This window comes from Lissotriton helveticus, chromosome 5_1 (genome assembly GCF_964261635.1).
Source record: "Lissotriton helveticus chromosome 5_1, aLisHel1.1, whole genome shotgun sequence".
In the NCBI taxonomy this organism is placed as follows: domain Eukaryota; kingdom Metazoa; phylum Chordata; class Amphibia; order Caudata; family Salamandridae; genus Lissotriton; species Lissotriton helveticus.
Genome location: NC_136065.1, coordinates 1,506,434,395 through 1,506,506,483, shown reverse-complemented (window position 1 = coordinate 1,506,506,483; position 72,089 = coordinate 1,506,434,395).

Below are 72,089 nucleotides of genomic sequence, written 5' to 3'. Positions count from 1 at the left end.
ATGAGTTTTGGGGTGGTAGGGGTAATTTTAGGGTTGAGGGTGGGTATGGGTTTTGGGGGCAAGGGTGTAATTTTAGAGTTCAGGGGGTAATTTTCGGGGTCAGAGTGGTAATGGGCTTTGGGGTGCCAGGTGTAATTTTAGGGTTCAGGGAGGGCATGGGTTTTGGGGTCCCAGGGGTAATTTTAGGGTTCAGGGTGGGTATGGGATTTGAGGTGCCAGGGGGTAATTTTAGGGTTTAGGGTGGTAATGGGTTTTGGGGTGCCATGGGGTTAATGTTAGGGCTCAGGGCGGGTATGGGGTTTAGGGTGTGAGGGGGTGCAAATTTGAGGGTTTAGGGTGGGTGTGGTTTTCGGGTGTCAGGGGGGGGCAATGTTAGGGTTCAGGGTGGGTATGGGTTGTGGGGTGCCAGGGAGTAATTTATGGTTCAGCGTGGGTATGGGTTTTGGTGTGCCAGGGGTAATTTTAGGGTGGTTAAGGGTTTTGGGGTGCTATGGGGTTCATTTTAGAGTTCAGGATGTGAGGGTTCATTTTAGGGTTCAGGGTGGGTGTGGGTTTTTGGGTGTCAGGGGGGCAATTTTAGGGTTCAGGGTGGGTATGGGTTTTGGTGGGCCGGGTGGTAATTTTAGGGTTTAGGGTGGTAATGGATTTGAGGGGGCAAGGGTGTAATTTTAGGGATCAGTACGGGTGTGGGTTTTGGGGTGCCAGAGGTAATTTTAGGGTTCAGGGTGGGTATGGTTTTGGGGGGCAAGGGTGTAATTTTAGGGATCAGCGCGGGTATGGGGGTTGGGGTTCTAGGGGGATGATTTCAGGGTTCAGGGTGGTAATGGGTTTTGGGTGCGAGGCGGTAGTTTTAGGGTTTGGTGGTTATGGGTTTAGGGGTGCCAGGGGTGTAATTTGGAGGTTCGGGTGGGATTTTGGAGGGCAAGGAGTAATATGCGGGTTTAGCGTGAGTATGGGTTTTGGGGTGCCAGGGGTAATTTTAGCGTTCAGGGTGGGTATAGGTTTAAGGGTACCTGGGGTAATTTTAGGATTCAGGGCGGGTATGGGTTTTGGTGTGCCAGGGGGTAACTTTGGGGTTCAGGGTGGGTATGGGTTTTGGGGTACCAGGGGTAATTTTAGGGTTCAGGGTGGGTATGGGTTTTGGACTTGCAATGATAAACATTTCACGAGCACATTGTCCTCCTATAGAAGCAATTGTTGACGAACTGGCGAAAAAGGGTCGTCGCCTTGAAATGGCATTGTGAAAATTGGTTATATTGTGTTCCTAAAGTGCTTTGTAGTAAAATATATTAAATTGGCCTTTTAATTTAGTACATTCTGTTCCTTTTTCATAAGACAATAGGACATAAATGCATCAAATTAACAAAAATGTGTGCTCTAATTGTCCAGTTTCAAATGCAGAATTCATCACGTTTTCTCCGCTTGACCTGAGCATTAATCGATCCCGATTATCTGCCATTTTAGGCCCGCCCAATTGATTAACATTAGCCACCCCCTTCATTTGCCATGTTAGCCCCACCCGAAATTAAGACCTAGTTGCGCCCCTGTTCTATCTTGTATACAATCCGAACAACCAGCTGGTGATCAGGTGTGATGATGAACACAAACTCCTTTGCCACTCAGTGACGAAATATAAAACTCTGCAATAGTTCTGTGGGCAAATTCAAAATGTAATTCCAAAAAACACACAATGGCTAATGGATGAGGGCCACTAACAAAGCCATTTCCTATGTATATTTGTGTGCTCTGTTATTGCTAAAACTATCTGCAGCCAGACCCAAAAGCAGCTGTCACCTTTGAATCCTGAAGATATATGTGGTACTGAACCGCATCGCATCGCAGAGAACCTACTTTCAACAAAATGCGTCTCAGCGTGTCCTGAAACCCCTGCACAAAGTGATGCATGATCATGGCTTAGACCTTGAGGAAGAGTGAAGAAAGTTAATACAGGTCACTCATGGCAGACCAGACAAAAAGGGTGAAGATGTCCAGCAGACCATGAAACGACGGAACTGACAATCAGCCCACGCCCGCTCGCGAGCGGAGTAGATTCGGAGACTTTCCATTTCCGATTTTCAGCCCTGTGGCGAGCTGCAGCTCTCTTACATGCTACCAAATAAGGAAGAACTAACTGACCCATAAAGAAGGCCTTGGCAGGCCGTTTTATAACCCGTGACATTCCCAGGCCTTGACTCAAAAGCTCCTCGTGCTCAACCCCTAATGATTCACTTTAGGCCGTTTCAGATGAAGAGGATGTGTGTCAGTCACTCTCCTTGAAAGCAGCACGCCAAACCCCGGTTGTGCGAAAAATAACGTATCCTTGGTGCACAGGAGATGCTATTAAAGAAACAATGTGAGAGATGGACAGGTCCGTGGACTGCAAATGAGGGGGCAGATTTACAAGCGCCATGCGCCACATTTATGCCGCTGTTGCGTCACTACTGTGACGCAGAGGCGGCGTAAACCATGCGCCACGTTGAGCCTTATTTACAACATGACGTATCTAGACAGATGTGTCACGTTGTAAAGCCCTGCGCAACATGAATCCTGCATTAGGTTTCATGTGGGCGTTCCGGTGCAGGGTGAGTGTTCCGTCGCAGGAACGCCTCGTAAAGTGACGCAGTGAAATCTACTAAATTTCACTGAGTCACTTTTACGTCCATGCTACGTCAAAACCCTGTGCCTGCTTGAAGCAGGCGTAAGGAGTGACGCAGCATGTTAGGCAAGCCATATTCCCAATTTCAATAACTTTCCACGTTATGTAATATCTATTTTAGTAAACGTTGTAAATCTGATCTGCTGCACTTGGTCCAACATGAATAATTCATTCTAACAGGAATCGCGAGTTTGTGACTTTACATGGAGTACCGCGTCCCGGTAATCCAATTCTCCCAACGGCGTTCTGCAGATATGGCTTTCCTTACAGGTTTAGGACGTGTGGATTTTTCATCCCTTACACTCGTGCCTTTTATGAGTGTCGGAAAAGTAGTGTGTTGAATTATCACATTTATGATTTTCTCGTGCACAATTTAGTATTCGACAAGCCTTTTTGTGTTATACTACGTATTGAACATTGGATTAAGGAAATTGAAGATAATAGCAAAAATATTGAATTCTTAGTAGTGATTTATCGTGTTCTAATAAATATGAATCGCTCATATCAGCCCTGAAGAAGTCTTTTGTGCAATAGATGGCACGATGAAACACATGTTGGCTGCTGTTGTTTTTTTAACTGAAGATCAAGCAGTGTCTAGAAAAGTTACCTACTTTCATTTGAGAACTGGATGGACTGAATAAAATCAGGACATTGGTCTGACAACCACTGGATTCATTTGTTACTTCACAGACTTTTGATTTGACTCATGTGTGCTCGGGTGGATTTTGAATGTATTATTAATCTTCTGTGGAGGGTTAACATAAGATTGAATGGTAACCAATCTCTCTTCCCTTTTTAGAGCACCTCTCAGATAATCAATACAATATTGTACTTACCGATTACATTGGTTGAGCGCCTGTGAGCTTTACCTGGTTACCAAAATTTATTAGTATCACACATTCCTTAGCAGTCACTAAAACTTAAAGGGATTTCTTTTTACATGGATGTTCTCCTTGTGAAGGGGAAAAATACAGTCACTCACAGTGAAGCTAGCCATTGGCTGAAGTGGATAATGCATTACCCATGATGTAGGCTGTAGTGGGCAGAAGGAAAATGTGAATGACATAACGCAGACAAATGGGCGAAGAAGGCCTAAGAAAAGCCCCTGAAACCAAATATATTCTACATATAATTTTAGCAAAATTAAAACACCTTGGTTTTTAAAATGAATTCTGTAGTAGGCCCCTTCACACAAAATAAGTTCATCCAGATTTTAGGAAATGAAAACAAACGTTGCCCTGACACAAACCAAACCGTATTTTAAAATTATTTAGGAGATTCGACCAAACATGAATCACCAAAAAAGAATCACCCCAAAAATGTGTGTGATTCTGCTTTCTGTTAACATTTTTGTGCAGACTTCCAAAAAGCGCCACATGAGGGAGGTGAGGGAAGGACAGCTGTAAGAGACCGGATGTTATTTTCATATAAAATATGGCCATGAGCACTACAAGCAAGGAAAGGCTCTGAAAAAGATATTGGTTGAGGCAAAACAAATTGAAGAATGTGAGGAAAAGCAGAATCAACTATACAAAAGACCACAACTATTCCCAGAATTCAGTAAAATAAACAAACCCGTTGAAATAAAAGGCCCTCATTTTAATACCAAATCAAGCTGACCACAGCAGAAGATCAAACATTGGGAGCACAGACTCAGTGTCCCACATTCTAGACCCGGCACACACTGGTCCTGAAAAAGCACTGCTCGAAGTTGGATTATAGGTGTAGAGAATGTAAAGTCACCACCTGGTTTCAGAACTTGCAAGATGAGTTTGCAATATACGTTTTTTATTTAAATATCAACCTATAGATTTCGGATTGGAAAAATACTTCTTAGTCCATGTGTAAAGCTAAGATGGCTTGTGTGCAATCAGGTAGCAAGTCCAGAAATTATTTAGCATGAGATCTTAGGCAGATGAAACTGCAAAACACAACAGACTGTGACTAAAAGCTAAAAACAAAAAAAAAACTACAAAGGGGAATAAAACTCATTGGAGATAGAAGTGCACAATAATCTTTGCGAAGTAAATCTTTTTAGAGTGAGGAAGGCTGTCAGTTGAAGGCATTTTGCTTGTTTGGATACTGAATATAAGTCCTGGGAGGGTTACACTGTCCAAAAAACGGTGAATATAAAAGTATGCAAGAAGAATGCCCATGCATAAACACTGACGACAACACTCAGTAGGTGTGAACCTTGCGAGATTGGAATATAGAAAAGAAAACTATGTGTAATCTTTATCACGCCTTAAGGCCACCTGACAAGGCGTTTGCATTGATGTTTTGGCTCAAAGGCACCTTTTTACAGTATCCTTCACAGCTACTGAATTTACTAGTTGTGCACCAATTGGTCTCACCTTCCTAGAAAACATGGTGAAGGGGCAGGGGCGTAACACAGGCCCCCGCAGCCCCTGCGGTGCGGGGGGGGCCTCCCAGCTCCTAGGGTCCCCTCGGGCCCCCTCGGCCCCCTCACTCAGTTTCAGTGGATCCTCAAGTCGGTGTGCGCTGGCGCACCATTTAATTCATGATTGAAGTTCAATCATGAATTAAATGGTGCACACGGAGGCGTCCTCCCCATTATATAAATGGAGCCGTGCAGTTTTGGTACAGAGGCCTCTAATTGTTTGGTAATGGTGGTGCGCATGCGCACGCCCGGGCCCCGGCGGGGTGAGTCCACAAGGAACTTTCACCTCTTGGCGCGCGCGGGATGGTGAATTCAACTGTGGAAGAAGAGTCAGACTAAAAGTAAAATGAAGCAACAGGGGACCTGGGGGGGCTCTGGCCTGGAATTGCTGCCGATTCACAGGTAAGACAGATAGAAGAAAACTTAGTAGAGGATTGCCAATGCCTGTTCCTTCACACAAATGACAAACTCTTCCGATATGAGAACCACTTTAACTTATTCCAAGAGCGAGTGGGCGGGTCTGATTGTCTGCTGGCAAACTCCTATATATCTCAGAGGGTTTGCGGCTGACTTTCCTACTTTGCCTCTGATGTCCGCTGCCTGGTGATGCTCCAGCTACCAAGTGTTATTGTCTGTCTGCTCTCTCGTCTCGCAGAAACCCCCCCTTTTACTCACTGAGTCTTGCTTCTGGCTCTGAAGAAGCAGCAGGAGGAGGGAGGGGCGGCAGAGAGACATTCGGAGGACCGAGAAGGCAGCTGAGAGGCCACCCGATGAGGGAGGGGCAGTAAAGAGGCCCCCATCGGAGGAGAGGGCAGCTGATGAGAGAGGTAAGGCATCAGAGAGTCCAGTTGAGGAGGGGAGGGCCTCCAGCCAGGGTCAGGTGAAAGTAAGAGCAGCAGAGAGGCCACTGGAGGGCCGATAGGTCAGCTGAGAGAGGCCATTTGACAAGGTACAGGGAGCAGGTCAGCAATGAGAGGCCAGCTAATAGGAAGAAGCAACAGCGAAGCAAATGGGAACCAAGAGGCCAGCCATAGTTGCCAAGGTTTCAGATTGCTATATGTGACATTTTCATAATTCCAATGCAATTATGAGTGACATTTTCAACAACTATGAGTGACACTTTCTTGCAATCAAAATTAAGCAATTTAGACAATGGAAACATTAATATCAGAAATGATACCCACTGGAGCAACGAGAAACTCCAAGAAGATTTTAAAACTTCAGCAAAGCATCAGGAATGGAAGAGCACTTAGATGAGAATGTGCAAGGCACACTCCCCCAGATTCATCAAGGTCCCGATTTGCGAGTCCTTAATAGCGATTATTAAGGAATCGCTATTAAGGACTTGCCAATCGGGATTCATGTAGAAATCGCAAAATAATGCAGGGGTGTCCAAAGGATACCCTGTTGCACCCCTGAAATGACATTGGACGCAGGTGTTACGCAGACACATGTCCCAAGGACATGTGTGTGTGTAACATACAACTTAGAAAAATGCATTTAAGTGCATTTTTCTAAGTTTCCGCTATTTACCACGAGGTTTGACTTCGTGGTAAATAGCGGCCGAAAATTGCGAATTCGCTATTTTTAAATGTTTCATGAATTGCATTTAAGGACTCTCAAATAGAGATTCCTTAAATGCAATTCATCGCAATTTTGCGATTTTGCTATTGCCGATTTTTGCATTTGGGATGATGAATCCCAAATGCAAAAGTTGCGCTCGCAAAGGGCCAGATTCTCAGAATCTGGCCCTTTGCGAGCGCAATTTTCAATGATGAATCTGGCTGTCTGCTTCTAAGGACGTCATGACACGGACTGACCCCTGGCATCTCCAGCCCTCCCTGAGTTCTGAGGCGCTCCCTAAGTGGAGAGAGCGAGAGAGTGGAGAGAGAGTAGAGAGACTGGAGAGAGAGTAGAGAGATTGGAGAGAGAGTAGAGAGAGAGAAGGGAGAGTAGAGAGAGAGAGTGGGGAGAGAGTGGAAAGAGTAGAGAGAGTGAGAGGCAGTGGAGAGAGAGTAGAGAGAGTGAGAGGCAGTGGAGAGACAGTGGAGAGAGAGAGACAGTGGAGAGAGAGACAGTGGAGAGAGAGGCAGTGGAGAGAGAGACAGTGGAGAGAGAGAGTGGAGAGAGTGGAGAGAGAGAGAGGAGAGAGAGGAGAGAGAGAGGAGAGAGAGACAGTGGAGAGAGAGTGGAGAGAGAGTGGAGAGACTGTGGAGGAAGAGACTGTGGAGGGAGAGACTGTGGAGGGAGAGACTGTGGAGGGAGAGACAGGAGGGAGAGACTGGAGGGAGAGACTGTGGAGGGAGAGACTGTGGAGGGAGAGACTGTAGAGAGAGAGACTGTGGAGAGAGAGACAGTGGAGATAGAGTGGACAGAGTTGAGAGAGAGAATGGAGAGAGAGAGATAGAGTGGAGAGAGAGTAGAGACTGACTGACTCAGAGTCTGAATACTGACAGAGAGAGAGAGACTGACTGACTGAGAGAGACAGACTGAGTGACAGAAAGAGAGAGATAGAGAGACTGACAGAGAGAGAGAGAGACTGACTGACAGAGAGACTGAATTGCAGAGAGAGAGAGAGCCTGACTGACTGAGAGAGAGAGAGAGAGAGAGAGAGAGAGAGAGAGAGAGAGAGAGAGACTGTGATGGAATTGGGGTCAAAGTGTGTATGAAGCTATGCAATGCCTCTTAAGATTGCTATTGTCTACTAATAAAAATGTATAATTAAAATTTGCTCTTTGTAGTTACATCTGCTTTTGAAATACTGCATTGTCGCACTGTCTAATGTTTTTAAACAGAAACAAGAAGGAGCAGTGGAGGCACTTTTGTCAAAACTGAACGATGAGTAGGCCCGATGTATATCATGACAGGAGTCTGCACCAGGAAACCCACCTAAAATTGGGCAAACTTCCCCGGCCTACTGATGGCAGGGACCCTGTAATGAATGGACCACCACCTATGATAGCCTGCTGGCAGACTAAGCCCAACCTTTAACTCCACCGTCCAGTGTTAATTATAACTGCTGTAAAGGTGACAGTGGCGTAACAATCGCCCTGCATCCCCTGCAGTATGGCGGGTCGCTGGCCTGAGAGCTCTAGACTGGCACGGAGGATGGGAGGGGGGCCCCCTCCCTGTAGTTTGCAGGGGGGCCCCCTAAGTTTTGTTACGCCACTGGGCCTGAATATTGTAGTTCCACCTCGAACTCACTATAAACAGTTTACATGTGTCTGTCCAAACGTGTACCACCCACCATGTCTTAAAGAATTACAAAAGACGAGGCCCTCATAAAAATTGTGTTATTTATCCTGACATCATAAGGGTTCACCTGTGGATTGCAGTTGACTTTTCTTTGCTGTTGCTTTGATTAATACACTTGATGTTGGATGTGTTTTCTGTGTATCTACATGTTGGAAAATATGCTGTGTTTGAACATACCCTGTTTTGTCATGGGTTCAAAACATGTGAAATACATGTCCAAGAGTTGTGTGCTAGTGTCACGTGACGAGGGGTATATTGTTTTGTTGTATTTTATTTATTGCCATGTTTTTGAATAATCCCTGTATAGTGTATTGTGGTGCATGTCATGGTGCTTATAGTTTGAGCCCCTCTGCGGGAAGGCGGGCACTCTATTTAATCATTGCTAGAAAGATAACATATTTTGGCATATACTGGTAGATACGCCTGGTTGTCTAAGAGCGTGCGATGCTCTGATAGTTAATATGTATGAGAAGGAAGTCATTCTGTTTCATTTTTATTTGTAAAATATCTTGAGATTAGTAAGAGTTGTTAATTACCCTTTTAATGTACCTTGTTGTTCCCATTTTTATATTGGAAAATAAGAAGATGCTATCGAGTAAATTATGTGTTCCAATAAATACTAAAGCTCATTATGTATCGCCTTGGAACGGCATGCTGGTTTGCAGAACATGATCACACAGAATTAAAATATACATTTTAACTTATTTTTATGTCGTTGCATGATGCTGTCATGGGACTAGAACCCTCAACTCAAAGCTGATTGTACAGCGTTGCGTTAAGCAATCGACCGGCGTAATGAATTGCGAAAATAGACTTCAGATAACAGTTTAGAACATTCCCTTTGCCAATATCTCTCACACCCTTCACTTCAAACATGGCTTTGCCTCACTTTCCGAGGATTCTATGATGGTTTTTCATTAATCAAGCCCAGAGCCTTAGCACACAGACAGGCCTGATAGGCCCTAGTCCATTTAAAATAAATAGTTTTCAGTATGTTAACACAATTGGGAATTTCTCCCAAAATAACTGCCTGTGCTATGCAAAAGGTCAACCTGCTGCTTTCAACTAAACCAAGAAAGCGAGTCTCGGGTGGATCTGGCCTTAAATGTATTTCTTATTGACTTGCCGCTCTGTACCTGACTTGGAAGAGCAATTTCCTTTTCACTCGGACAGCGGAATCATTGCTTTTGTGAGTGAGAAGCACTCTGTGGCGTTAGTTGGATGAATCGGTTTCTCTAAAAGCATTAAAATGATTGTAGGCTCAGCTTTATAGTAAGAATATCGTATGCTCTTTATTGCCCTCTGATTTCCACAGTTTACTTCCGGAAACAGTCATTTAAGTTGTCACAGCCAATAGGTCTAAGCAAAACGTATCTGTCGACACCCCTTGCCTAAGGGGGAGTGTAGTGTAGCTCCTATTTTCCCAATAGGCTCTGCGCATTGGAATAGTGCCTACAGCAGTAAAGGCCTAGGCCAGACGTTAACTAGGTCTACTACTGTCGATACTAGACTTAATTTTTGGGTTTGCCAGCTAAGCTCAGAGTTCGCTAGAAACTTTCTCGAATGTTCAAGGAAGGATTAACTCCCCTGATTAGACAAGAAGGGATTTAGTTTCTGACAACCATAGAACATGACAACTTTGCTCTCCCCTAATCAAGAGTCAATCTCGAGAGTCGTGTGAGCACAAGGCAATTATTTTACTCAGTCAGTACGTGCATTCTTAGTCTCATCAGAATGTAGAGAAAAGGAAGAGACGGGCGTGTTCAATAAAAGATGTTATTTATTGATCAGTCTCTTTTCTTGTACAAGAGAAATGGATCGATATTATTGCAATACTTATAGTTAAGTAAAGTGCATACATTAGAAGCAATAGTATAAAATAATACTGTAAAAACATTGATATGGTTTCTGAGCCATATGATGTTTAAAATGAATAAAATATATTTACATATACATATACATTTGACTAAACGTACTCAACTGGTGTTTCTAAATACGCCTACCCCGTGTACCTGACCTAAGTCTAATGCGTGGGCGGGAATAGAAAGTTACAGTTTAGTTTAAGTTTGTTTTTGCCAAGTGAATAACTAAAGAATTCTCTAGGAGGGGTTATTCAGTTCTGTACCTGGAATTTAGGATGAATGAGGAATGGTATCTCTTTCTCTGCTCTCGATATTCCAGGCTGCCTGCGAGGGCTGCCCAGAAGCGCCGGTGCTGGGTCTCTCGGCTTGAGATAGCAGCGCGTCTCTCAGCGCGTCAGGAAGGCGGGGCTGCTGCCTGCGGGGTCTGCTTCTGCTCTCGGCTTCGGCAAGTATGGCTGCTCCGTCTTGTCACCACGCGTGTCTTTGCATAGGGCAAGGTCGGCAATATTTATACCTTAAAGGTGCCGGGATTGACGTAAGGATGGACATAGGTACGTCAATAAAGATGTCATACGACTTGCTCGTTAGCACATTCTTTACTAAAGTTCTCTGTGAAATCAAAACAATGGCCGCACGGATTATCCAGGTTGTCATAGGTTTGATTTGTTATGAGAACGTCGTATGCCTTATCAGGGGCTGGAGGAATGTCGCTTGTCTAATTAGATCTCAAGCGTTATGACCTAATCAGATAACACGTTCCTGTGCCGTAGTGTGACTGCGTCAGATAACGGTATCTGCATCATGGGGAATTTCTTGCCTCATGGGCTGACTGTTAGTTAACTAGCTAGGTAGCTTAACCAGAATAGGGTCAGGAATAGGGGGATCGATTCAGAACCTATAGAAATACACGACACCCACTCCACGCTAACTATGGTCATATCTACTAATCTATGCATAGTATAACATAGTACAACATACTATAGAGTATAGTGTATACCTTACCACCCCAAAATACATAAATGCATTTCGAAATTTTCAAATATACTGAAAAATTGCAGTCATATATATTGTATGCACTTAAGCTATGAATTAAATGCAAAAGTAAACACGCATTGTTATGCATTATTGCTTGTTGGTATATGAGAAATACACATGAAATGGCTCTTAATATGGCTATACAGAAAAAAGTCGAAACCATTTCATCACATAAAATCTATTGCGAACATACCAGCGGGCAGCTAAAGTCTATAAAGTCTATAAAGTATCTAAAATAGAAATCTTAGTTCTCTAGGAATAGTCTCTTACTTCAAGCAGAAAATCAGTGTCCCGGGAAAAAATATATAGAAAAATATTTTAGGGGCTTGCTGAAAAAAGTTGCTGTCCGTGAACTGGATTGTAATTGTTCATGTGACTTTATTTTTAAAGTTGAAGGCCGAATTCAGGGAACGCCGTGTGCGAGTTTACTCAAAAGTCTCTATTTCTGTTCCGGAGAGAACATCATATCATTCAGGCTTTCGAAAAAACTGTCAACAGCTTCATGGGAAAGTTCCTCTAAGTCGGAAATAGGTGTAACCATGCATTCATGCGCATGATTGTCTGCATTGACATTCTGATTTGCATTGCTGACAGAAGGTCGTACCTGTTCGATGCTGCTTTCATCTTGAACTTCACTACTCTTCAATCGCAGTGGTGAAGATTCCAGGAATGCCGTCATCAGAATTGGCAGCCTTTGAGGGCAGCACAGTGCGTGAACCTTGGTAGGAACCAACAGTGTATCTGCATCCACCGGCGCATCCGATTGTAGCGTCAGACAGGTGTCTAACACGCATTCTTCTCCGCATAGCAGACACCTTAGTACAGGTAAAACACACCTTTGCCACATTGGTCGAAATGATAGAAACCAAGTCATGTTTAGGTCTCTAAGCCGGGATAGTCCCAGGATTTTTGATATCCGGTCCCGGTATCCAATGGCTAGGATCGTATCTTCCATTGTCGCGAGAGTTTGATCTGTGACATGGGTTGCCATAACGAAAAATAAGGACTAGGAATAGGATTCCTGCAATTAGTCCTAGGATCAGGGGAAGTCCGCCAAAAATCGAATGGACGAAGTCTGGAAAAATACCCAGTATGGCTTTGAATGGTGTTAATGCCATCGAAAATACTGTCTTAAATACCTTTGAGACCCCTGTGGTATCAGAAATATTTAAGATTTCGCTCAGGATTTCCGCGAAATGTACGGGGGAATTAGTTGATAATAATGTATGTATCTCTGCAGTCGTCCTTGCGACTTGTAGATCATACGTTTCTTTAGAGGACGTGAGCCTTGTAGGCGTCTGAAGAAGCACTGTTTTCATTCTGCTTAAAGTGTCTATTCGAATAGAAGTAATTTTCAGACCGGGCCATGCCCTTGCCTCCCTGTCTGGAAAGGAGCTGGGAAACAAAGAACGTCCACAGCACTTGACCTTCGCCGTCGTAGTGACGAGATAAGGAGTCCCGGGCATAAGACTACAGCATCTGCGGTCTACAATAAGAATGTAACTCCCATTATAGAGTCTTTGAAAGAATGGTTCTATTTCAGTTGCAGGTGCGCCTTGCTGGTGACATGAAAGGTTGTATGAATTCCCTTCACAGGCTCCGTGCAAACTAATACCGTTACACAGAAGCGTGCCGCTTAGTGACATAGCACAATTGTTGCCACTAAGAAACACTTTCTGTCCTTTGTTACTGACACATGCATGTGAATAGGGCAGGTTCCATGTTGTTTTAAGGTACCCCTTTCCCAATTTCTCGTACATGCCAGCCTGTATATATTTTTGGCAGTATTGAAACCTGAAGGTTGAGATTGGAATATTTATGATTCCGTGGATTATCCATTCACTGACAGGTCGTTCTGACATTGTCAACGGTAATCTTTCTAGTTTTTCAATGCTCAAGATTGTATAATCAGCACCCTTCTGCGCCATACCGATCTGTCTATCAGTAAGGTTAAAGATTTGAAATAGTGACGTTGTGTTGATTAAACGCCAAGGCACATAGCCTGAACGCAGATTTTGTAACGTCCAGCCAAGCTGTACAATAGAACGCAATTGTGACTGACCATGTTGTAATAACAGTAAGTCTTGCGATAATATATCGATTGCTGAAGACACAATGCTGTCCAATGAAAAAATTCTGGAGGACAGAGTCATTAACCCATTGTCCACTACAGAAAGTGATTTTTCCAAATTAATACGGTCAATTTCCCGTATTCTTTCTGCTGTCTCAATTTGAGTAACCTTCCAGGCCTCATTGTATGCTGCATATACAGAGGCTGCTATGAAACGCTTATGACGCTGTTTGCGTGGTCCCAGTATGAAATCACGCAAGTCAGCACCATCAGTAAGTAAAGTTAGGTGTTGCTTAATTTCAGGCAGTGTGGAAGTTTGTAGCCATTGAAGGCATAATTTGCCCACACTGTAGGTTGTTATTATCCCTGGGTGATGTCTTTGGGGATATCTAGGGTCTGGCCTGTTCATTTTGAAACCCTGTGTTTTATTCAGGAATCTATCTTGACAGTTATTTGTATCTGTGGGCCAGATCAACCATTGTTTCCAATCAGGATGTGTTCTGTTTTGGTTAAGTATATGGTTTATGTCTATTTCTTCATCTGTTTCAGAGTTATTGCTAAACATTGTTGGCTTTGGAATAGACAGGTTATTTAAATCTTTGATTTTGGCTAAGCCAAGACAGGTGGTTTGTTGAACGGTGTCATTTAAAAATATCATTTGTTCTGGGATCATGCAGGCTCTAAACAAAGCTTCTATACCCTGTACTTGCCATTCTTTTGTACCCCAAACACTTTTTAAATCAACATTTTTGTCCCAATAATCAAATCCAAAAGTATTCATTTTTTCAAAGAAAGAATCTGAATATATCAATTTTGTGTTGGTTATCATGGTTTTCATCCCTGTCTTGTTTGACAATTTGTAATAAAATGTTTCAGCATTAGTTATGTTAAAACCTGAAAAATATGAATATTTGCCATACACGGTTCTAGAGCTCCCTTTTGGAGGTGTAGCACAATGTTCCCATTGATTAAAATTTAAAACATTTCTAGGTTGTGCAGATTTATGCAAGAAATGGTTACCATAATGGTTATAGCAGTACATGCTGTCATAATTTGTAGAACCCTGCAAATAATCATGTTTTGTAAATTTAGCAGACATTACTAAGTCAGACATCATATTGTTTATACTTTCAAAGTCCCAATCATCAGCAAATGAGTTTGGTTTTGCAAAGTCACTCAAGGAGATCTTGATTTGGTGTGGATATTTCAGGATCTCGACCGGACCATAAATTTCATAGTCAGTGTTGTCCCAGGCTACCCCACCAGATATTGGAATTGCTGTGAAGTTGGCTGAAGAAAGTTCTGAAGAAAGTTCTCTTTTCTCGACGTGTGAAGATGTGTGTGGTTTGAGGACCAAGTTGATGTTCTGACTTGCTGTGTCCATTTTAGCATATTTTCCCTCAATGAAGCGTCCCAAGGTAAATACCATGATGAGCCAAAGTATGAGGATAAATGCACCAAAACCCACCCAAAATTCAATCCATGGAGAAACCAGATATGTTTCTTTTAGTTGTTTCAAAAGTTCCTTAGCTTTGTCTTTAAAGGATTTTGATGATGGCTGTGCCTTTTGTTCGCTGAAGCCTTCAGAGGAATCATCGAAGTTGATGAAGTAACCGGATGCAGTTCTGTCAATTGTTCCAATTGGTTCAGGATTTTTGTTTCTTGCATTTTCACTTGGTACTTCTGTATAGATTGGTGTGTCTCTGCTAAATGTCTTTATTTGGGTTTTCAGAGGTCTAAGTTCTATTGCATTGTTGCATAGTCCTTGTTGTTCTTCCGTAGGCGTTTCGAATGTGATGAGCCTCTTTGATAGGACCTCTGTACTGGTAGCAAACCTTGGTGTTCTGCTACTTATTGGGAGTCCACTTGGCCTACTGTTTGTTATCGGCCACATGTTGTGGTTTTACCAGGTCGATGGATACAACTCGGTTCTCCTTTTTTCCAGCAAGTGGCGGTAGTACAACTGATCTTGTCCCGTTGACAGACAATACAGGAACTGCTTTTCTGTAAGAAGGCCCAAATTCCTTCTTTACCGCGATCTTCTCCCTGACTAGATCCCCGACTTTTGGAATCCAGACAGGTCTTGCTGGGACAGGTGGTGATTCTTCAGTGGTCGTTGGCTGTTCTTTCAACTGTATGTTGCTCAGGTCTTTTCTTGTTTTGTTTAAGTCCTGCAAAATAGCCAAACGGTCTTTGACATCAAAGCTTTTTTCTGTTACCACTGAAGTCTGACTATCAAGGTCAGAGATCAACATCCTAGTTCCGAATAATAATTCGTACGGACTGAATCCCTTCAGAGAATTTCTTGGCAAGTTATTAAGACTACGTTGGACACTTATTAGATGTTTGACCCACCCAGCTCCCGAACCTAATATCCTTTCTATTATAGATTGCTTTCTGTCTTGGTTTTTTCTTTACACCATCCCATACCCTCAGGAAGGAAGTGAGAAGATTCCCGCTGGGCTGTGCTCATTTGGCCATTCTTTCCCCCCCAGGCTGGATTGCCTGAGTGAAAACAATGGTCGAACGTAGCATGCTCTTAGCGTATATGCCATTTAGACTCGCAAATCTTGTATAACAGTCCGGACGTCAGCCGAGTGCTGTGGATCTACATTATAAGTGGGAACTAGCCTGTATATGTTAATCGCAAGCCATTCTTTTTAGTGGTGATGTTATCTGCCTTGATACGACGAGGTATTAAACTGCTTCTCTCCCCACTGCGATCTCTGTTGCAGTTTGGGCAGTTTTTTACAAACATGGTGTAGTGCAGGCTCATGCCTGGCCACCAGTACCGTGATTGTAATTCTTCCAGAGAATCTTTTAATTTAAGGTGTCTGAGACCCTCGCCCATGTGTGCGTCTGCGATTAACAAGTTTCTCCTGTCCTTGTTTGGAATCACTCTATCCCCCACTCCAGGGATTCGAGCAAAAGGAATGGAGTTTGCATCTATGATGTATGTGTAATTGAGTGGATAGTTGATCGGTAACGCCGAGCAGTCGCCTTTTGATGACGTTTTTACTGCCAGCAATGTTTCGCCGTCAATGTATTTTAATGTACGCTTTTTTCGATCTACGGGAGCCGGTTTACTGGCTGCCGCTGCGGCTGTTTCAGCCAATGAATTCCCTACAACGTGAACGCCATCACGCTGGTGACTCAGTGAGTGTGTCACGTGAGTCTTTGGTAGTTCTTTTTTCAAAAGAGCTACTTGTTCCCAGAGAAGTCTCTGCTTTATTGGTGCATCCGTGTCATCTTTGTAATCGTTCTGAATCCAGGTCTGCAAATCCTTGTTATATGCTTTGACGCAGAAATATGAATCTGACACTATAAGTGTCGGGAATTCGCGATCCGCATTATCTAGCGCCATTTTCAAAGCTAATATTTCAGTTTGTAGTTCTGAATTAGTTTCTACTGAGTGTGATTTTGTTAATAGAGGTCTTAGTTTACCTCCGTGCCACACTTCTTTTGTAATCTCACATGTGGGATTGTATGCATGTTCTCCCCAAACGGAGGGTTGAGCATGTCCGTCTGTATAGATTACACAGGCGTAATGTCGTAGAGGCAGAATGTCGATTGGCAGAGGATACGTTTTTTCATATTTTAGATTTTTTAATTCTTCTAGTTCTTAAAAGACTGTCAACCAGGCAATACTTGATAATTCATATCCTCCGTACTGAATTTTCAGATGGGCAATTCTGGACTTTTTGAAGTTGAATTTGTAACCCTCGGCAGCGAAACCAAGTATTATGGTGTTCACTCTTTTCAAGTGAGTTTCCAAGTCATCATCTGTTAAGTAAATGTCATCGACATAAGATAATGCTTCATCATCATATTGTTGTAGTAATTCTGTTACTCTCGCTGAGAATACCCCCGGGCTGTTCTTGTACCCCTGGGCTAACCGACAGAATTGTTTTTGAGTGCCATTTACTGAGAATGCAGTTAAATATCTGCTCTCTGGTGCTATGTTTTGACAAAAGAATCCGTTGGAGATGTCCAAGGTTGTTTTGTATTTTTTGCGCACTATGTTATTCATTAGTGCAGCACTGTGTGAGTTTTGCACTGCAAAAGTTTTGCAACATGTGTTAAGGTGTCGGTAATCCAAAACTAGACGGTACGAATTGTCTGGTTTGGAGACCGGAAACAAAGGATTGTTCATTTGTGAGGTGCAAGTTTCAATCACCCCTTGGTATTCTAGCTGATCTAGTATTTCATTTACTTGTTTTTTAGCTTCTTGCTTAATTGGGTACTGCCTTTGTGCAGTAGGTTGTGATTTTAACTGGACTTTGTGAGGAGGAGAATCCTCATCCCATCCTACATGATTTTTATATAAAGCAGGTGCTAAGGCCACTGCCCACTTTCTAGCAAGTGTATATTTTTTATGAATCGGTATCTGATTCGAGAAGGCAGGCATAATTACTTCTTCGCCATGAGGGCACTCCCTGACAAACTCTGGTGGCCAGTCTTTTTCAGCTAGAAGGATGTCATAGCCTTTGGATAGGTTATCCCAAAATAGTCCCCTTATTTTCCTAGTCTTATCTCCCTCTATACGTAATGTTATCTCGTATATTTTGTGGGGCTTGCTAACTCTGGTATCTGCAGTTTCCACTTGAAGGTATTCATTCGTGTCCACTGTCTCCAGATGATTCATAAGGACTTTGCGAGCTATGCTCACCTCTGCTGCGCTGTCTAGCATTGTCTGAGCCCATTCTCCGTTTTTCAGTTGTGTCCTCAGTATTCTCGGCATTGTTAACTACCTTGATACTGGCTACCTTCTTTTTTGGAAATTGTGATTTCTTTTTCAGTTGAGCAGGTTCCTTGTCTTTGGACTTGGCGTGCTCTTCTGATCGTCCTCTTCTTTCCGATTTCTGCGAGGAATTCTGAAAAGATTGAGAGGGACGTGTATCAATGTCTTGATATCTATCAGGTTTTTTAATATTATCCCTATTTCTAAGGTTATATCTATTCCCAGAGGGTTCACTCTGAGGTGACCTTTGTCTCGGGTTTGGAGATTTCTCTCTTCGCCTAGGAGACCTTCCTCTGGACTGGAATTTCTTTTCTTTAGGATTGGATTGTTTATTTCCATCCCAGTTCTTTTTTGGTGAATTATTATTAAAAAATATTTTTTCTGGACTTGTAGTCAGTTACGGTTTTACTGGTATTCCACCTAGACTATCTCTGCCTAGTTCTTCATAGGATTTTTCTATGATTCTGGCAATTTCAGCTGGTTGGTCTGCTATATCTGTCTCTTTTAACCTCTGGCGGATCGCCACGTTTGCTGCTTCACCCTTTATGTTGGCTAGTAATATAGCCGAGACCTGCTTGAAGTCTTTCAGTAATTTCATACCAAGAGTTAAAGCAGGTTCTGGACCGTATTCATCTTGAATTTGTTTTAGCACATCTGGTATCACCGAAATGGATGGGACACCGTGCGTTTTTGTGTAGATGGAAGCAAAGACTGTACCCCAAGCGTCACAGTCCTCAATGTGTGGTGCGATTCCCATTGGGAGACATATAGTCAGAATCCTGTGTTTTTCTAATGGGGTGGTGTCAGGAAACACCGCCTCTATTTGGGTAATTTTCTGTGCCAACCAGAATGGTATTTGTTCCCGTTTAGCTGGAACTTTACCTAGGCAGGATTGGATGTTCTGTGGTGTAATTTTATTTGTGTTCCCCTGGTGAGGGGTCAGCTGTGGAAGTTTAATCGCTGGCTGAATTGTTGAAGTCCGCATTACATACTGAACTAATTGTCTATGAATTTTTAGTAGTTGTTTTAGCTGTATTAATAGCTCTGCTGCAGGCATTCTTTCGATGTCTGGATGTGGTGTGTATCCGGTTAGGACCGGCCACGTTGCTCCTGGTCTTCCTAAAGGACCGAGCCTTGTAATGTGATTGTTATGTATTAGGGCGCCATCAAATAAGAGCAAATGCTCTTGGAATTTGAGTGGTACTTCCACCTCCTCGAAAGGAGTGTACTCATTAGGAGGTTCCTCTACTTTGTAATAGTGGAAGTACTTTGTTACAGCATTTGCTGCTGGAAAATTTATCCATGTATAGTATACCTCTGTCTGCCGATATTCGTGTGCCTCGATTACGAATATGACTGTGCCACCTCTAGGTGTCAGTCCATTTTCTATAAGTTTTAGAGTTATAGCTCTCCTTTTGGCGACCTGGATGAGTATTATATCCGGGTCTGCATCGAGTGCTGTAGTATCAGCTGCTGCTATTTCAGTAGCTAATCTAATTGCCTCTCTTTCTTCATCACTCTCTGTCATTTTACCGACAGGAAGCTTATGTCTTTTGTTTGCAGATCAGGTTTCTTTATGGAACAAAGATTAGATGCACAATATTTTGGAACTGTTTTATCCTTCAACGTTGACTAGACCAAGAACCATACATAGGAGTTCCCTCCTGCGAGGTTTTGGAGGATATAATAACCTTTCACCCACTCCAGACGTCTTTGGAGTATTTGGGAAAAGGGGTCTGAGTGAGAAAGCACGACTGAGTTACTCTAAATGTCTTACGTTAGTTTTATCGCCCTTTCCAAACACGTTGGGCGCCATGTAGTGTAGCTCCTATTTTCCCAATAGGCTCTGCGCATTGGAATAGTGCCTACAGCAGTAAAGGCCTAGGCCAGACGTTAACTAGGTCTACTACTGTCGATACTAGACTTAATTTTTGGGTTTGCCAGCTAAGCTCAGAGTTCGCTAGAAACTTTCTCGAATGTTCAAGGAAGGATTAACTCCCCTGATTAGACAAGAAGGGATTTAGTTTCTGACAACCATAGAACATGACAACTTTGCTCTCCCCTAATCAAGAGTCAATCTCGAGAGTCGTGTGAGCACAAGGCAATTATTTTACTCAGTCAGTACGTGCATTCTTAGTCTCATCAGAATGTAGAGAAAAGGAAGAGACGGGCGTGTTCAATAAAAGATGTTATTTATTGATCAGTCTCTTTTCTCGTACAAGAGAAATGGATCGATATTATTGCAATACTTATAGTTAAGTAAAGTGCATACATTAGAAGCAATAGTATAAAATAATACTGTAAAAACATTGATATGGTTTCTGAGCCATATGATGTTTAAAATGAATAAAATATATTTACATATACATATACATTTGACTAAACGTACTCAACTGGTGTTTCTAAATACGCCTACCCCGTGTACCTGACCTAAGTCTAATGCGTGGGCGGGAATAGAAAGTTACAGTTTAGTTTAAGTTTGTTTTTGCCAAGTGAATAACTAAAGAATTCTCTAGGAGGGGTTATTCAGTTCTGTACCTGGAATTTAGGATGAATGAGGAATGGTATCTCTTTCTCTGCTCTCGATATTCCAGGCTGCCTGCGAGGGCTGCCCAGAAGCGCCGGTGCTGGGTCTCTCGGCTTGAGATAGCAGCGCGTCTCTCAGCGCGTCAGGAAGGCGGGGCTGCTGCCTGCGGGGTCTGCTTCTGCTCTCGGCTTCGGCAAGTATGGCTGCTCCGTCTTGTCACCACGCGTGTCTTTGCATAGGGCAAGGTCGGCAATATTTATACCTTAAAGGTGCCGGGATTGACGTAAGGATGGACATAGGTACGTCAATAAAGATGTCATACGACTTGCTCGTTAGCACATTCTTTACTAAAGTTCTCTGTGAAATCAAAACAATGGCCGCACGGATTATCCAGGTTGTCATAGGTTTGATTTGTTATGAGAACGTCGTATGCCTTATCAGGGGCTGGAGGAATGTCGCTTGTCTAATTAGATCTCAAGCGTTATGACCTAATCAGATAACACGTTCCTGTGCCGTAGTGTGACTGCGTCAGATAACGGTATCTGCATCATGGGGAATTTCTTGCCTCATGGGCTGACTGTTAGTTAACTAGCTAGGTAGCTTAACCAGAATAGGGTCAGGAATAGGGGGATCGATTCAGAACCTATAGAAATACACGACAGGAGAATGAGTTTGAATCAGAAACAAGGGATGGTGCAGGAGCGCGGTGAACATGCAGGGTAACCAAGTGGTGCTTTTGCAGGGTGCCGGCCTACGTTTGGTGTGAGTGGCAGCACTTGCCAGTGCCTGATAGGTCGAGCGCTTGCAGTGGAGTATCACTGTGCGGGCGATGTAGATTACAGTCTCTAGTTGTGTGTGGGGTCCCATGTAGGGCAGACCAGAAGAGTACGACAGATTCAGCCTTGTCAGAGAGGTGGTGGAAAGGCCTGATATTGCTTAGAAGACTGTGGTCCCAAGTGTAGAGAGCCACTCGACCGCTACTTTTATGTTCCCTAACCTAGGCCTAAGTAGCAAGGTGACCGTTTACCTACATTTGTCCTACCTTGTGCTGCAGAACGGTTCTAGCACTGACCTTTTACCCAGTTATGTGCTGAATAAATGTCATTGGTTTCCTTGAAACTAGCCTAATTTATTATGTATGAAGATTCTTAGTAACATCCCCTGCACGGCATACATAACAGGATTAACATACTCTGTGTAAAAGTTTGCTATCTTCATCCTAGGGCGTCAGGGCCACTTTGCATAGTTACAATTATTGATTTATGCTCATCTACATGATTGTACTCACAACATATCCATTGTAGTAGAAACCCAGAGGCTACCTTTTTGGTATGAAAGAACCACGCCTTCACTAGGTAGAGGACGAGACGTTTCTAAGCTGACAAAAGACACAGAGGTCCCTGCACGCTGAAGCTTCAACACGCAGTGGCCTGACATCCCTTGCAGGGTGTCCAACTCGTGACCAAGATGGGGTCCTTCCTTCTCTCCCATCAGGTAATGGGATTGGCTCTTTCCTAGGGGATTCTTGGCTTCATACCCACATGCATGCTAGGCACATTTAGGTACACTTAGGTAGGGTACGCATCGTGGGAGTACGCTTCATTGCGCCTATATATATTTACTGTTTTAGCACCATGGTAGAATTCTACCTTCTATTAACTCTGTTGATGCTTGTAATCATTTATGTTTGCTTCTGTCTATTGAGTGTCGCAGCAAACATGTTTTAATCTAGAATGACGCTGGTTCAATAAATGCTTATTGAAAATGTCCCCAACGATTATTCTGTGTGTCTCTCTGAGACTAATTGAGCACGATTGACTCAGCAAAAAGTACTGTACTGTTTCCACGATGCCTTGAAGGGTCAAGGGTTGTCATGTTCAAAGGTTGCCAGAAACTATTTGCTCCTTGGTATGGTCCGGGGCTCTCTAGTGGCACTGTGAGCTAGCTGCTCTATAGCCTGACATATCCTGTGGGGAGACCAGAGTCGGTCTAGACACCAATCTCTTTAGTTTATGTTGTCAACAAGTGCGCAGATCCTATGTATTTTTGGGAACTACATGACACTATGACCCACCGCACTGACCTGGAACTGGTGCACCACCACCCTAAAGGCCGGGTACGGCAAAGGGTATAAATAAAAGAGCCAACACTGGCTATAGACCTGTGTGCAATGTGTTTATTTGGCCCTCAGCACATTAGCGATAAGGGTGGGCTCTTTCATTTACCGCGGATGCATCATGGCCTTGCACCTGCTGTGGCACCTCATTGCAGCCCTGCTCAGACACCTGTGCCTCGTCTCGCACACGTGTCAGTGCTCCAGCTGCCAGCTATGCTACCCTAATGGCACCACCCACACTGCTCCAAGCCTTTCACCTGTTTCAACATTTCATCTCCTTGTGGAACTTGCACAGTGTCAACAGGGCGTCGACTGTGGGCCACATGACGTTCTCTCTCCGTGTTTTGAGCCTGCCTACTTAGTAGGTGTTCCTAAAAGACGCCTGCTCAGCAGTGGGCCTTGGTATGGAGGGACCACTTGTATCCCGAGCACCAACAGAATTGCATGCCAGACCTCATGCCTCGCTGGAGGCACAGCACTGGGTGGTTGCCTGCCCCACCATCCGGCTGGGAGCCACAACAGCATTCTCACCCCATAATGCACTGGTTGTTCCTGCCTGCCACTGGATGTAAAAGGGTGGCATCCCTACCCAGCTAGCCTGTGGCATAGGACCTCCACATCCCATGATGCTGCCCTACTGGCCTGGTTTTTCCGCAAATTACCAGGTGAAGGTCATCGGGCCACACCAGGACACAGAGATACAGAGTCTGCCATCCCATTTGCCTGCTGCACCAAAAGAGTGATCAACATGGCGGATGACACCAACATTGCACATACCCCACACCCATGGCACACAGCACGATTGTGATGCTAAGATGTGGGTCGACCGCCTGAACAATTATTTCTAGGCCACATGCGAAACAGATGACACCATCAAGAGTTTGCTCCTGCTTCACTTTGAGGGTGACGAGATCTATAAATTATTTGAGCATCCACCTGGCATGAATGATGACAAACACTCATTTCAACTTTGAGCATTTTAAACTGTGCTCAGCTTGCCAGCATGAAGGGGAGTCCATCGCAACCTTCTGTGCTCGGCTCCGTGAACTCTCCAGTTCTTGTGTGGCTGAAGACAACCCCAAGGAGATCCAGGCCCAGATCATCCAGGGTTGTCGGTCTAGAACTCTACGGGGACAGATCCTGAGACAACCCAACATCAGTATCGAAGACATCCACGCCCTAGCAGGATCCTATGACCTGTCAGTGGTGATTTGCTCTGAGATGGACATGGCACTGAACCACAAGTACAGTGGCAGCTGGCCACCCACCATCAAGGCCGAAGGTTTGGATGCAGTGTCCACCAGCAGAAAGGCAACATAACTCACAGCCTACACCCTGTGCCAGAACTGTGGAGGGGTAAACACCCCATAGAACACTGCCCATTTCAAGGCAAGCTTTGCTCCAACTGTGGAAAATACAACCATTTTGCGAAGGTCTGCCAAGGAGGTCTGAAGAGCCGTGGTAACAGAGGACAGAAGCTGGAGACAAAAGCTGTACGACAACTCTCACTGACTGACCCAGGTGCACCCCATGGCACACATGGTCGACCAAACCTCTAGACGAGTTCCCCTTGGATGGCAAAGACGTCTTCCTCATCTTATGGGGCACCTCAAGAGACACAAATGGCCCCAACCCATGTATGAAGTTGATGTGGCAGGCACAACCACCAGCACCAGCTGGGACTGTGAGGGACCGCAACAGGTTTGCAGCGGAGGGACCACCTTAACCAAATCAGTTACTTGGAGAGCAACACTCCCCCCGAGCCCTGATTCTCCCGCATTTAGCCCCCTTAATTGTATTTTTCAAGTGTCAGTGAGTACGCAGACACTTTTAAACCACACACCTTAGCGCGTGTGCAGGTACTACAAGGTTTCACGTGGCATATTCACCTTTTGCCCCTCACTTTCACCCACTTTCTTGGTCCTGAAGAAAGCCCTTGCAACAATTTTGTTGGGCTGAAACATGTAGACCACCACACATACAGCAACTTACGGTATATAAATCCAGATTAGTTGCACAACACATATTTTCATTTTTAACCATATACTGAGCCGCCACTATTAAAGTTTTAAATACCTCACCTCACATCACATTTATGCACAACACCAGCTCCGCTGTAGTCAGGCGTTGTATCACAACCCGGAGGCACTCGGCCACCTGGTTGGGACCCCAATGATGAAGCATGACACCAACTAGGTTGGTGTGTGAGGGGTCTTTTAAGAACACCTAATGGGTCCATGTTCTTACTACTCACAGTTATTTAAATTGCATACACATAGTGGGTCCGTCCACATTGTTTAAGTCTTCTATTGATTTGGGGGAAGAGAAGTACCCCTGTACTACATTTCCCTAGCTCTCCCTTTTGATTTTGTACAACCATCAGGGCCCTCATCAACACAGCGACATCCATCAATGTGATATGTTACCACCCATACCGCCGCCTTTGCCTGAGTCTAATGTGCTCGCCATCCACCAACATGATCTATACCTATGGAGGCACACACCCATGCCACTGAAAAGGAAAATGACAAAGAGGTCCTGGTGAAGTTCAACATCATCGAGGGGAAGCTGAGACTCTCCTCTGGTGCAGCACAGCAGAGGACATTCGCCTTGTATCCTTCTCCCGGCATGTACAGGCTTTTAAAGTAGGTGAACTCCTACGCCAGTTCCCCAGCCTACGCCAGGGGCTTAGGTACCTCTGGGCATTGATACTAAAGTCAGAACAGTGGCACTAAGACACCAGAGAATCCAGTAACACCTGAGCACCATTGGTGGAGCCAGAGTGTTAGAAATTGGAGAAGATGGGTGTCATCAAGCAGGTGTCCGGACCTACCCCATGGGTGTCACAGATATTCATTGCTGCAAATTCCAGGCAACCAGGCAAATCTGCCTTTACTTAGATATGGGTCTCTCAACAAAGTCATAAACGGGGAGGCACATCATACCCATGATGGGTGACATCATAGTTGACCTCAACGGAGCCCATTGGTTCTCAAAGCTCGACCTGAATGCTGGTTACCACCAACTAAAGTTCGATGACAGCAGCAAGTATTTTACAATGTTCTTCACACACCTGAGGCTGCAGCGGTACAAGCTCCTGAACTTTGAGATCTCATCCACAGCTGAGATGTACTAAAATGCAATTTGGGAGGTCCTCTCCAGCCTTCAGGGGTGATGAATGTCAGTGATGACATATGGATATGCTCTACAACTGCTGAAGTACATCACCGCTGACTCAGAGCCACCCTGCACTGACTGTGCAATTACAGCATCACTCTTCATTGAGAAAAATTATCCTGCTTCGAGACAGGCATTGAGTTCTTTGGCTATGTCTTCACTTAGGATGGCATCAAGGTTGATCACCAGAAATCACAAGCAATCCATCAAGCACCCGCACCCTGCAATGCAACCGAAGTCTGCAGTTTCCTGTGGATGGCCACATATTGCGGGCATTTCATCCCCAATTTGGCAACAATCACAGAACCTCTCAGAGCTCTGATGAAGGCCGATGCCCGGTGGGCCTGGGTCCCATGGAAGACGAATCGTTCTAACATATCAAGACCGCACTTCTCAGCAAGTAGACAATGGACTATTTTTTACCCCAACAGAACAGAGCTCCTTGTTGATGCCAGCTCAGTGGGCTGGGGGCAGTGTTGAACTAGGAGGTGGAACTGTGATGGTGGGTCCTGTTCACTTTTGCAAGCAGAGAACTCACCCCATCGGAAACCAGATACACCCAAATAGAAAGAGAAGCCACAGGTATCAAATGGGCTTGTGGCCGTTTCCACTTGTACCTCAGTGGGCGACCTTTCCGTGTGGTTGAAGTCCATCTGCCACTGGTACATGGCATGGCACCCCATCCCATCCCAGGATAGAATGGTGGGAGATACAGCTCAAGCAGTATCAATTTGAAGTGGTGTACCAGCAGTGCTCCTGAAACACATCTGATTTCCTCTCTCAACACCTGTTTCTGGGAGACTGCAAGGGAAGGAGGATGCAAGATGGACTGAGGAGTGCATATGAATCTTAAGCAAGAAAGCATGCCCAAGAGAACTGAGACTCTAGGAAATCAATGAGGACACCAATGAGGATGCAGTTCTTGGTAAAGTAAAACACACATGATGGACCGAATGTTGCACAATGGCAAAACATTCACCCCCTAGTCACAGATATGGGTTTAACCCATCGTTATTTTGCTCACCAAGCCACCCCAGTTCAGACATGGCCATATGCAAATCAGTCTTGACCCTGTGCCTCATGGGACCAGTACAGCCCAAACTGCCAAGCCATGTCTTCCCTGGACCGGAATCAAGCACCCTAGGGCCGGTTTCTGGCTATCAGCCGTCTTCAGCCAGGATAGCTTGACTCCAGTGGCTTAGTGAGCACGGGACCTATATCTGGGCATACCCTTCCCACATAGGGTGAACAGCAAAACACACATGATGGATAGAATGTTGCACAATGGCAAAACATTCACCCTCAGTCACAGATATGGGTTTAACCCATCGTTATTTTGCTCACCAAGCCACCCCAGTTCAGACATGGCCATATGCAAATCAGTCTTGACCCTGTGCCTCATGGGAACAGTCCAGCCCGAACTGCCAAGCCATGTCTTCCCTGGACCGGAATCAAGCATCCTAGGACCGGTTTCTGGCTATCAGCCGTCTTCAGCCAGGATAGCTTGACTCCAGTGGCTTAGTGAGCACGGGACCCATGTCTGGGCAAACCCTTCCCACATAGGGTGAACAGCAAAACACACATGATGGACGGAATGTTGCCCAATGGCAAAACATTCACCCCCAGTCACAGATCTGGGTTTAACCCTTCGTTATTTTGCTCATCAAGCCCCCCCAGTTCAGACATGGCCATTTGCAAATCAGTCTTGACCCTGTGCCTCATGGGAACAGTCCAGCCCGAACTGCCAAGCCATGTCTTCCCTGGACCGGAATGAAGCATCCTAGGACCGGTTTCTGGCTATCAGCCGTCTTCAGCCAGGATAGCTTGACTCCAGTGGCTTAGTGAGCACGGGACCCACGTCTGGGCATACCCTTCCCACATAGGGTGAACAGCAAAACACACATGATGGACGGAATGTTGCACAATGGCAAAACATTCACCCCCAGTCACAGATCTGGGTTTAACCCATTGTTATTTTGCTCACCAAGCCACCCCAGTTCAGACATGGCCATATGCAAATCAGTCTTGACCCTGTGCCTCATGGGAACAGTCCAGCCCGAACTGCCAAGCCATGTCTTCCCTGGATCGGAATCAAGCATCCTAGGACCGGTTTCTGGCTATCAGCCATCTTCAGCCAGGATAGCTTGACTCCAGTGGCTTAGTGAGCACGGGTCCAACGTCTGGGCATTCCCTTCCCACATAGGGTGAACAGCAAAACACACATGATGGACGGAATGTTGCACAATGGCAAAACTCTCACCCCCAGTCACAGATATGGGTTTAACCCATCGTTATTTTGCTCACCAAGCCACCCAGTTCAGACATGGCCATATGCAAATCAGTCTTGACCCTGTGCCTCATGGGAACAGTCCAGCCCGAACTGCCAAGCCATGTCTTCCCTGGACCGGTATCAAGCATCCTAGGACCGGTTTCTGGCTATCAGCCGTCTTCAGCCAGGATAGCTTGACTCCAGTGGCTTAGTGACCACGGGACCCACGTCTGGGCATACCCCTCCCACATAGGGTGAACAGCAAAACACACATGATGGACGGAATGTTGCACAATGGCAAAACATTCACCCCCAGTCACAGATCTGGGTTTAACCCATCGTTATTTTGCTCACCAAGCCACCCCAGTTCAGACATGGCCATATGCAAATCAGTCTTGACCCTGTGCCTCATGGGAACAGTCCAGCCCGAACTGCCAAGCCATGTCTTCCCTGGACCGGAATCTAGCATCCTAGGACCGGTTTCTGGCTATCAGCCGTCTTCAGCCAGAATAGCTTGACCCCAGTGGCTTAGTGAGCACGGGACCCACGTCTGGGCATACCCTTCCCACATAGGGTGAACACCAAAACACACATGATGGACGGAATGTTGCACAATGGCAAAACATTCACCCTCAGTCACAGATCTGGGTTTAACCCATAGTTATTTTGCTCACCAAGCCACCCCAGTTCAGACATGGCCATTTGCAAATCAGTCTTGACTCTGTGCCTCATGGGAACAGTCCAGCCCGAACTGCCAAGCCATGTCTTCCCTGGACCGGAATCAAGCATCCTAGGACCGGTTTCTGGCTATCAGCCGTCTTCAGCCAGGATAGCTTGACTCCAGTGGCTTAGTGAGCACGGGACCACCTGCCCAGAATGGAAGTTTTGCACACCCTAGGAGCCTGGGACATGGAAGGTAACAAACATATCAGGCACAATGGGGACTGCCCATAAAGGTGAGGAGGATGTGACCATGAAGATATCATGGTTAAAAAAAGTACATACCCGGCGTGGAGAGGAGAAGACGAAGAAGGGAGCTGTAAGGAGCTGGACACAACATTAGGAGATGGGTTCACTTGCCAGCAACTGAAGGCGAGGAATCACCATATAATGTCCACCATGATAACCCAGTCATGAGGTGAGAGGGCAACATGAGCCAAGGGGAGCCAAAAGGTGTTCCCCAGAACCGGCACTATGATCTGCACCCAAACACCCAGCGAAAGACTGAATGACAAAGCATGCACGATTGACTGAGTGCAATAGTTATCTATTGTTGCAGCGACTCTGAAGATATGTTTCAATTCTAGGGGAAACAAAGTTGTCATGTTTATGCGGTTGTCAGAAACTAATCCCTTCTTGTTTACTAGAGAAAGTTTCTAGTGACCTCTGAGCTAGCTGGCACACACGATTAAGTTTAGTATACTAGATAGAGACATACTGACCTCAGTCCTATGTCAAATCTATAGTGTATATTATTGCAATACGCAGACCCTATTGGGAATATAGGAACTACACTACAGTTCTAGGACTCTGGGCACATTACCACCGCTGCCCAGTGCTACAGTGTAAGAGCTCCCTGTGTATAATGTATCTGTAATTGTTTATCCAAGGTTTGCGTATTTGATTTACTGATAGGTCCCTAGTTTAATGCACTGTGTGTGGCCAGGACCTGTAAATCAAATGCTACCAGAGGGCAAACATGTCTCAGACCTGCCAATACAGTGTCTGTGTGGGCAGGTTTGAACTACCATGTTGACCTCACAATTTATAAATACATGCTTTTAGTGAGGTTGGTTTTTAAAAGGTGAATTTTCTTGCTTTACCATTCTTTGCCTCTGCCTGACTGTGGAATTCATGCCTGAGGAGGGTGACAGTTGGGCTGTTTGTGAATTCACTCTAGACAGTCAGACAAAGGGAACTGATGTGTGCCCTGCACATCCTGATGGTCCATCACCAGCCTGATGGGTCTTCCTGAACTAGAGTGGTAGGAGGAGTTGTCACTAATTCCTGAGTAGGGCTGTGCCTGTCCTCACACTAATTGGTCTCCACCCCCTGTAGCGTGTCTGGAACCAGGTCAAGGAAAGGCAGGGTCTTGTGCACTACAAAGACTTTTCTTTGAAGTTTGCCTACTTCAAAGGTTGAAACTGTAATAAGTACTGGAGATATGACACCATAATTTCTGACCACTTCTGGACTAAGAGGACATTCTGCCATGAAGAAGATCTGGATTCTGTAGGAGGGACTGACGCTCTGATTGTTGCTTTGTTGTGGTGGCCTGCTGCTTGCTGCTTCTGTCCTGGGAGTTAAATGACTGGACTTTGCTTTCTACATCCTGCTTTCCAAGGTTCTCTAAGGGCTTGTGCATGCTTACCTCCTGTTACAAAGTCTCAGGGTCATAAAAGACTTCACCTACCAGTGCACAGGCTTTTCTGCTGAGAGTCCTGACTTGCTGAATAGTGCCAAATCAAGATCCTGGGCCCTTGGAAATAGAATCTGGTAACCGAAGAAGAAAATCCACTCATCAACTCTCAGCGCCTTATATGCAGCTGAAAGGTCACTACAATTCAAGTCTCGAGCCCCGTGTCACTGACGTCCATGGCACACACTCCGACTTGGCCCTGCTGTGGGGCTGAAGAACCAGCGCACCACCTGCTTCACGGCTGTGAAATCGATGCAGTACCTACTCCGCCTCCTCCGTATTGACACAGTGCACCTGAATTTTCGATGCATCGTGCCTGGGAGACAAGTTCTTAATCAATGTAGCCCAGGAGTAAGGAACCAAGGCTGCGTGTCCTGAGATCCAGGCATCACCTCCACTCACAGTAAGGAACCGATGCCTCACCTCACCTGACAGTAAGGAAACAACACATCACCTCCCCTGTACTGCAGTAAGGAACAGACGCATCACCTCCCCAGGCAGTTAGGAACCAAAGCATCACTTCCCCAGGCAGTGAGGAACCAATGCATTGATTTTTTTTTCCAGCGACTAACATCCCCTTCGCCTGTTTTCGTCTTTCGTTTTGATGCATCCCAGGTACCTTGTGATAAAAATGATACATCCATAGTTTCATATGGACTGTACTATTTCAAACCTTTTTAAAGTGATATCCTTACTGATGTATCTTGGATTCTTGTTGTTTTTGTGAAAATAGGTTTCTCTCTTCAGGGTGAAAAAGGGTCGCTCTGCTAATAGTGGACGCAAGTTTGGGGTAGTACAAAAAGTAAATAAATAAAGAGATGGTGCAACTGGGCGAGGGGATTAGCCCTATAACCCCCCAATTGTGTGATGGAAAACTAACACACTTAGAAACTACAACAAGATGCCCTATGCACATAACACATAAGTATAAAAGGTGTGTCAATGTAGACACATGTGAGTTACAATACAAAGCTAGCAGAAACAACACAAATATTTCTTGTTTGATGTGTGAACAGGTCAGTCTCTTTTAATCACTCAAGCAAGCCAGCCGACACATGTTTCGTCACAATGGAATGGTATTTCCGTGACTCCTCAGGGCTGGGAAAGATACAAAGGACAACGATGGTACATATGGCTTGATTCAAAAGAATTTGGTATACATTGCAACCAGTTTCATGTGGAAACTGTAATTAGTGGAGACCAAGAATAGAAAGGATGTTGAAGAAGCAAATGTTGCTTGAGTGTTAATTTTGAGATAATTTCACAGGTTCTCGACCAAAACAAACAGAAAAATAAAATGTTATGATCTATGGAATATTTGAGTGTATTGCCTGGATGACCTTTTCATGCAGACATACTCTCCGTGCAGCTTGATTCGTGACAGCAATCTACCTTTGTTCAGGTCAGCACCAGGAACTACATGTCTATGTACTTCATAGTAAGGTGGTTTATGGAGATAGCAAAATAAAGGCTGCACAACGACGATATTACTGAGATATTGGTTGGTAGGAATCAATGGAATGAAAGACGTCGCAGAAGGATGAAAGACATTGCATCCTGGATGAACAGCAGCTGCCTGTAGCTCAACTCAGAGAAAACTGAAGTCCTCATCCTCGGATCTACCCCCTCCACATGGGACAGCACCTGGTGGCCCACTGCCCTCGGCAACCCCCGACACCCACAGACCACGCCCGCAATCTCAGCATCGTACTCGACTCCTCCCTCACCATGACACGACAGATCAACACCGTGTCCTCCACATGCTTCAACACCAACTGCATCCTCCGCAACACCTTCAAATGGATCCCCCTGAATTCAGACAGGCTGTCACCCATGCACTCATAACCAGCAGACTGGACTAGGGAAATGCCCTCTACGCAGGGATCAACAATACTCTACTCCACAAACTCCAGACCATCCAGAACACCGCTGCCAGACTCGTCCTCGGCATCCCACGACAAGACCACATCCCCCAGCACCTACGAGACCTCCATTGGCTTCCCGTCAAAAAGAGAGTGACCTGCTCACTCACGCCTACAAACCCATCCACAACACCGGACCCCAATACCTCAATAAAAGAGTCTCCTTCTATGCACCCAAGAGAAGCCTCCTCTCCACCGGCCTCGCCCTAGCCGAAACCCTGTGCATCCGCTGAGTCAGAACAGGAGGAAGAGCCTACTCTTACATTGCAGCCAAAACCTGGAACTAACTCCACCTCAGCATCAGAAGCCCCCCCCCTCTGCAAGCATTTAGGGAGAGCCTCAAGACTTGGCTCTTTGGATGAGACGGAGCTGCACGAAAAACCTCTCCCCCAGCCCCTTGAGAACTTCACGGGTGAGTAGCACACTTCACAAATCACGTATTAATTGATTAATTGAATGGAAGCACTGCGATATGAGGGTTAGTAGCAGTGTAAAATGAAGAATATTGTCCAAGGGTAGAGTCTGTAGTAACATTCTTTCCAATGTCTTAGGATGTAGGCTACTGTTGAGAACAGTGGTGCATCTATGTGTCCCCACGTCTAGATTTTGGATCAGCATCATGAGCATCTGCAACTCCTCTGGCTTCCAAACATGGGCACGTAGAAGTTGAATGTGACCGTCCTGGATTTTAAGTAGTTTCTCAATTATCAGCCCATCACTCTTGTCCCGGCCCCTTTTAAAATTTTGGAGTCAAGTGTTTCCCAAAAAATGTCCTTTTAATGGATGCTTTCCATCTACTAGACGAATCTCAGTTGGTTTCAAAGATAATCGCGGCATGGAAATTTCCTTGTTAGCCCTGTTAGAAGACCTTAAAAAGTCACTTGATAGAAATGTCACCTCTTTCTAATTTTGATAGATCTCTACGACTGTTTTTGTCACAGTTGACCATAACATATTCATTGCTCGATTTAAACATTATGGTGTCAAAGGCACAACCTTAGAGTGGTTTGCTTTCCTCCTTAGTGGAAGGTCCCAAAATATATTTTTATTAGTTTTTCTTCACGCACAGTTTGCACTACCACAGTAATCAGTTCTTTCCGCTCTTGTTTTTAATAGTTATGTTCTTCATTTGACACTGTTAATTAAGAAATTCAGGTGTTCTTTTTTATATTTATGCATACAATACACAGATGATTTTAATCTTAGTTAGCCTAGCTCTCCACCTGATAACCTTTTGAATTGTCTCTGCATTGTCAACAAGTATTGGTAAATGCATTAGGTTTCACCTATGTGATTAATAATATTTATTTTGTTGTAAGTTGTTGCTTGGTCAATAGTTGTGCAATATAAGTCACTTAAAGTCTTTGTAGGTGTTTTTTTAAGAAAGGCAATATATTGTGTTGTTGCTGGTGTTATTATAAAGTTAGGATATTAAGTAAATGAGGTAGAAGTATGGTAAACAAAACATATACCCGCTATGGAAGTTAGAAATGGGTGCAGCTATGGTGAGAATAGGTAATATATGGATGAAAAACCAATGTTAATAAAACATACAGCTGTCAACAATGATAAAAATATGTGCCAAAGGAAAAAAAGTCATGTAAATGCATACTGTAAATTTGTACAACCAGACGCTGCAAATGGTACCTAAAAAGTGGATGAAATAATGGGTACATCGTCAATCATACACCAATCAAGCTGCACTGCAGGTCACGCAAATCAGCAAATAACTGCATAAACAAATCTAGGTAAACCATGTTAAATCCACTTTTATCCCGCAACTTTCTGGAAATGTTCCAAGTTCATAACAGAGGCAATGTATTTCCAAGCTTCAAATGCCAAAAGGCATGCTCATCCACAGCTTTATCAATTAGCACAATGGAAATTTACAATATGTCCTGGGCAACCAGATGAAAATCCACACAATGCATTTCGGGCTGTAAAGCCCTTCTTCAGGGGTAACTAGAATGTAAGAGTAATCTCATCAGTATCGACAAAAGAATCATAAACAGCATACCTATAATCATATATAAATTGGTTATAACCGTGCAGACTTTAACTTGTGTGTCCAACCCTCATTCAAAACCACCATGAATTGAATGCCTAAAAAGTAACCAAAGCATATCAACAATTACACCAAATTGTGTGTGCAATTCTACTGAAAAATCAAACTGAAAAAAATAAAAGAAACCATCTATTGTGTAAATTGTGCACTAAAGGTATTGTGCCAAAAGCCCTTTGCAAACCAAAAACTTTTACTCATGTTCCTACAGATGTACAATTTAAGCATTCATATCTACTCACCGAGTTCGGCGCTTCAATTGGCAATCGTGAGATAAACCTAAAACGTGCTTGTGATACACCACTCATTTTAAATCTAATTCATTCTCCGCAGGTGCAATCCGTCTACATGCCTTCATACCTATCTACATTGCTGTAAATCTAATGTCAGAATTTTGCATGTTAATGATTATGTAAATAATGTTTATTTTAACAATTTTAATTTGCTTTCATATATTAATAAATACGGCCGGGGGGTCGTGAGACACGCTGCCTTCCAAAGAAAATCCTTGCATTGGCTAATTAATTTAGGGGTTGATGTGGTGTTTTACATGACAGGGAGGGGGTGGTCGGTAGTCCCAGACCATAAGGAAAGGGGGGGGCGCTCGGCCCCCACGAATGTATGGCGGGGCCCGGCTTCCCCCCTCCCCCGTATCCTCGGTGGTGGGGGCGTGCCCCCCCTTTTCACCACGTCCTTATGACCCGGCTGGGGGGCGCCCCACCACCGATTGGAGCAGGCCCCCACCGTTGCCCCGGAAGCAGTAAGTGTGCTTCCGGGTCGAGGGGGGATGGCCTGAGGTGCTTAAAAGGCCTGGGGAGCGCAGGAGGCACCCTCTTGCACCCACGCTCTCCAGGCTCGCTCCGTGCCCCTTCAGAGAGGGGCTGAATAATTTTCCCACCCACCAGTCCTTGAAGCAGAAGTTCGGTTTGAACATTAGTTGGTGTTACTGTTGATGGTACTATGACACTGTATTTATTTTTTTATTTATTTTTTTTAAACCTTTATTAGCGTCAAAAGGATATACAAGTCTAGGCCTACAACCAAATCGGCCGGCCTCAATACAAAAAACAATCAGAAGTTCCGAGGCAAACACTACAGAGTCAAGCAGCAAGAAGCAGAGGCAATACAATCGTAAAAAGGGAGAATATACATAGGAACCAGAGGGCCAAGACACAGGAGCAAAAAAGGTTAATTTTATAATATGGGGATAAGGCATATGACAGGCTCACTTTCAATGCAGAGACGTCCGAAGTCCCAGAACCAGCCTCAGCGACAATAAGGGGGTATGGGGCCACAATACAGGAGAGGCAACACAATTCACACAGGAAGATCGGGATAATTTAGACATAATCGACACTTGAACAGTATCATCGTTACATGACCACCACCCAAACCACAGCTAAGCCAGAACAGAGGGACCGGAGAAACATTACATCAAAACTAACCCGTCATAGTGACCTCTAGGAAAATGGAGGGAGGGGGACGGGGGCGAGGAAAGGAGGGGGAAAGGGGGGGGAAAGAGGGGGAGGGGAGGAGAACAAGACGGAACAATGAAAAAAAAAAAATGAAATACAAAAACGAAAGAAAGAAGACACGCCGACACAGGTGTCCCGTGGCGGGAGTACAGGAGACAACAGGAGTATCAGCACCAGTGAGGGTACAGCAATCGAGAAGAAATGCAACCGAACCATAAAAGGAGGGTTAACGACGCCACACACCTCACCCCGAACACACCACGGGAGGCAGGGACAGACGCGACATTACTATAAAGAGATACAAAAGGGCCATAGAACCATAAAACAAACAACAAATAGAACCCAACCCACCCATCCCACCCTGCACCCTTGTAGAAGGCTACGGCCTACCCTTCAGACAGCGTGCCTGTCGCCCTAAACCAGAACCCGAAATATAGCAAGAAAGAAGAGAGAAGAACGAGACAAAAAGAAACAGAAACAAAAATAAAGAAAACAGGAGGGAGGAGCATAAGAACAGAAATCAATATGGTCGGCCGCCACCCTCCGCCCAACCAGACAATCGCAACAAAAACAGACCAGGACGACACCCCATCAAGCGCCATAAAACTTACAGAGGAGGGGACTACCCACCGCTCTATGGGTACAAACAACTGCGCCACTAAGTCGTATACCAATAATCAACCAGGAGTCGTGCATATCACCCCCATCCCTTCCGAACCACAAATCCCACCCACCACATGACAGTGTAGAATGAGATATTCAATACAAAACCAGCACACAATCGAAAAAAATGTTGACTACCATGTAGACATGGGGGGTAAATCAGTCCGCAAGTGAGCAAAAGTCCGAGCAGAGAGTTTAAATGCATCAGCAATCGCAGCACGGGTGATGAAGAACAGGAGTTCAGTTTCGCCGCTTGGGAAGGCGAGGGGGTCTCCGTAGTAAACAAAGGCGAAGCCATCGGAGCAGGTGCAGACGGCAGTCCACCAATATTTCTAGGCATCCGAGCCGAACAGGGCCGCGGCACAATGTCCAAGTCCCCGGGGTCAGAACCTCGAAAAACAGGGAGCTCCAAAGTCACCGGCACACAAAATGATCTTCGATCAGCGGCAGCAACACTTGCGGCCACAGAGGGGGGCGAGGCAATGGAGTCACTGAAACAAGAGGGCGGCAAGAAGAAACGGCTGCTCAAAATGGCGGCAGATCGTGGCGGACTCACAGGGACATCGGGGGTCAGGGATGCGCGCAGGGCTCTCAGAGCTTCCAGGATATCTCTGACCGTAAGCTCACGCTCACTAGACCGGACCCCCGCGCAATTAGGCAACCCAAGCCCGCCGCCACAAGGCGATTCATGTTTCAGAGGGTCGGCCGCCATTTCGCGAAGTCAGCCCAGTCGCCGCCCTCCGCTACCCCCAAAAAACAGTTAAAAAATGTAGGACTTCACAGAGCTCTAGGGGGTTCCCAGCAATGGCAGCCTTGGTGCCGAAAGGATGTCCGCCCAATGCGGGTCTCCGCCTACACCAGCACCGGCGCCCCCAACAAGCAGAGTCCGGGCGCAGAGGTCCAGGGCCGCCGGTCAAAGCAGCGGCGGGGGGAGGACCCCTTCACAGAATCAGTCCCTGGTGCATCTCACCCACATCAGCCGCGCGGTCACCAGGGCAGGCCCGGATCAGGATCGCCGGGATTTTCGCACAACGGCTCTCATCATTGGTTCACTCTCCCGACCGGGGCCGACAGTCGTCGGACCCCACAGGCTAGGTCCCGGTCTAGGTTCCACGGAGGCCCCGGTCTTGCGGAGGGCACAACTTCGGAGCCGCTGCACGTCGAGACCTCCGGGCCAAATGGTGAGTACCAGCGAGGTGTTCCGTTTCCGATTGTCCGATAATGTGTCGTCTCCGGACAGGATATTATACAGGATACATGATCAGGCCGGAGGGCTGCGGGAGCCGAGCTAAAAGGCGACCATTACACTCGCGAGCTTGGCTCCTCCCCACACTACTATGACACTGTAAACATGTTGGTGTAATTTTCTTCCTTAGGCCATTTTTCCCCCTTTTTTACAGGCGGTAGTATTGAAATGTGAACAATCTTGTGTGCTTTAAGTGTGTATACTTGACTTTGTCCTTAGGAGAAATGAAAGAAAAAACTGTTGTGCATGCCATCATGTATTTGAACATTGAGCATAAACATTGCCAAAACGGTAGACCTTATTTTGGGCATTAACTCACTGGTTTGGTCTCCACCCAGTCTGATTTCTGGGCCTCGTTCTAATAAAGCCCATGTTTAAATCAACAGTAGTGAAATTGGATGACCATCCTAAACTTTAAACTGATAATTTTGCAGTTGTTTCTCCTTGTGCCTAAAACTTTCACTAGTTAAGGTCAATTCTTCCACTTCTGCCAGAAAAAGCAAGGCATCCTGTAATCGCTGTCTTGATAGACTAAGGGCATGATTATTGCAACTGGCCCTTGTCAGCCAAGTTCTGCTATACATAGGCTACATTGGTTACGACTTCAGTAATCATTTATTTTAAAGCTCTTTGAATGGTGTACAAATGACTGAAAGCATTAGCCGTTTACTTTCTTAGTTCTAGATTTCATAAATATAACCATCAGGTCATTGTGGCCCTCCACTGCCAATCTTCTGGTTGTTCCTGGTTTTTATAAGTGCACTCATGTTGGCAAACCCTATTTCTGTAAAAAACAAAAATCAGATATCTATTTGATATTCAGGAAAAGACTCAAAACTCACCTTTTCTCCACATAAATGACATTTTGTTACTCATTTCTGTCTAGTGCCAGGAGACTTTCGGGGGTTGTTGCGCTCTGTAAATTAAATCTAACATAACAATATGCAGAGTTTTTCAATATATTGAAGGCCATGTGTTATTCAAACGGCAAATCATTTCTCTTTGGCTAAATTGATGGTTGTTTATCTTTACTGTCCTTCCTTCTTTCCTGTCCCAGTTAAGGTTTGACACAGTTACATTTTACGTGAATCCCTAAGGTTGAATTAATTATTGCTTAGATTTTTGGATGTCAATCCACTAAAAAGCCAGGTGTAGCGCAAGTGATATTAGATTAACTTTAACCTGATGACATCCCTGAAAGTGACACCATGTGAATTTGAGGTTCACGGAAGCGGATGGAAAATTATTGTAGAACCTACAGCACCCAGAACAAATTAGAAACACCAAATAATAAAAAAAAAATCCTGCTGAAACCATTCATACATATGTGGTCAGTATCCGGTTGTATCCTCAGCAATAGGGCTTCAGGCAAACAATTTCTCTTATTGCTTGTTACCCGGTCGAGGACTTTCATCAAATGTCTTCCTATAAGGGTCAGATGTATGGGTGAATAACTTTATTGTATAGTTAGTAAAAACCATTACAAAATACCAAATATCACAATGTTTAAAAAGCAGAAAGTTAACACCGCTGTATAAAATGTAAAACATTATAAAATAGAGCAGTTAATTAAAACTTTTTTTTTTTAAATCTGAACATATTGCTAGTTCAAATTTTTGCCAATGAAAGTCGCTTTTTCTCAAAGTTGGTAATAAGTTTGTCTGCTCTGCAAATAAGCTGTGGGTCTACCGAGCATAGGATTTGTACAATCGCAGACCGGCAAGTGCGAATTCCAAGTTTATTAAACTTGTCTTTTAACAAGCTCCGACGTTCCTGAATCAAGGCCGGGCAAATGCAAATCAAATGGGTGAAATCCTGTCTTCTTGCGCCACATAGATCGCATTCCTCACTTTCTTGGAGCTTCCATTTAGGTTGGTCAGAATTCGTTGGAAAGCTACCCAACCTTAAATTGAGGTGTTTGCGTTGGATGTATGACGTTACAACGCAGGCTATTACAACGCCTGCCTTTACAACGCGGTTTTTACATCGCAAACTTTTACAACGCATAGCGCTTAGAGGTGCTGGATAGTGGTAAGTATAATTTTCTATTCCAACTCCAGTCCCCGTGGACACTAGAGAAGGTGTTGGATAGAAAATTAAACTTGTTCCCTATCCTAGAGCGCACCCCAGCGCAATGCGTTGTAATGGTTTGCGTTGTAATGACCGCGTTGTAATGGTAGTGCGTTGTAATAGTTTCATTGTAAAGGTTGTTCACCGTTTGCGTTTGATGAATGGTGAGAAAGCAAGGCCTAGGTAGGCTGCCGGTACAGGTTTTTTATAAGATTGGATTGTCATCCAAGCATTGGTTCGATGACTGAAGGCTAGTTTATCATTAAGCAGCGAGTGCCTGTTGGCCGCCTTCTTTACCACCTGTTTAAATGCCTGTACTGGAAGTTTGGTTTCCCAAAGAGCAACCGACTCAGTTGATTCTAATAACAGTTTGAGGTATTTGGCATAGGCGGAGTTGGGACGCCTGTGAATTGTTTCCCACATGGCACGATAGACCGCAATATCCTGGTTCATCCAGACATCGTACCAAAATTTGATAGTCTCGTACTTTTTCAGCAACACTTTTGATTGTAAGCCAAATTCAAGTTTTACTTGTGCGGTTGATGCATTGCTTGGTAACGCAAATACGCGCTTGTACATTTTCATTTGTACTTTGTCTAAGAGTTGCGCGCTATTGCCGTGATGTAATACACTCTCGTAGGCTATTGTTGGGAGTAGTTTTGCTTTCATTACTGTTAGCAGGGGGGAAACCAGAGGTCCTTTAAGTTTAGTTGCTAAAGTGTTGAAAGCATGCAACAGTGCCATGCCCTTTTTTTCGATGCCGTTGTAGTGTGTAGAGAAATTGAAACGCTTGTCCAGTTGTATCCCAAGATATATATAACTTTTCACCACTTCTAGCTTGACGTTATCTATCATGAAGATTGGTGGTGCTTTGTGGCGTCAAGTTATAACCATGTTTTTTTTTTTGTGCTGTTCATTTCTAGTAGATTCTGTTTTGTGTATCTGGACAGTTCGTGCAGTAGGCGCTGCAAGCCTATTCTTGTCTGGCTTAGCAACACCACATCATCGGCATAGGATAGATGTGTTACACGCAGGTTTCCTAGCCGCGGTGGATGAGCATTGGTCTGGTCCAGGCTTACTGTTAGATCGGCCATGAATAAATTAAAGAGATGGGGGGCCAACACACAGCCTTGCTTTAATCCATCAAAGGTGCCAATCTTTCGGGTTAACCGCTCTCCATTATCGATCTTAACCTGCATCCAGGTGTTAGTGTACAGGTCGATGATTGGCGTTAGGATTGAATCTGGCAGGCCCTGCTGTTTCAATTTGGCCCATAATAGTTTCCTGTTTACGTGATCAAAGGCCGCCTTAAAGTCCACAAAACAGGTGTAAAGCTCCTGATGGTTTTGTAGACTTTTTTCGGCTATTAGGCACAGTGCCATAGAATTTGCCATAGTGCCAGTTCCGCGACGGAATCCTGTCTGATTTAATGGGATTTTGTTGTTCGAATCCGACCATTGAGCTAGATCTGCTAGCACCAGGGATGCGTAGTATTTTGCTTCCGCATCAATGAGGGCTATCAGGCGGTAATTAGTTGGATTGTTACGATCTCCCTCTTTGAAGATCGGATTGAAGATGGCAGCTTTCCGGGATTCGCCTTGTGTTACTTATTGATCGAAACAGGAGATTGAATTTACAGGCCCAGAACTGGGGGTCCGCTTTATAAATTGCCTGCGGGATGCCGTTTGGTCCGGGTGCACAATCTTGCTTGCTTTTCTTGATTATTTTTAGTATTCGATATTCATCATCTGGCAGCGTTGGTAGACCTGAGCCTTCCTGATGGATGGTTAAGTTGTTGGAACTAAAATTAGAATTAGACATGCTTTCTTGATCAACTATTCTTGATGTTTCATTTACGGTTATTGCGATTGTGGTCAGGTGTGCTGGTAACTTAATCGAAAAGGTATCGACTATGTGTTGGGCCCAATCATTTTCAGATATACAAGTCGTACTTATAGGTTGAGTTGTTCTATTCATAGAGTTGACTTGCATCCAAAAGGCCCTAGAGTCTGATTTTTTATGTTGTACAGTAGTTTTGTCCAGAAGTCGTCTGCTCGGTTCCTTTTTTCAATCCAGATAAGTTTCTTGTAATGTTTTCTTATTTTTCGAACTTCTTGCCAGATACTTGGGTTTGTCCCTTGACCTTGTGCTCGTCTTGTGAGGTTCTGCAAGTACCTTCTCATTGAAAGTGTAGTTTTTGTGAGTTTAGTCTCGGCCTTGGGAAAGGTCTTCTCTTTAGAGTTGGTACTAGCCCTAGGTAACTTCTCCAAAAAGTCAGACCAGGTTTCTGAGCACAGGTCCTTCCCTTTAGTGAACGTTTTGAGTTGTTTCTTAGCATCTAACGCTATTTGAGAAAGTGTGTTGCTCGTCCACCTTAAACGCTTCAGATTGATTGTTGTGGTTGAACCTGATATTGTTGGTGCATTTAAGTTCCTAGAGGCGGTCAGTTTCATCTCAATGTGTATTATTGAGTGATCGCTGTCTAATATAAGAGTATTTGAACATTTTTGATAAGACTTAGCAGGGGTAATGTTACTATTGTGTAGTCTAGGATAGAGTTTGCATTGTAACCTGTATAGGTGGGAGCAGGAGGTTTGTCCTGGCTGACTCTTCCATTTATTACCCGTAGTCCGAAGCGTTCAAGGTCCCACATCAACTGCCTACCCACTTTGTCGGTCTTCTTGACCAATGGAATCTTCTGGAGTTCAACATCCCACAGTTCATTTGCAGCAGCAATATTGTCCTCCCATTCCGGGTGATGTAGGAGATTTGTGTTGAAATCTCCCGTGACAATAATCTCCCAACTCGGTTGTTCAAGACGGATGTTAGGTACAAATTTGACAACACGTTGGAAGAGTTCTTTTTTAATTGTGCTTGTCGGGTGGGCATATATGTTGATTAAAATAAGGGTTCTAGTTTTGCCCTTTTTTACATTCTCCAATTTAATAATTTGCATGTCAGGTGCCGATGCGGCCAATTGAGAGGCATTGATCTTCAGTGCAGTAGATAAGTATACCGAAAGTCCCCCCCTAGCGCGCCCATAACGCTGAGGGCGAATCGCACTCACATGGAAGCATAATCTCCCTGGTACATTAATTGGCTCTGCTAGCCATGTTTCCTGCAGTGCTATGATGTCGTATTGATCCCAAGTGGCTGTCTTTCTACTATTATTTAGGATGTCTTTTGCTCCTGCGATGTTCCAGGAGAGCAGTTTTATTAAATTTCCTTCAATCTCGCCCTCCTGGCAGTGGGTTCAATTGACGTTAATACTCAGTATCGGCCTCAGGTAGTCGCTGCTGACTGATTCAGCCCCCCTGGCACCTTGCAGCACTGAATGTGTGGATCGACTTTTGTGGTCATCTCTTTTCCCACACCTTCTTAGCAGGGGCGATGGATAATCCTTTTTTATTTCTTCTTTTAAAGTAATTCCCCACTCTTCAAATTTGGCCATTTCAACAAGAATACTTTTTACTATTCCTACATTCCTCCAGGTAGCAAGCGTGCCTTCCTTAGCCACTTTGCCCTCTGAAGAAATGAATTCAATAGATAATAAATCTGCAGATGTTAGGTGTCTGAGGCTTGGAATTGCAGATGTCAGATGAAGGATATTCCCTCGATTTAGAAAGTCTTGCGAGCCTTGAGGTTCGTAGTTGGGAATAAGAAGTATTTTACCTGTGGTTACTGTTGCCTTCTCTATTGTTTGTTCATTGATAATCTGTTTTTTGTCATTTGACCTGGATTTTGCTGGCTCATTGTCCTTTGCTTTAACATGCTGATATTTTACTATTTGATTATGTACATCGTTCTGGATTTGCGTGATTGATCCACTGGTTTTTACTTCACGGCCTGTTCGTTTTGGATCAACCTGTTCTGTGTGATGCAAATATTCCATAGAGGTAACCTCAAGGCATGGACTCGTCCTTTCCGCATTAGATATTTCTAAGTTCTTTTGTATAACATTATTGTCCGTAATTATTGTTGGTTGTATTTGATCGTGAGTGTTTCTATCTGCCTTTGTTGTTACTTGTCTATAACTCTTGTGGTCACTTTTCCCTACTTTTGGATTGTCACTTGGAATGGTGACGAGAATAGAAGGCGCTTTTTGGTTCTTATCCGCATTTTTAACAACAATCCAGAGGCGCCCGCGATTAATAGGATCGTGCTTGTTTTGCTCGTTCCCATTTGTGGGGTGCTTTTTATCCTCATGGAAATTGCACGCTTTTTGATAAGAGTTAAACTCATTTTTTTGCGGTTTGCACAGCTCGCACTGCTGACTCTCTGTAATTTTGTTTAATTGTGCAACAAAGCTAGGTCCCTTGGCCGTGCTCCAATTAATGCAATTTACCGCAGTTGGTGAAATCAAGTAGTCAGTGTTGCTGGAGTTCTCAGCTCCTAGATTTTTCGCCAGGAGATCCCCCTTTATGTGCGCGGGTTTTTTTTTTTACGTTGTCGTTTGGCCCGTATCCTTAGGGCTTTTGATCAATGGTTTTTTGCTTTCTTCTAGGGTCTTCCAGTTTTTGCATTCTTTTTCTATCCCGGTGGATAACTGGCGTATCCCCTCTCTAAAGTTAGATTCATGTTTTGATTTTATTTTAGCCTGGTTATTTGCAGGTAAACAATTTGACAGCTGATTTCTATTTTTCCTCGCCCTTTTTTTCTGACGCTTGGTTAAACCTTTCTGGTTGCTTTGAGTTTTTACCCCTTCCTGGTTTAGTTGCTCTGTTTCAATTGGTTTAGAACGATTGCTTAGTATAATAAAAGGGGTTACGCCTGTTGTTTTAGGTTCCTCTGTTGTTTCGTCAGATATGGTTATTAGTGCATTTTGTTTGTTGTTTTGCGCTGATAACTGTACCGGTGCTGCAGCTTGATCTACATTGTTCTTTCCGGTTTTGGATACGTCATTCTTTTAAATGCTCTTGCGAACCTCTATGGGGGTGAGATCACACCCAGTTAGGATACTGTTGTTGCTCTGGTTAGCGTGCTTGCATTCCTGTAGTATATCTTTGAGTATTGATGGCAAATCTTTTAACTTTTCTAATATTGGGTGGCAAGTACATGTCTGAGGTGTAGCCCTGTGTTGAATCTGATCCTTAATAATGTTAGATATGCTGGCCATGGTGTCTAACTTTTTGTTTATACCATATATGTATTCCGCCATTGTGCTCATAAGTTGTATTTGAATATCCAGTTTATCTGACTGCATGTTGAGAGTTTTGATAGAAGTTTCCAGTATACCCCCCAGAGCGCTATGTAGTGTAATTATAGATTCCAGGTTTTCATTAATGTCATGCCCTACTTCTTGCTGGCACTGTTTCTTGCCGGCGATGATTATCTTTTGTCGTATTTCAGAGCATATTTCGGGACTTTTTATTATTACACTTGGGATCTCTATTCCTGAGAGTTCTTTTTGGGCATCTACATCAAGCACGTTTGGGAAATCTGCTAGTGCCTTGATAACCGCCTCCAGGTTCGTTTCACTGGATATCTCGATTATGTTTTTACTTGACAGTTCCATGATTGGCAAGTTTTTTGTATGCCAGCCCGTTGCTTTCAGGTCCTCCTTTACAATAATTGCTGATTTGTCACGAATTTCAATTCCCTTAGGGATACTTTCAGTTGCGTTGATATGCAAGTAGTCTTTATATGGTGAGCTTCTCCCTTTGTGTAGTGTAGATTCTTGAAGCTCCCACCAGGGGTTAACCTCTTTGGGTTCTTCTGTAGATTTTTTCATTATTTGACTTAAGTGTGAGTCCAGTCTTGGGGTTGAATGACTGTGTGGAGGTACCTTGTATGTTTCATCATGCATGCTAGTGTTGTGACATTCGTTGTTATTGTCTTTGGCCCGGTGGTTTCCCGCCGTTGTCTGATCTTGGTTTATGTCACTGGTTGGTAGGGCTAGCATTGCGGAGATCCTTTCTCTTTTGTTCAGTTTATTATTCGGAGAATGTTTTATTGGATGTTCTTCAGTAGGGTGATCCAAGGGCCTCTTTGTTTTTATTGCAGGTGTTAGTGGTTTCTTTTTTCCTTGTTCTTGGACTGAGTCGTGCTTTGTGTTTTCATTATGCACTTGGGCTTGAATGAGTATCCTGTTTTTGTTTTTCCCCACAGAATGCGCCTCACACGTGGATATTTCCTCTGTTCCATTAGCCCTCTCTACGTTGGACAACGAGACGCCCAAAGGAGTTTTTGTGTCTATCGGCCTTGTATTTACTTTGTTGGGCGACATTGGTTTTTGGAGTCCGTTTGGTATTGCTGGCATTGTATATATAGCCGAAACAGGATCTTTCAAAAAGGTGAATTTTCCGGTAGAATTCATGGTGCCAAAAATTGAGTAAATAGGGGGAATTAATGTGGTCGCCACACCGCCCTCCGCTGGGGGAATGGAGGGTTTAGTCTTTTCTTTTTTCTTGGCTTTTTTTGGTGGATTCGTCCGCGTTCTCCCTGACCTCATCCCCTTTTTCTTTTTTTTTCCCGGGCCTTGTGGTTGTTACGAGGCGACTTAAGCAGTATATGACAGCGTAGGCAACAAGGGGCAGTGTTTGACTGCGTAGGCAACAAGAGACAGTGTTGGACAGTGTATTAAGTGATCTTAAATAATACTGTGAGGGGTAAGGCTAGGTGGGGCTGACTCCCTCCTACCTCTGCCTTTTCCCTGCTTGCTGGGCTCACCTTATCTGCGGTTGTTCACAGTCCACCGTCCACCGGTCGCTAGAATGCCAACCACCGGTGTCTGCTGCTCTTTGCCACTTATCCCCAGTTACCAGACGTCATTAGAGCCACAGCCGGTACCGCAGGGGGGCCACGAAGGTCACTTTTCCGTTCCAACAACCAACGACCGGCTCCCAGCCCGCCTTGTCTCCATCTCTGCCCTGTATGTTCGGTGTGTGTTCAGGGTTTGGCGTTCTGGGTCTCTGATACTCCGGCTCTCCAACTCTCTAGCGACCTCTAGTGACCACTCCACCTTCACCGTCAGATGTATGACTGTTTTTTGCGGTTGCAAAGGCAGAAATGGTCCATTTGTGACTGCTAAAAGGGCTTCTGGCATGCAAAAATCCTATTTTGCGAGTCGGTAACTTACTACGACTTGCAAAATAGGGTTTACGAGTCGCTATTAGGAAGAGGCGTGCGAAGGGCATCCCTTCCTAATAGTGAGTCGCAGGGGCATGTATGAATGTTTTGGGACCAGAATGCAGTCACAAAACATTCATACTTTACGGACTGCATGAAGGAGGTGGTAACCAATCCACAAACGGGAAGGGGTCCACAAGGGACCCCTTCCCCTTTGTAAATGTGGGCGCCAACATTTTTGAATAGCAGACAGTGGTCCCACGGACCACTGCCAACTCTTAAAAAATTAAAAGAAACCTTTTCATTTTTCCTTTTTAAATGCATCCCGTTTTCTTTTAAGAAAAAAAAATGTGCTTATTAAAAACGCAATCACAGACAAGGTGGTCTGTTGTCCCCAGCAGGCCACCATCTCTGTGGTAATTCTCAATTGGTTGCAAATTGCGACCGACCTCATGAATTTTAATGAGTAGATCATTTGCGCCCCCATTGGGAATCGTAAAATGATCCTGAGACACAATAGTACATTTCATTTTGCGACTCACTAATTGCAAGTCACTAAAAATCACAATGTGTGAGTCGCAAAATGAAATGGTCATCCATGAGGCCCATAGACAGTCAATGAGATGTGCAACTGCATATTATCTAAAAAAGAATGTCATTTTTGACAATTTGTTACTTGAGACAAGTGGGCAAGATTGGACTTGTTCAGGGTCACCTCTTGCAACCATCACAATTAAATAGTAACTTGTTTTTATATAGCAGTTCATACTGTAGGTCTTCCATTTCTAAGTGCTGTAAATACTAGGACTTTTTATAACCAACATCATTAGTACTCAATTTACCGACCTCGTAAGGATGGAAGTCTGAGTCTGCCTTGCTGGTATACATTCACATTCTTCTACACTTTTCGAACTTGTGACCTGCAGGTTACTGTAAGCTTCAGTGTTAAACATGTAATTCATTGAGCTATACTTCCTGCTAATTATTCTAAACAATTATGAACATGAAACAGATAACGAGAATACGTTTGTAACAACACTGGAAAGTCTCCGGTTCTCTGTGCAACTCTGACAAGAAACTAAAATCAGTCAGTGGGTAATAGTGAGTCTGAGCTGTGAAACAAATTCCTTAAACCGCCAGCTGACTAATAATTAGCCAGGAGAAAACAGAACTTTTCCCTTGTTTCAGACTCAGGGAACTAGAACTACTCTTCATGCATCAGCAGCAAAGAAGCAAATCATCATAAAATATATGTATGATAATTCCGTCACAAGGAAGACTCTATGGAGCATCGCATTTATAAAAAAAAATGTTCTGGTTTAACACTACCCAGAACCACAAGTGCCTCATTACAGCTATGAGGAGCTATGATTCCTTCCAGAAGCACGCTGAGAGTGAGATTGAGGTATACAATGGTTTCTTTAAGCGAAGTAATTGGACTAATTATCATAGCCAAAGCAATATTTTGCATTTATGTTAAGACATTAGAGACGGTAATGATTCCTCAGCTGCCAATACAGGTTTGCAAAGTGCACGCTGCAAATTGAGATCTGGTGCTCATTTTACATTTTTTTCAGAACCATTTATAACTCATTTTGAACTACGCCATAATTTATTTTAGTTTGCAATAGCCACGTTGGTGCATTTATTATATAACAGGGAAAGTCACGAACTGCTTACAAATTAAACTTTTCGAACAAGCCCCGATCTTCACATGTTACTTGCAGGTCTAACGAATTCCCAGCCAACACACTACTTTTAATTCCACTAATCAATATACAGATATTCGACGAGTCTCTCTTCTTTGCATACTAAACTTGACAATGCCAGAACTGTGTAATGAATCTCCATCCAATGCCAACATTCAAGCAATCCAGGGACTGGGCCAGAAGCTGGTGATGAGAGGTCCCCACTACAACCTCTAGTGACCCCTAAATGGCCCATGGATACCTTGCTTGCCAATCACCTGCATCCTCCTCCTCCACAACACAGTCTTTCATAATGAAAGTGTGTCCTGATAGCAAAAGGCCTTTAGCGCATGAACAAATCTTTCTGAGATCGTTGCTACGCCCACCCACAATGGGACCTGTGAGAAGCTGGATTAATAAATAGGGAAGACAGCAGAGAATGAACTTCTACAAAGTTAAGTAATCGAGCGGCATATGCATAAAAGTATTTTACAGTTGGTAATCGGGCCGTTTCTGATCGCAAAAATGCTTTTTGATATGTTACCATATCGCACTTTGGGCCAGATGTAGGTAGCCAAATACCGGTCGGTAACGGCCGAATTCGGCCGTTACCGACCGGTATTTGGCTACCGAGATGTAGGAGGACAGAAACGGGGCAAATCGGTAATTTTACCGATTCTGTAAATATACCGGTCGGTAAATTTACCGACCGGTATTTCTACAGAATCGGTAAAATTGATATGTAGGTGGGACTCTTCTGAGTCCCACAAAGCCTAAGAAATCGGTATTTTACCATCAAATTCAATTTGATGGTGAAATACCGATTGAGGTGTGCATGCACATGTGTGCATGCACACCTGTGTCATATGACAGGCAGACCTGCCCTTAGGGCAGGTATGCCTGCCACATGGCCCTCGTACCTTTTTTGGGGGTGCTAGAGGGTGTCAAAGTGACACCCCCTGCACCCTTGTCAAAGTCGGTATTTACCGATTCGGTAAATACCGACCGGTAATGCCCCATTCATTCCTATGGGCTTCAAAGCCCATAGGAATGAATGGAGCATTACCGGTCGGTATTTACCGAATCGGTAAATACCGACTTTTTAAGATTCGGTAAATCCACATCTGGATTTACCTACATCTCGGTACTTCTATTTTACCGATTCATAAATACCGAATCGGTAAAATTCGGTATTTATGAGTCGGTAAAATAGATTTACCTACATCTGGGCCTTTATGTTTAGCAATTTGGCATTTTGAAGGAGCGCGTTTAGGGCATCCCTCCCTAATACTGAATAGCAGTGGTATGTAGGAATATTTAGTGACCGAATTACAGTCGCTGAACAATCATTTTTTACCAACATCTCATCTGCAAAAGGGATGGGGTGCCCACGTGACCTCCTTCCCCTTTGTGAAGGTTGAAACAATATTTTTTTTAAAGAGCAGGCTGTGGTGCCATAGACCACAGCCTATTCTAAAAAAAAAATGTACTTGAACATTTTCTGTCTTCCAAAAGGCACCCCTTTTTTGTTTAAGGAAAACAGGATTCATTTAAACAAAAAAAAAGATTGCTTTATTAAAAAATAATCAGAGACATGGTTGTCTGCTGACTTCTGCAGGCCAACATCCCTGTGAAGTCAGCAATTCTTAATGGGTCCCAAATTGTGACCAACCTCATTATTATTCATAAGGTAGGTCAATTGAGACCCTCTTAGGAATCGCTAAATGAAACCCAACGGGTTTCATTCATTAAGAATTGCAATTTAATAATTGCAATTCACATAGTATCGCAATTAAAAAAATGTAATTGCTAAAATGTATATGTACCTAAACAGGAAATAGAAGTTTTAATAATGAATCATGAGCTCATTCTGGAGAGCTGTGTTGGTACGTAACAGGTTTGTCTCAGTGGAAATGTATAAAGTATTTTTGCAGTTCCAAAACAGCATTAGGGTCAGGAAATTATACAGAAATAATTCCCAAACCAATTTATTAAAATTAAAAAACAGTTGTAACATTAAATTAAATACTATATGCCAAAAAGGGGATGTTTAAGAAAAGGGAAAACATATTCATAGTAACAATGGATGTCCCAAACGTCAGGTGGGCAGAAGTGCAATTCTTTAACCATGCAACTACCCCCTTCGTTAGAGACAGTTTTTAGGTAAATGTCTTGTATCTGAAAACACAGTCTTCCTTAATGGCAGCAATAAAAACTAAACAGTAAACAGCACCAAAGCCCCCCTTCGGCTACTAAATCACCTGGAGGGAGGACACGGTCTAGCCTGCCTCAGGACCCCTGCAGTGACAAAGGCCGTGGGTGAGCCTGAGGCTGTGGACCCTTGCTGGGCCCCCAAACCTCCCCCCGCACCTTCAATGTCTGGCACTCTGACTTCTATCCTCTCCTGTTCCCTGTTTGGGATGGTATATCCCAGCCGCCTCGGAGGCCCTACAGAGACAAGGGTTGCAGGTGAGCATAAGGCTGCGGTGCCTCTCTGGGCCCCCTCCACAGGCCACTTTTTGCTGCTGCATCGGGCCCACGCCCATACCTGCTATGACCAGCCACTCAACTCTCAATGGCCAGCAAACCATTTCCATATCCATCGCAGCTCACCAGGGCCTGCAGAGGCGGTACACAGCCTGGCCCGTACTTGCTGCAACAGGCGAAATACTACTCAGCAGCCGGCTGACCACACTTCCATCTACTGGCAACTTCCCTACACGCTGCTACCTGAAGCCTAACGCCAATCACTACATTGCCCCCCTGGGGCCGGCACCATCACACCTGTAAGCACCTGCCCGCTGTGCTCCTTTTTTAAGTTCAAGTAGAATTTTATTAGAGTAAACGAAATTATTATTACAAAGAATGAAAAGATGTACATCATCATCAAAAAGTACAACAAACTAGGGTACCACAATGAATATCAGAAGATAAAGAATGCAGGGGGGGGAAAGGAAAAATAAAAATAAAAAGTAAATGAGGCTGGAGAGTAAAAATTTACACTCTAAGAAGCTCAGTAACATGGGAAACATTGCAAATATATGCGGGAAAATAAATACTAGAGAAAAAGAAGGAACGAAAGGAAATTCAGGGGGGTTTCGAAACCTCTTGCTGAAAAGGGGATAAGTGAGAGGAGCGCTTGGCACAAACATCCAGATAAAGGGTAATAGGAAGCCATAATGCATGTCTTTTCGGGGCTAGGGTGATGGGATAATGTATGTATGTATTTATAGTCTTTTATAGCGCGTGTCTGTCACCCCACGGGTATCCTGGCGCTTTGACTGATGAAAATCCTGCTAAAACATCCTACTGGAATTTAGGAATTAAGAAGATACAGTCCTAGGAAAAAGATGTGTTTTTAAGATTTTCTTGAAAGAGACAAGGTCTTGTGTACTTCTCAATTCCAACGGAAGAGTATTCCATAATCTGGCTGCCGTAAAGCTGAAAGATCGGCCGCCCAGCCGAGCTCTCAAAACTTTAGGCACCACAGCAAGATGAGCGGAAGCCGAGCGAAGGGATCTAGACGGAGTGTACCAATGAAACATGTTCTGAAGTGGTACTGGACCGTGTCCGTGGAGGGCCTTGAATACAATACATACAGATTTAAAATCGATCCGTTGAAGGATCGGTAGCCAATGAAGGTCCCTTAATGCCTGGGATGAGGAGTCATAGCGGCGGCGAGCAAGCGCCAATTTGGCTGCAAGATTTTGCACCCGTTGTAATTTTCCTATCAAGGTGGCTGGTGCTCCAAGAAATAGAGCATTGCAATAATCCAAACGGCTTACAATAATGCTCCTCACCACTTCTGGCCTACTGTCCTTAGGAAGCATCGGGAGAACCTTTCTCAACATGCGAAGCAGTCCCATGCAAGTGCTTACTGTTTTATTAACCGCTACATCCAGTTGGAGATTGGACCCAAACATCACTCCCAAATTGCGGACCGAGGTGGTAGGCCCAATCGTACTTTGGAAGGAAGGTGGCCAGAAATCCGGTGGAAGAGGTCTAGGGATGCGATCAGTGGTGCAGTGTAAGACTTCAGTCTTAGAGCTGTTAAACTGCAGCGAATTCTGTTTCAGCCAGTCCGCAGTTGCGAGCATACAGCGGTGGAAGGTGTCAAGAGTCACTGCTTCCTTGCCCTCAAGTGAGAAGACAAGTTGAGTGTCGTCTGCGTAGTTCGTCACCGCTATGCCAAAGGATCTAATCAGCGCAACTAGGGGCCGCAGGTACAGGTTGAAGAGGATAGGGCTAATGGCCGACCCTTGTGGAACACCTTGCGCCACTTTTTTGATGTTCGATTGAAACGGTGGCAATGCCACTACCTGGTGACGATTTCCACGGTAAGATGTCAGCCACTGTAGGGCAAGGCCAGTTACCCCTACTTCCTCTAGTCTTTGAATCAGAATTGCGTGACTGACAGTATCGAACGCGGCCGACATGTCGAGCAGCACTAAAAAGGCTGCTCTTCCATGGTCGGCTCGCGTTCTGAGGTCGTCAAGTACAGTCACCAGCGCTGATTCCGTCCCATGGGCCGGTCTAAATCCGAATTGGACTTCATCCAGACAGGACCCAATCTCCAGATGTTTTGATAGATGTTTTGTGACCCATTTTTCCAGAATCTTTATTGGAAACGGGAGCAGGGAGATGGGTCGATAGTTTGCAGGATTAGCCGGGTCCAAGGTGGGCTTTTTGAGTAAAGGGGATACAACGGCAAGTTTCCAGCAGTCTGGTACCCGTGCTGAAGCCAGGGACTGATCGCAGATGGTAAACAACGGAAGGAAGAGTTCATCCCGAAAGATCTTCCAATATTTATGCGGTATTGGATCTAGAGGAGATCCCGACGATACACTATTGGCCAAGGAGCAAAATTCCTCAAAGGTTGGAGAAGGGAAGCAGTCCAACTTAGCACTGCTGGAGGTACCGTCTATGATAGACCCGGCGTGCGTTTCCGTACGGCTCTCAGGATTACCGCCAGGTGTTGTGCCAAGATTGTTTAAAATGGCCGCGATTTTATCCTCAAAGGCCTGTGCCAGTGAGTCGCACAGGGACTGAGATGCGATGATGGTATTTGTCACACTAACAGGGCATGACAGATCCTTCACGATCTTAAATAAGGTCTGTGATTTATTAGCTGCTGCCCGCAGAGACTCTTCCAGAAACCTGGCCTTCGCACATTTGATCTGTGCTTTATAGATGGACAAGGCCTGTTTGTAAAGGTTCCGGTCTGAGTCCAGGTATTTCTTTCTCCATGTGCGCTCAGCCCGCTTGCATTGGAGTTTTAGTTGAAGCAGCTCCTCGGAAAACCATGGCATCGCTGGTGTGGGCCTATTTCTTAGTTTCCGTGAAGGGGCCAAAGAGTCAAGGGAGGACACAATCCTTTGACTAAGTCTTTCATAACTCAGATCTACGTTTTCCTCTAAAATAAAACCCTCCGAGAGTAAAGAGGGTAAGGGGGACTGGCGCAGGAGTTTAGACCATTGTCTGGTACTTTTAACTCCACCTGAATTCCTATTTCTCCCCTGCTCCATCTTGGGCGTGAGGGAGAAAAGGATTAATGCATGGTCCGTCCAACACTGAGGCAGAATATTTTGAACAATTGCAAACTCTGGGTCGGCAAAGATGAGGTCTAATATATGGCCCTTTTGATGGGTGTGAGTAAGGACCAACTGCTGCAGTAGGATACTCTGACAGGTCTGGGTCAGGTCTGCGAGTGCGGTATCTCCGGAGCCGCCCATCCAAAGATTAAGATCGCCTAACACCATTAGCCTTGAATGCGAGGTGGATAGGTCGAGAATTAACTCAATCAGCCCCGTCACAGCAGATAAAGGGCTAGATGGGGGTCTATAACAAAGTAGACCAGTGAATAGGGCGCCCCCCTGTCCATTTAGAGAAAAGGCAAGTAATTCATAACCGGGAGTGGTCTTAATATCAATGAGGGAGAGATTAATAGACTCTCTAAATATAAGTCCTAGTCCACCCCCTCTAGCACCAATTCGAGGGAGGTGCCGGATTTTGTATCCCGAAGGGCAAGCCAAACCCAGCTCTACAGCACAGTCCATGTTCGTCCATGTCTCCGTCATGAGTAGAATATCTAACTCATGTTGTTCGATCGTGAAGGCAATCTCTTCATGATGTGAGCACAGCGACCTAACATTCAAAAGGCCACAGCTAAAGGATTCTGTCTGTGATGTAGCAGGTTTCCTAGACGGGAGACTAATATTAAGGCCTAGCAGTTCGTCACGAGTATAGGTATAAGTATCTTGCGGACGGGATCCAAAGGTACCGGCCCCCGGCACGCCCGTTGCGCGAACGGGCGCAAACGGGCTTACCTCTGGCGCACCTCCGGCGCCCCTACGGCGCACCCGCTGCGCACCGCTGCTGCGCACCTGTTGTGCGACCATCTTAAATGATCAGCGTGAGTATCACGTGGGTCCTGGCAGGGCGAGTGGCTCTCCCTCACCCAAGATGGCGCTCCGTGAGGAGAAAACCTTCTCCCCACTCCAAAATGGCGCCCGAAACCGGCGCGATGCTTGTGCAGTGCCCCCGAATCCCTTCTATCCCACAAGATGTGGGAGTGCAGCAATTATAGTGAGGGTAAGTGCTCCCTAAAATTCCCCCTAAGCGGCGAATACAAATTAAAATACAAAGCGCGATTGCGCGGCGCAAATCAAGATTAGAGTAATATTTTAAAAGTTAGGATGCAGGAGGAGCGTTTTACACGCAGCGCTTAAACAAGAAATTCAGAGTCAGCCTGAGAGAGGTAGGAGGTCCTACTTTTATTACCTCCTCCTCCAATGCGTGGATAAACAAATGCAGTATCCAGTCTGTGATTATAACATACATTGAACCACCAAGCTTTGAAAGTGATACCCTTTGAGTCTTTCCAATTAACAGTAATCTGTTGAAACGCAACAGCTAATAACAAATCGATAATATGAACATTCGTTTCAACTTCGGTCCAGGAAGAGGAAAGTGAGCCAAGGAAAATGTTAGGGAGAGAAAAGGGGATAGAAGTCTGGAAAATAGAGTTAATTTGGTCCCATACCTTAGTCCAAAATGCGTGCGTAAGAGGACATAGAAAGAGCATATGAAAAAGCGTGGCATTGGGGGCAGAGCAAGACCAGCAAAGGTCCGGAACCGAAGGGAATCTTCTATGGAGGATAGATGGCGTGTAAAGGAGTCAATTATAAAGGAAGAAAAGTGTTTGTGTAAGAGAAGCAGCTCTAGAGGATTTGCGAAGCTTAGTCCATATTTTATCCCATAAGGAGGTGGGCCAAGAAACGGCAAGTTCAGATTCCCACTGCTCTTCCACTGCGGTTTTAGGTCGAGGTGTTGGAGGATTGTGGAAGGAGTGATAAATGGAAGACGCTGAAGAGTTGGAGCGCAGTTGGGAATGCAGAGAAAAAATTGGAGTACTGGAGATTGCAGGCGGTGAAGAATGGGGAAGGGAGTCAGAAACAGACATAACTGCAGTCTTGAGTAGGTTATATTTATGGATAAAGGAGGAGGGAAGAGAGAAGGTTCGGCTAAGAACCGAAAAAGAGGTGAAGACAGACCCAGTAAAGAGTTGGGAAATCCATATTAAACCTCGCTGCCTCCAAGTTTTCCAGTAAAAAGGTTTCAGGTTGATAAGAATGCTATTATTATACCAGATAGTGGTGGTAAGAAGTTCAGTGAAGGAGGAGGGAGGAACTGGAGTAGAAGCTAAAAGTAGTTTCGCAGTGTATTTGTGAATTGGGGTGGACAAGAATTGGGGTTTGCGAGAAAAGGAAAGATATTCAGCAAAGGAGAAGGGAGAAAGAGAAAGGCGTTCGAGTTCAGCCCAAAGGGGTAAAGGTTCGATAGGATCTTTAAGCCAGATAGCAGCCTGTTTCAGGAGGAAAGCTTTGTGATAAGCGGGAAAATTTGGGAAATTAACCCCGCCCTCCGATTTGGGGAGACGCAGTCGTGATAGAAACATGCGCGGTTTCTTTCCAGACCATAAAAAGGAGGATAAGGTGGTATTGATTTTGGCAAAAAATTTGGCAGGGATGGATATAGGAATATTAGAAATGGTATAGAGGACAATTGGGGATAACATCATCTTAATGGTGTCAAGGCGGCCCCACCAGGAAAGGTATAAGGGGTGCCATCTGGAGGTGAGGTCAGATAACTTCTGAGTACATTTAGTAAGGCATAGTGAGATAGTGTCTGAGATAGAAGGAGTAATGTGCAAACCGAGGTATTTTATATGGGTCGGGCTCCATTTGAAATTGGATGCTGCAAAATCAGGCTTGAAGGTGAATTTGGTGAGGGGTAAAATTTCACATTTATCGTTGTTCAGTTTATAACCTGAAAGATGGGAATAAACGTTAACTTTGTCAAGGAAAGCTGGGATGGAGACAGACGGGTTCGAAAGGAAGAGTAAAATGTCGTCTGCGTAAGCAGCTAACTTGATTTGCGAATGGGAAAGAGGGAAACCATGAATGTTTGGGTTTTGACGTAACTTAGATAGGAAAGGTTCTAGAGCAACGTTAAAGAGAAAAGGAGAGAGAGGGCAGCCTTGCCTAACGCCTCTGCCAAGGCTAAAAAATGAGGAAATCAGGCCATTGGCACAGACCGCTGCTCTAGGGTTTGCATAAAGAGAGGAGATGAGGGAAATAAAATTAGGGCCAAACCCAAACCATTTTAATGCAGAGAAAAGAAAAGACCATTCTACTCTGTCGAATGCCTTCTCGGCATCTAGGGCGATTGCGGCTAGGGAATTACTAAATCGTGATGACTTAGAAAGAACATTAAAGAGGAGTCTGGTGTTATCTGAAATAAAGCGACCCTTAACAAATCCTGATTGTTCAGGACCAAGGAGATCTGGGAGAAAAGAATCTAATCTAATGGCTAAAGATTTGGCATATATTTTGTAATCAATGTTGACAAGTGATATCGGTCTGTAATTCTTACAATGTTGAGTGTCCTTCCCCTCCTTTGGTATAATGCAAATATAAGCATCTGAAAAAGTGCCAGAGGAAGCACAATTGGTTTTGAAGGAATCAAGAAGTTGATGTAGTTTGGGTAACAAAAGAGTGGCAAAGTGTTGATAAAATTCGACAGTAAAACCATCTGGGCCAGGGGCTTTGTCTTTCTTAAGGGAATGAAGAGCAATATGTAATTCGCGAATGGTAAGGGGAGTTTCAAGGGAGGCTAGGTCAACAGGAAAGTTGGGAGGAGGTTGAATGCTTGTAAAGAAGGTGGAAATAGAGTGATCAGAGGGTTGAGTTCCAGAAGAGTAGAGTGTAGAGTAGAAGAGGGAGAATTCCTCCAAGATATCAGCATCTTTATGTTGCAGGATTGAATTAACATCAAAAACAGACTCAATATTCAATTTGTTTTGTTTAACTTTCAAATAATTAGCAAGAACTTTCCCCATCTTATTCTTCCCACCATAAAATTTCGAACTGGATTTCAATAAATACAACGATGCATCTTCAGTAGACTGTTTGTTATAATTCATTTTCGCATTTACAAGAGCTGTTAAACTTTCCTGGGTGTGAGAGGTATAAAAGGAGTGCTCAAGAGCTTTGATCTGAGATAAAAGATCACTGGTACGTTTACGGGCAAGTTTGCGCTTTGCGGCAACATGTCTGATGATAAAGTCTCTGGCCGCAGCTTTATAAGAGTCCCATATAGTGTGAGTGGCTAGGGAGGGAGTGTCGTTAATGTCAAAAAATTCGGTAGTAAACTCAATAAAGGAGGTAGTAAATTTGGGATCAAGAAGGAGGGTATTGTTGAAACGCCATCTTTTGGGACCAGTGGACGTGGGTAAAATATCAATGTTAATTAGAACTGGGGCGTGATCAGAGAATACAATGGGGCCAATCTCAGCTTGGGTGAGGGATTGGGATATGTGGTGAGAGAGAAAGATATAATCAATACGTGATTGGGAGTGGTGAACCGGGGAATAGAATGTAAATTCTTTACTGGTTGGGTTACATATTCGCCAAGCATCAACTAGTTTATGTTGAGAAATGGCGTGTGTAAAAAGCTTGTGGGATGTGTTAGGAACAAAAAAAGATTTGGAGTGCCTGTCCAAAAAGGGATCCAATGGCAAGTTGCAATCGCCCGCTAAAATGAAATTTTCATCAATACATTCAGTAATGCGAGATGCAAACGCACTCCAAAAAGTAGGATTCCCACCTGTGGGGGCATAGACATTACGCAGGGAAAAAGGGACACCTTTTGAGGAAAGTTTAACAAATAACCATCTGCCATCAGGGTCAGATTCGGAGTGCAACACAGAATGAGAGAAAGATTTTCGAACTAACAAAGCAACACCATTTCTTTTGCCATCACCAGGAGCTGAAAACACCTTTCCCACCCAACCCCTTTGGAGTTTAGCAGCCTCGGTATCAGATAAATGGGTTTCTTGCAGAAAGGCGACATCTACATTCAATTTAGCTAAATGGGAAAGGATCTTTTGCCTCTTAATGGGCGAATTTAAACCTTTAACGTTCCAAGAGACAATGCGTACTGACATCAAGAACAATTAAGAAGGAAAAGTGTAAACAGGGAACATAAGAAAGCCTCATAAAATTCGAGAAAGGAGAAAAGAGAGAGAAAAAAAGAAAAATAAGAATGCTTGAAAAAGAAAACAGCAAAAAAATCAGTGTCAGGGAATACCATGAAAAAGAAAATCGTTGTGAGAGACTGAGGAACTCGTGGCAAGAAGAGAATAACAAACTGGAAGAGGAAGAAAACAGCAAAGGGAAAAAACCGTAAGAGACAAGTAAAAAATACTGTGAAGAAATGACATGAAAAGAGATACAGAGTAAATCGAAAGGATGAACGAAGTAAAATGGTAGGAGAGTATAAAGAGAAAACGTGAGTGACAGCATAAAGCCATAGAACACTGATGAGGAAAAGATAAAGAATGTGGAGAAAAGTGAAAAACGATCTTAGCGGAAATAACAACAACATAGTTGAATAGAGTAAGAGAGATACAAAAAAAAAGAAAACAAATACAATAAATAATAACATAGCACAATATGATATAGGGAAGGTACTTACTAGGAGTGTCGGAGGGGAGAAACGATTAACGACAGAACAAGGGGGGAACAGTACGGAGGTAACGGGAGGGAGGTAAGACCAACCAACGAAGGGCGAGCATGCAGGACAGCGGGGAGTCCAACCGGAGAAAAACACGACGGAGCGCTGTTGACAATCTGAGGAAAAAAGGAGAACAACGGGATTAGAGAGTAATAAAAGTCAAGACCAAGAGAACAAACAGATATCATAATGACAAATGGAAGAACTGTAACAAAGAACCAGGGAGGGTAATAATTAAACACGAGAAAAGGTCTGAAAACATGGTTATAAACAATCATAAGAGAGCAATGAACCAGGTTACAGGAAAAAATCAATGGAAGCAACAATAAGAGTCATGGTGGAAACGCAGAAGAGGAGTTGGAGAACTCCATGCCTGCAGAACCACAAGAATTCAGGAAACTTCGAAGTCGCACAGGGACCTCATAAGTAGTAGTCTTGTTGTTATAGGTGACTTTAAAGAGGCACGGGTGGAAAAGTCCATATCTTGCTCCAATGGAACGAAGGTCTGGGCGCAAATCAAGGAAGGCTTTTCGGCGGGCAGCAGTGGATTTAGCGTAATCTTGAGCGAAGAACAAAGTGGATCCTGACCAAGTAATACGTGGAGAAGCTTTGGCAGAGAACCTTCAATAAGTCCGTGTACTCAAGGAAATACATTATCACACCTCTGGGTTTAGTGGAGGGCGAAGTAGAGGAGGGGAGTCGTCCAAGTCTGTGGGCACGCTGAATGTTGAGTAAGGTACCTTCAGGCAAGTGCAATAGCTTGGGGAGAAAGGACTGGAAGAAGCCAATAGGATCACTCCCCTCACTTTCCTCTTTCAGGCCGTAGAGACGTAGGTTATTACGCCTGTTCCTGTTTTCAAGGTCTTCGACCTGTTTTTGAAGAGAAGATATCTGAAAATCCATATGGACAACCTTGGCTGCCGTTTCCTGAAGAGACGAGACATCCTTTTCCACAGTAGAGACCCTTGCGTCCAAGTTTGACCAATTGTCGGTAAGCGTTTGCAGCTTGGCATTGGTATCTTCCATGTAGGGACGCAGAGCTCGTATTTCTTCAAGGAGCAGTTCCATTGAGATAGAGGAGGAGGAGTTCGGAGGTGAGGGTGGGTTCCCCTTCAAACTTTTGGGAGTGGTTTTGGTTACCACCTGGGAAGAAGAGGCCTCCATGTCAGCAGTCGCAATATCAGCGGGGGGGATTGTAGAGGTGTCTAGAGTGGCCAACGTTGAAAATAACTTAGAGTTCTTAATAAAATTGCGCTTAGAAGGCTTATCAAAGCGCTGCGCCATTGAAATGGTGAGAAAGCAGGTGTCAGGAATAGCGCAAACTAGAGTAGAACAAAATGGCCGCCCAGCCTGAAGAGAACAGAAAGATCGAAATAAGCGCCAGAAATCAGTGCCATAAACTGAGAATGAGTCACCGGTATAAACTGAAAGTGGTTGTCATCAGGAGGGAATGAAACGCTGCATCATATAAGGTCCATGTGAGCCGGCGATGTCGCACGCAGCTACCAGAGGCACCGGCAAGAAAACAAAATGGCGGTCGCGGTCCAGAGGAGCCGCGTCAGGAACGAAAATCGAAAAATTGAAGCACCGCCGGTGTACTGGAGCAATAGAAACTAGTCTGGAAAGTGCCTGGTCAGTTCCGATGCATAATGCTGGTCTCCATACCTCGCTAGGAGGGCGCGAACCGCCTGTATACTCCGGTGTGGACGGAGCCGCTATCTGCCTGCTTCCATCCGTGTCGGGCGCTTAGCCACGCCCCCCCCGCTGTGCTCCTTGAACGCGGGGGGTGCTGGAGGACAGGAATACTACTCACCTGTTCGCCTACATGGCCTTCTCTGCTCATCGCAGCTAGTGTGATTTCTCACCTTATGCCTCATCATTGGTGCTGCCCACCGACGATCCCTTAAGGGCCCTATCCCTATACCAGTGGAACTAGGGGTGTTCTCTCCCCACGGCATGCTTATATACCTTACCTTGGCAGAATCTCCAATCACGATTTGGCCCGCTTTCCCATAGTTTTATACTCAACATGAGAACTTTCTCATCATGTGTCAGGGGGACCCCAAACAATGCTTGATCACCTTTGATCATCACAAATCGGCTGGATGACCAGATCCCTCATCCGATGTTGAGGTTCCTGACCCCCCTAGAGTGCTGCAGAGATCATGGCGGAACTGCAAGCTGTCTTTCACGCAATTGATGCATGCTACGATATCCTCGCATTCTGGGTCATCCACATGGAGACCCCTTGTTATGACATGACACCCACCCTGATGCCACTGAGAAATGTGCCACAGGCCTGGAAGATAGTACATCCTTACTGACCCATAAACTGGAGAAGATGGAACACATCCTGAAGACAGTTGCCATTAAAAATGAGGACTTAGAAGGCTGCTCACGCCAAAGGAACATGTGCATAATTGGCCTTTCGGAGTCCACCAATGTGGGGCACCCTGAACGCTTTATAGAAAACCTATTGAATTATTTGGCACCCAGCATTTTACTTCTACTTTTGTTGTAGAGAGAGCCCATAGATTTCTAGGCTCTCGGCCACCTCCAGGTACTTCACCTCAGTGCATTGTGGCCTACCTCTTGGATTACAGAGACTGTGACACTGTACTCCACCTGGCTCATGAAAAGCCCCCCTTGCAGTACCAAGATACCATGATTTCTATTTACCCTGACTCTACACTTGATGTTCAGGTGGAAATGTAACGATGCCAGAGTACTAATCCGAAAACATGGACCTAAATATTGCATGTTATATCCAGCCAGGCTGCAGGTGGTGGTGGATGCTAAGCTGTGGTTCTTAGATAGCCCGGCTGATGTCATCGTTTTCTGTAAACAATGGAGCTCAAGCTCTTTTGCTTGCACCTCCCAGGACTGCTCCTCATCATACCTTAAAGTTTTGGCCTTTTTCATCCTGGCTGTGCTGCTCCAATACCATCTCAATTATTCATGCTGTTTTTTGGAATGTTTCAACTGCAATATAATGCTGTAATTAATCCACTTTACCTCTATTTTCTGCTTCTCCTCACAAGTAACCCTTATTTTCATGAATCCTTCATTAGCCATCACTTGCTATAATGGGTGTTGATTTCTGATGCGTTGCTAGCCCCCAATGATGATTCTGCATTATGAAAAGTTGGGGTTTCTGTTTGATGTTTGAGTTTTGCAAGGATTCTCTAGGTTTTCTAAACCTGGTGAGGGTGGTGGGTGGGTACTTTGGGTTTTAATTAGGATCGTCATTTCTTCAAGATTCTTCTTATCTTTTTTCTTTACAAACAGATTGGACATGACTGCATATTCATTTTGATATGATATTTGACATGCTTTCAATTCCCTCTTTCTCTACCTATGGGGAGCACTAGACAATCCATAGATCTCACACTTCATACCTGGAATGTTTGCGGCATGAACAATCCCTGAAAGGGTAAATTGGTGATGTCATAGCTCAGCACACCTTCCTCCACAAACAACTCCAGCTTTTGCATCAACATGGGAACCCCATAAATATTTTGCCAACTACAGCTCTTAATCTCCTAGTGTTAGCATTTTTCTACATAAAAGTCGTCCCTTTATTCACCATAATACAATTACAGATGACCAAGGAAGCTACCTTTAGGTAGCAGGAACAATGCTGGGGAGAAGAATCCTATTCTCAAATGTATATGCCCCTAATATTGATGAACCGCCCTTTTTTCCCCATGATCTATTCACCCTTATAGGCAGACTCGACAGAGATTACCTGTTATTAGGAATTCATTTGCACCTAATTCTTGACTGCACTTTAGACTCCACCAGCACTTGTTCAGGAGGTAAACCATACTCATTATCTATCCTTCATTATATCACACACACATATTCCCTCAAAGATATCTGGTGAGTCCGAATTCCAACTTTCCCAGGGCACATCTTCAATTCAGCAACTCCTATGGACACAACTGGACTATTGGTTCAACTCATTGGACGGCAGCCAATAGCTTCGGGGCACACAAATATTACCACACACACTTTCTGACCATGCCCCAATCAAATTGCTTCCTACCCCTCAATATGGTGGAGGCTGGGAACGTATTTGGTTCTTTCTCGCTACGACCTATTTGGATGAGTTTTTCTGTTCCGGACTCGGTGATGCCATCCTTGATTCTTTCGAGTACAACACCATGTCCATTAGCCATTATGCCACCTTATTGAATGCCTTTAATGCATACATTCGTGGAATCTGTATCTCGAAACATACAGGAGTACTACAAAATCTCCGCAACAGTCTGGCACATATAGAGGCTGAACTCACGGACACCGACAGGGGAATACCCATCTCCCCTCGTTATCTTCTTTACATAGACTCTCGTCTTTGCTAGAGAAGTTAAATTTCTTGGCAAATTCTCTGCGGTGCGCAGATACAGTGAGGGTGGGTGCCCTGGTCGAGCTTTGGCACACCATTTGTTTCCTCCAAGAAGCCCCAGGTACATTGCTGAACTCCACTTGGATGACGGCACTCGAATAACTGCCAATGAAGACATAATTTGTGAGCTTGTATTATATTACAAATCTTTATATCTACGAGATTGACCCCTGATACTGCATCGCACCAGGCTTATTTTGAAGATATTGCTATAATTTGGCTCACCACCGACTAGTCCCAATTTTTAAGTGCACCCTTTTCTACTGAAGAGATTGCACAGACAATCGACTCATTAGATGGAATGAAGGCCCCAGGTCGGTTGTATGTTCTGACAACTCATTCCGTTGCAACGCATGCCTTTACCACGCATGCGTTACAACGGAATGAAATTTCTACGCATTAGCTTTTCATCGAATACTTGCGTGGTGATGTCATACGTCGTTAAGAGGAAACAGAAGTTTTTTTCCGTTTTCTCTTAAACTACGCTGATTATCTGCATATCCCGACGTGACTTCTGGTGAGTTTTTTTCTTGGTGGGGGAGACCCCCCCAACCCCCCTTTTTTTACTTTTTACCTTTACCACATATACCTTTACTACAAACCTCGTAGTAAAGGTATGCGTGGTAAAGGCTTTCGTGGTAACCACGCATGCGTTGTACTGCATGCGTGGTTAAGGTTTTCGTGGAAACGGCCCGTTGTAGTGGCCGTTTCCCCCCCAGGTCTTGACGGCTTTTCTGGCACTTTATAAAAAGCATATAAAAACATTCTAATACCCATATATTGGAGGTTTATACTGAGACTCTAAACAGAGGGGTCCTCTCTCCCACTATGCAAGAGCCAGCGATCTCCTTGCTACTTTAACCTGGTAAGGACCCTTCTTTCTATGCATCTTGCGGACCCCTCTCCTTGCTTAATTTTCACAACAAAATTCTTGACAAAGCAATGCTAATAGATTAACATTGCTACTTAAACAAATCAGCTCCTCCATACAAACTGTTTTCATTCCGCATAGATAATCCTCATTTAACCTACGCACCTTTTTCTCTATCTTAAACAGGGTTTCCCCACATACACTCGCAGTGGTCGCACTTCTAGAAGCGGAGAAAGCTTTTAATTCTATGGAGTGGCCCTTCCTCCACGCAACATTACAAAAACGTGCTATTCCCGCCGGATTCACTCCCCTCATTTCCTTACTATACTCGGACCCCTCTGCCTGCATCCATATCAATGGCTCCCTCTCTGAGCCCTCTGCCATATTTCGAGGCACTAGACAGGGTTGCCCTCTCTTGCCCTTATTATTTACTGTAGCTAAGGATCCATTGGTTCACATTCTCCAGGAACACCACATGCATCGGGCCTCCATTTCTGGACCACTTCTCATGTCTATGTTTGACGATGACATACTATTAATTGCCTGCCATCCATCGGGTATTCTGGCCCTCCTTGTGAGGAAAATTATTCGGTTTGTCAGTCTTTCTGATTTATGTATCAACTGGGCAGAATCTGAACTGTGCACTCTAACCACTGCTACCCATCCTCCCACCTGCGAATACCTTCTGAAATGGTCCGCTGAAACCACTAAGGGGCTTATTTACAAGCCCCTTTTGCCACCCATACGTCACTTTTCCCATGTTAAAAATGACGCAAAAGTAGCGCAAGGGGCTTGTAAATAAGCGTCTAAGTATTTAGGCATCATTTTACACGGAGACAAAGAACAAGTTATTTGCTTGAATTATGGGCCCGCAATGGACAGGCTTTCAGTCAAAGTTGAACGTTAGATATAGCTCCCTTCTCGATGGCGGGCCTTATAGCCATTATAAAAATGATGGTACTTTTCCATTTTCTACACCTTCTAAACATACCCATCCCTTTAATTAATACCTTATTTGCTTCACTATGCAGTCTCCTCTTAAAATTGCTCTGTGCTGGTTGCAGACCCCGGATCGCTCGGGACATCCTTACTCTTCCATATACACGCAGTCTGGCTTTGCCTTCCCTGATTTTTTAATCCATTACCTGGTTGCCCAGGCTCAATTTGAATACTATTGGTTTCATCCAGATGCCCGTCTGCCTTATACAAGACTGGAGCATAATCTGCCCGGCCCCACACCTTTAAATGCTCTACTACCGCAGGGCCTCAAACTGGACCCTGCGAAAATACAAACTCTGTCTACCGTATCCTGAGCCTGGCAGAAACTCAGCTGGCTATTGGGTTACAATTTCCTGTACTCCTCAGCACTTCCTCTCTCACTGAACCCCTGGCTGCCTCTCACTATTGAGCAATTTGTACATTGTACCTTGACACACTTGGTGATTTGATCCCAGACGGAAATGTAATAGCTCAAACTATTGATACCAGTCATGCCAGGAGGCTGGCCGAGTCAGCCCTAGGCTGAATGACTGCATTTCCAACTTGAGTGGTGGGAGGATATAGCACCTGGGCCTGAATAGGGCTGTGCCTGCCTCCCACAATGCTGGCTCCACCTCCTGCTGGGTGGCTGACGACCCTGCCCCTCACTCTGAAAGGAAAGGAGAAGCCAGGAAAACAAAGTGCTCAAGAAACACCCAGAACTGGTTCAAACCGGGCTCAGAGCCCTCCTGCACAAAGGGATCAAAGACTTTTAGGGGTATAAGTACAGGACCCCTGACAACAGAAAATTAGATCATCCTGGAATCAAGAAGGAACCTCTGCCAAGGAGAAAGCTGAATCTGAAGAAGGAAGACTGTCCTGCCATTGCTCTGCTGGACTGACCTGCTGTTGCTTTGCTGCAAAGGAGAGGGGAAGGACTTTGCTGTTATGCTGTGTCGCCTGTCTTGAAGGAATCTCCAAGGGCCTGAGAAGAGCTGGCTCCCTGTTTTTGAAGTCCCAGAAACAAAAGGACTTCACCTCTAGCTTCTCTGAGCTCTGCTGAGAGAGCCCTGTCCTTCCTGGAGTGCTTGGCCCATGTGTGGCGCCTCTCGAAGTTGTACCTGTGGAGGGGAGCTGGAAATCACGCTTTTAAAGACTTTGCTACAGAAAATCTAGCGCAAACCCGGCCGAGTGTGAAAATTCCCGCCGCTACGAAGATCGAGATCATTGCAGCGCCTGCCGCGCTGCCAAAAGATGCCGCATCCTTCGTTAGCAGGAAGATTTCCGCCGCTGCGAACATCGTCGCAGAGCCTGCTGCTGCTGGGTGAAACCATCGCATCACGTCGCTGCGAGAATCGTCGCAGAGCCATCGCAATGAGGAGCTGCGAGAGAAAGATTGCCGCTGGACCGCGCATCGTCGCCCCGGAGATCGTCGCAACACCCGAGAATCGTCGCATTAAGCCTTTGCGGGAAAAACTTCCTACAGAACCTACGCACTGGAATCCATACAAGTGGCCTTCCTCCCCATACAGACCGGATTCATCGCAACACGCCCGCTGCTGTAGCGGGGCTGTCGCTAACGCCTCCCCAGGGTCTCAGGAGCAACGCATCGCTTGCTTTTCACCGCTACAGCTTCTGTGCTTGGAACTTTTTATTGCTAACAAAGGTACTGTGGCTAAAACGTGACGCAACTGCGGATAAAGTTATCGCTAACATTAAGAACTCTTTTGCAACCATATTCTTGAACTGTGTATGTTGGATTTTTGTCGTTTTGGTCTTGTGTAGTTTAGATAAAATACCTTTATTTTTCTAAACTGTTGTGGAGTCAGTTTGTGGTGTTTTCACTGTATTACTGTGAGTGTTGGTACAAATACTTTACACATTGCCTTTGGTTAGTCCTGACTGCTCATGCCAAGCTACCTAGAGGGTGAGCAGGGGTTATCTTAGAGGGTTTCCTCCTTACCCTCGACGCATTTAGGTCATCCCTCTGCCCTAAGTGCCATTTGACTTGGACCTGCCCTGTCATTTCTACATTCTGGATTGCAGTGTTTGGTACTCTCTCTCCGATGACCTCACTGGTCCTAGACCCCTCCCCATTCTTAGCGCTTCTTGGCAACGTCTCGTCCATACCAAAGAACCTCCATAGATTCACTTCCATTGCTTTATTACCAGCGAAGAGAGACACTGCACTTCGCTAGGGTAGCGCAAAACGACCAGCTGCTAAAGTTTGTCTTCAGAGTATGATATAATGTGACCTAACAAGTGAAGTTTACTCCTCTTTACAGCCCCCCTTTGCCTGACCTAAAAAAAATTGGTAACCTCTCCGATCCGACTTATCATCTCTGGATCCAGGCCCCCCGGATTCAGCCCCTCAATCAACTGCTGCTACATCCTCATTATGTCACACTAGTCAAGACATCAATTCATAGGCCTGAGTACACCTCTCCTTATGCTCTCCCTTTTATTGTTATCCCTTTGTTATTCAATGCATTTTCAATTGCTAGTGGTATAATTCCACTGTATATCTGAGTCGTTATGATCATGTTTTAATAAAATGCTGAATGTCTCGTCTTATTTTTTTGTTCTCTTTTCTGCATTCTATTTGTAAAAAACACTAAATAAAGATTTCAAAAAAAGAATTTTTGATTTAAAAAAATTGTCTCTTTTATGTTATGTTTTTATTTTGTGGAGTGTGGATTCTTGTACTCCAGAAAGGTCATTGTGGTTACAAACGATTATTAGTCGACAACCAATTTTTGATATACCTTGACCTGCGGATGAGATTGTGACCTAGCTGGGAAACATCGGGCCTGGAGGAAGCAGTATTTTAGCCCAGCCAGGCCTACAAAGGCGCATGATGAGTGCCTGGGCCACTAACAACCTCTAGTGTGACTCCTGGGCCCTAACAGACCTGCAGAAAGGGCTGAGGTGGCGATCATTGGTGGCCACCGTGGGGCATTCGAGTTAGGACGACTAAGTGGTGTCCTGCTGGGCCTATAGGGTGCATGGCTTGAATGTGTCCTTGCAGCACGATGCCACATCCCAAAAGAAATGAGATTCGACTGCTCCTCCCCTATGTGCCTTTCTTCACTTTGCCGACAAGGGTGCCATACCTCTGGAGGGAAATAATTCGGGATGGGCACTTTTGCGCATCAGCCCTCCCCCCCTCATTTGTTTCCTCATCCTCCCAGCAGATCCCCTCTTCTTCAACATTTTGTAGGCCAGCTGTGGAGCTCTAAAGGGCTGTGTTGGAACTCCACCTTTGTATTGGGTGACGCTATGTACCTCAACAGGGGACCCATTCCACACTCCCCTCTTTCCTCCCCATAACACCCTGGGGCCAGAAGATACTTATAGCTCAGGTGGATTTGGTGGCTATGGATCAACTCCTCTGGATGCCCACCACACTCTCTCCCCCAACTCCGCAGGGAGCACAACATGGGCGACCCTTCAACGACAAGTAGATCCAATCTGCCCCATCCTATCCTGGATTGCTTGTGGCTCTGCGCTGTGGAGGTCTGGTAGTTCCATCACTACACATTGGACCAACTCCCAGACCTGATGATGATGTTGAAAGATAAACCCCCATTAGACAGAGTAAACTGAACAAATTCATGAAGCCAGTCCTGCAGGATAGTGATCCCCATGAGCCCTCATGAGCCGCTGTAGCAACTTCGGTGGTGCTCAGAGCATCACCTGCCACAAGCAATAAGGAACTTCTGAGCGCCATCCAAGACTCTAGGCACGCTCTTGAGGCCAAGATAGGGGAGGTTGGGGAGGATGTAGTGCTTCCACGACAAGACTAGCGCAACACTACAGGCCGGGTGACAGAGACAGAGGGACGTACTTCTTCCCTTGAAGACATGATCACTAAACTACACCAAACAGTGAAACGACTGCAACTGATGGGGGTGAAATGGTGGCAAGAACTAAGGACACAGAAGGATGCACCTATTGCAACAATCTCCACCATATGCGATTCCCAGAGGGAGCCGAGGGATCTTACCTGGAATCATGGCAGTATGGATTCCTTCAAGGCGATCAACTGTCCAACTACTTTTAAATCAAAAGAGCCACCAAGCTCTTGATGTTAGGCCATCTCCAGTAGTACCTCCACAATGCATCATTACATGAATACTTAACTACCAGGACAAGGACTTTATTATCTGAACTGCGCAAGTTCTTGGCGACACGCAATATGAAACTTCTAAAATCCTTATTTTACTGGAGTACGTTAGACTGGCTCAGACAAAGAGGAAATCGTAGCAGAAGCTACATGCCATGTGCATCAAATGCATGCGCCTATTTCCAGCTTAAAATAAATTTTCAGGGACAAACTCTGGGGCATATTACCAAGGACGGCGTTAAAATTATCGCAGGTTTAGCGGCAGAAAACTGCCACTAAAATGGTCTTGATAATATGCCCTGGAGAATTCCAATAGAAGCCAATGTTCACACTAGAACATGGACTTCTATTGGAACTTTCAAGGGCATATTATCAAGCACATTATCGTCACTTTAGTGGCAGTTTTCTGCCGCTAAACCAGCGATAATTTTTAACGCCGTTCTTGATAATACGCCCCTCTGTTTTTACGACCACCCCGATAAAGTGTGTGATTGGCTTGAAGAATGCCCCCCCTACTTGACGACTGCCACAATCACAATCTATCAGTAGGAAATTAGAGGACCTGGGGCCCTGCAGCCCCAATAGTCCTGGTCTACGGAGATGCAGGTGCCCCTGTGGGGGAGAGGAAAAAACCTAGATGTGATACAGAAACCCCTGACGCCTCACGGACCAGTACCCTGTTGGGGTCAGAGGAGGAAGGAGAACACCTACAGCAGCAGCAAAACAGTGGCACAGTCACACTAGAACTCTCCAGAGACTGGGCTGATGAACAACCACATGCAGTGTGGGCCTCTCTCACTTTCTTTCTAGTTGAGAACCCACATTAGGGTGACAGATGCTTCCGGGTGGAAAATATAGAGAAGAGTGCAGTTGGGGGGTAGTTAGTATTTTTTGTTTGCTATCTCTTCACTATATTCCTTTTTATACACAAGGCACACAGTGCATCTCACTATTAGACATTGTCAACCAACATTCCCTACACCCATACCACGTTTTCAACAGGAAGGCAATTCAAGGTATTAACAAAGAATGTTTATGGACTGTTTGCCAAGATCAAGAGGGGAGCTGTCCTCTGATATGTTAAAAGGAAGGCCTCCGCAATTCTCCTTCTCCAGGAGATCCACTTACTGGGCAACATTTGTCCCTTCCTCGGCCACTAAGTCTATACTAGGGTATTTCATGTATTTCATTCAAAAGAGGGGTCAGAGAAATGGCAGTCTTACTGCAACATACTGGCCCGTTGGCAATCATTAAATCCCACCTAGACCCACAGGGCCAATATGCACTGGTAGAGGGCACCCTGGTGAGACGACCATGGACTTTAGGCAGGGTTTACATACCCCCAGTGTTGATAACTTCCACATTTACCAAAAATGATACTCGACACCCAACAAGGCACACTGATTCTCGATAGGAAATTAAATGCAATCATGAACAGATCCATGCACACCACATTCACTGCCCCTCCTCTAGGGCTTAAGCCTTGTGTACATGGCTGAATTCTTTCGGACTCGTGGACATGTGGCGCAAATTGCACCACTAAAAAACTACACTCATGCATTGCTCTGCATCACATACAACTTATTCCAGGCTCAACATTTTTTTCATCCCAACTGACTCCTTGCTCTTAGTCTTTCAGACCACACACTGGCCAAGGTTCAGCTCGGGGCAAGCCTACCTAGTGCAGGTGACATATGGAGGTTTTATGATAGGTGGCTCAGGGAGGACTCCTTGGTTGACCTCCTCTGAGTAGCCATCGCTGACTATTTCGATATAAACCAGCAGTCGGTGGTAACCCCGGGTGTGCTTGTTGTGGGAATCCTTCAGGATAGTGGTCCAAGATACAGTGATTTCAGCCATGTGCAGACATGAATGTGAAAGAGAGAGAGAGGTCACTCTCCTGGAGC